At 44.9% G+C, this 72,089-nt stretch overlaps 1 non-coding gene across 1 annotated transcript; it reads right to left on the bottom strand.

Annotated features, from left to right (window-relative positions):
• Nucleotides 1-27,485: 27,485 nt before the first annotated feature.
• trnas-uga (transfer RNA serine (anticodon UGA)) lies at nucleotides 27,486-27,568 on the bottom strand. Its single transcript has one exon. It is a non-coding gene; the product is annotated as a tRNA-Ser (tRNA).
• Between the last annotated feature and the right edge of the window lie 44,521 nt (nucleotides 27,569-72,089).

Raw genomic sequence — 72,089 nt, 5'->3', positions numbered from 1 at the left:
GTAGTTTCTCAATACTTATCTGTTCGTCTCGGGCCCCAGCGGCACTGACTGAGGCTTCCTCACACGCTTCCTCTTCTAATTCCTTCTGTGCAGCTACGTCTGCAGCTTTATTTCCCTGGTGACTCAGCCAATCTGGACTGGTTCGGTCCGGCTCCCTCCTGTGCGCTTTAATTTTATTAAGCGCTACCTGTTTTGGTTTATTACTGGCTGCTAAAAGAGTTTCTATTCTCAGCTGATGCTTTATGGGATGTCCGCTAGTTGTGATAAAACCCCTTCTCCCTCATGCTCTCATATAACCGTGTAAAACCCCGAATGCATATCTACTGTCCGTATATATATTAACAATCTTATTCTCCGAGAATTCCAGTGCCCGGGTGAGGGCTACCAGTTCTGCCACTTGAGCTGACGACCCTCCCATTAATTCACTCTGATTCAACTGTCTCGAGATCCTGGTTAACTACGGCCCATCCGGTATGAGGTATCCCTCAACGTATTTTCGTGAGCCGTCCACAACAAGGTTTGCTCTGCGGTTTGAAGGGGGGCGTCTTTTATTCTATCCTCTTCCATATCCTCACATATCTCTTCACAAAAGTGGGGTTCCCCTTCACCCATCATACCTTCTGCGGGGTTGTTTCCTACATCCCTAATTATGGTTACCGCTTTGTTGGGTGTTAGGAGGACTGCTTCCCACTTTGCCCGTCTCATATTTGATACAGATCTCAGTTTTCCTGTGTTTAACATTTCTACCAATGTGTGTTTAGTGTGGAGAATGATGTTTCCAGTCATCACCACATGCTCGCTCAATTTTTTCCGACCTCAGCATCTGGTCCCTTGGCCCTCAGCCACCGGTCCCTTGGCCCTCAGCCACAGGTCCCTTGGCCCTCAGCCACCGGCCCCTTGGCCCTCAGCCACCAGTCCCTTGGCCGTCAGCCACAGGCCCATTGGCCCTCAGCCACACGTCCCTTGGCCCTCAGCCACCGGCCCCTTGGCCCTCAGCTACCGGTCCCTTGGCCCTCAGCCACAGGCCCATTGGCCCTCAGCCACAGGCCCCTTGGCTCTCAGCCACCGGCCACTTGGCCCTCAGCCACCGGCCCCTTGGCCCTCAGCCACTGGGTCCTTGGCCCTCAGCCACAGGTCCCTTGACCCTCAGCCACCGGTGCCTTGGCTCTCAGCTACCGGTCCCTTGGCTATCAGCCACAGGCCCATTGGCCCTCAGCCACAGGCCCATTGGCCCTCAGCCACCGGCCCCTTGGCCCTCAGCCACCGGCCCCTTGGCCCTCAGCCACCGGCCCCTTGGCCGTCAGCCACCAGTCCCTTGGCCCTCAGCCACCGGCCCCTTGGCCCTCAGCCACCGGTCCCTTTACCCTCAGCAAACGGTCCCTTGGCGCTCAGCAACCGGATCCTTGCAACCCAGCACCAGACACTTGGCCGTCACCAACAGTTCCATTAGCCACCGGTCCCTTGGCCCTCAGCCACTGGGTCCTTGGCCCTCAGCCACTGGGTCCTTGGCCCTCAGCCACCGAACCCCTTGGCCCTCAGCCACCGACCCTTGGCCCTCAGCCAGCAGTCCCTTGGCCCTCAGCCACTGGTCCCTTGGCCCTCAGCCACCGGTGCCTTGGCCCTCAGCCACCGGTGCCTTGGCCCTCAGCCACCGGTCCCTTGGCCCTCAGCCACCGCCCCCTTGGCCCTCAGCCACCGGTCCATTTACTCTCAGTAAACGGTCCCTTGGCGCTCAGCAACCGGATACTTGCAACCCAGCACCCGACGCTTGGCCGTCACCAACAGGTCCATTAGCCACCGGTCCCTTTGCCCTCAGCCACCGGTGCCTTTGCCATCAGCCACTGGGTCCTTTGCCCTCAGCCACTGGGTCCTTGGCCCTCAGCCACCGATCCCTTGACCCTCAGCAACCGGATCCATGCAGCCGAGCACCTGACCCTTGGCCGTCAGCAACAGGTCCATTAGCCACAGGTCCTTTGGTCCTCAGAAATTTGGCCCTCAGCCACCAGTCCCCTGGCCCTTGGCATCCGTTGCCAAGTCCCTAGGGAACTGTTTCCAAGCCCCTCGGCTACTGTTCTCAAAGCTCTTGACAACCAGTCACTGGGCCCTCGGCCACCAGCCCCTTGGCACTTGGCATCAGCCCCTTCGCCGTCGACCACTGGCCCCTGGCTGTCAGCCACCAGTCACTTGGTTCTTAACAGCCGGACACTTGGCCCATAGCAACCGGTCTCTTGGCCATTAAAAAACGGCCTCTTCCGCTTAGAAACCAGTCCCTTGGCCCTTCGCAAATGGTGGCTTGGCCCACATCAATCAACACTTGGCCCACAGCAACTGGTCCCTTGGCCTTTAGCAGCTGGTATCCTGGCCATCAGCAACCGGTCCCAAAACCCTTAGCAACCAGTACCTTGGCATTGAGCAATAAACAATTGGCCGTTAGCAACTGGACCCTTGCCGCTCACCAACTTGGACTTTAGCAACGGGCCCCTTGGCCTGAAGCAACCGGTCCCATGGTGCTCAACCTCCGGTCCTTTGGTCCTAAGCAACCACTCCCTTCGCCCTTTGCAACCGGTCCCTTGCCCCTCAGCAACCAGTGAGTTGGCCATAGGCAACTGGTCACCTTGCCATCGGCAACCTGTCTCTTGGCCCTTGGTGTTATGCATGAATACAGGGTCTGACTAGATACTGCGAGCTCAAAGTAAAGTGTGACAATAGTAATTTATTGCAGGTCTCCAGAGTGCCTCTCCAGCCTGTGAGGCTTCCTTAAATAAAGGTGCTCCCAAGGGATTGTATAATCCCTTGGAACTCCATGGGATGTGCCCTCTGGTGCTATACAAGGCATTTGAAGGTTTACATATATAACAAAACTCCCCCCAAAGTCAATGCTGTAACTATTTAGAAGTTGAGTCGATCTGTGGCCTATCTTTCCCTGGTTAATCGTGTCGGTGCAAATGCTGGTTTTGGTGAGTCATTTGTTGCGCCCTCGCTGGGCTACTGTGCAACTGGCCTTGCTGGGCTGCCTGGTGTGGTGAGTCCTGCTGGGCTGCTGCGGGTGATGGGTTCTGCTTCGTGGCCAACCGCGGTGTCTGTTGCCACTGGTGTGTATGTTGTGGGGTCACAGAAGGTGGGGTCCAATATGGGTTGTTGAGGATCGTCCATGAATCTGAGTTTCATTTGGTCCAAGTGTTTCCGGTGAATGAGTCCACTTGAAAGTTTGACCCGAGATACCCTGCTCTCCTCTTTGGCCACGACAGTACCGGGAAGTCACTTGGAACCTTGTTCATAGTTCAACACAAATACAGGATCATTCATTTCAATTTCACGTGACACATTTGTGCTGTCATCATATGTACTTTGTTGAAGCCGCCTGCTCTCTACCTGTTCAAGTCGACCAGGGTATACTAAAAAGAGCCTGGTTTTATGTGCCCTTTTCACGAGCCGTTCAGCGGGTGGAATCCCAGTGAGCGAATGTGGACTCGTGTGGTAGCTAATCATGATATGGGATAGGTGAGTCTGCAGTGAGCCTTCAGTTACCCTCTTCAAGCTGTGCTTGATAATTTGCTTGCTCTCTTTGCCTGACCATTGGATGCTGTTTTGAACGGATGTAACATGTTTGATCCCATTATGGATCATGAACTCTTTGAACTTGGCATGGGTGAAACATGGCCAATTGTCACTCACAAGGACATGAGGCAGGCCGTGCGTGGCAAACATGGCCCGCAGGCTTTCAGTGGTGTCAGCGGACATGCTAGCTGACATTATCTCACATTCAATCCATTTGGAGAATGCATCTACAACCACTAGGAACATTTTACCCCAAAACGGGCCTGCATAGTCGACATGGACCCCGGAACACGGCTTGGAGAGCCTAGATCATAAACTTAGTGGCTCCTCCCTGGGTGCATGTGTTACATTTGTGCACGCAGGTCTCTAGGTTCACGTCGATACCGGGCCACCACACGTGGGATCTGGCTATCACTTTCATCATTACAGTGCCTGGGTGAATACTGTGGAGATCACTGATGAAGGACCACTACCTGATTACCCGACAGAAGGCAGTCTGCCTGTATAGACATTTCATCTTTGTGCCGCTGGTACGGCTTTATCTCTTCCTGCTTTGATAATGGGACACGAGACCAGCTCCCGTGAAGCACACAATTTTTTACGAGGACAGTAAGGGGTCCTGGCTCATCCTGGTTCTAATCTGTTGGGCTGTGTCAGGCGATTGCTCATTCTCAAATGCTTCCATCACCATGGCAAATCTGCGGGCTGCGCCATTTCCACCCCCGTGGTGGTCAATGGCAGCCTACTGAGAGCTCGGCACGGTTTTCCTGCCTAGCCTGGGCGGATGGCATAGTTGTATGAGGACATTGTGAGCGCCCATCTCAGAATGCGAGCCGATGCATTCGTATTTATCCCCTTACTTTCAGAAAAAAGGGTTATCAGTGGTTTATTGTCAGTTTCCAATTAAAATTTGAGTCCAAACAGATATTATTGCATTTTCTTTACCCCATAAACACACGTTAATGATTCTTTTTCAAGCATGCTGTAGGCTCCCTCAGCCTCAGACACACTCCTGGATGCATAAGCAACCGATTGTAATTTCCCAAAATCATTAGCTTTTTGCAATACACACCCGACGCCATATGATGACACATCACATGCTCTTACCAAACGCTCCATGGATCATACAACACAAGCAATTTGTTTCAGCATATCAATTTGTTAGCTTTTCCAAAGGCATTTTCTTGGCTTTTGCCCCATACCCATTCGTCTCCTTTACGCAGTAAGGCGTTCAGTGGTTCGAATAGTGTGCTGAGACCCGGTAAGAAGTTGCCAAAGTAGTTCAGGAGTCTTAGAAACGACAGCAGCCCCATCACGTTCTGTGGCCTCGGTGTGTTCTCGATTGCCTCACTCTTCGAATCGGTGGGCCTGATGCCATCCACCGCAATTCTTCTCCCCAGGAACTGCTATTCAGGCACCAAAAAATCACACTTAGAGCGTTTTAACCTGAGCCCCACGCAGTTGAGTCGATTATGAACCTCCTCCATGTTCTGCAGATGCTCGACTGTGTCCCGACCTGTAAACAATATGCCGTCCTGGAAGACCACCGTGCGTGGGACTGACTTCAGGAAGCTTTCAATGTTTCTCTGGAATATCACAGTGGCTGATCGAATCCCAAATGGGCATCTGTTGAAAATGAAATAACTTTTGTCCGTGTTGATGCAGGTGAGGCCCTTCGATGATTCCTCCAATTCCTGCATCATGTAGTCCGATGTCAAGTCCAGCTTCCTGAACGTCTTTCCTCCCGCCTGCTTCTCAAAAAGGTCGTCAGCTTTTGGTAGTGGGTATTGATCCTGTATGGTGAAACGATTGATAATTACTTTGTAATCGCCACAAATTCTGATGGTGCCATCTCCCTTGAGGACTGGAACAATCGGACTCGTTGAATTCGATTGGCGAAATGATGCCCTCTCATTGCAGCAGTCCAGCTTGATCTCTATTCTTTCTCTCATCATGTACGATAATGCTCTCGCCTTGTGATGGATGGGTCGCGCATCCGGATTTGGATGGATCTGTACTTTTGCTCCTTGGAACTTCCCGATGCCTAGTTTGAACAGCGAAGAGAACGTGTTTAAGACCTGGACACACGAAGTGTCATCAGTGGATGAGAGCGCTCGGACAGGATCCCAGTTCCAGTGTATTTTTGCCAGCCAGCTCCTGCCGAACAGCGTGGGGTCATCGCCTGGTAACACACAGAGTGGTAGCTTGTGCACCTCTCCACCATAGGATACCTTTACAGTAGCACTGCGGATTATGCGAATCAGTTCATTTGTGTAAGTTCTCAGTTTCGTACGAATGGGAGGCAAGACTGTCCTTGAGGCCTTGCTGCACCACTATTTATTTAAAGTCATTTTGCTCATAATGGACTGGCTCACACCCGTGTCCAGCTCCATTGACAGCGGGAATCCATTTAATTCAAATTTAAGCATTATCGGGGGACACTTTGTGGTAAATGTGTGCACCCCATATACCTCTGCCTCCTCGGTCTGAGGCTCTGGTTCGTCGTGATTTGCCGTGAATTTGTGGCGATTACAAAGTAACTATCAATCGTTTCTCCGTGCAGCATTAATACCCACTGAGCTGGACATTTCCTCCAGAGGAAAAATGTTCTCTCCATCTTACACTGACGTGCTTTCAGCTCTGACCGATGTCCATGCCCCAGAACATTAACTGACCCACTGATCCTGTCCCTCTAATTTAGTTTTTGAGCCCATGCAGCTCTCCCGGATGATTCTTTGCATCCCTATCTCTGCAATTGAATTATTTGTAGATCAGTGGCAACAGGCTGCAGAAGCGAGTGGGTTATGGGCGCTGATAGGAAATGCTGCTACTCATGGCTGCCTCACACCCCACGGAAGCTGGAGAGGGATTGAAAGCCGTCACATAATATAAATCATACAGTATCACACGATTCCACCATCTAAAGGAACAGTTTTTATTTTGTTGTATTTATGACGCAACCGGATTTATTTCGGAGAAGTGTGAGGTAATGCACTTGGGGAAAGCTAATAAGGAAATTTATACACATTAAACGATAGGCCACATAGAAATGTAGATTAACAAAGGGAACTTGGAGTGTTTGGCCACAGATCTCTGAATGTAGCAGGCCAGGTAGATAAGATAGTTAAGAAGGTATACAGAACGCTTGCCTTTATTGGCCGAGGCATAGGATACAGGAGCAGGGAGATTATGCTTAAATTATATAATACACTGGTTCGGCCTCAGTTGGAGTACTGCGTGCAGTTCTGTTCGCCGTATTCCAGGAAGGACATGATTGCACTAGAGAAGGTGCAGAGGAGAATTACGAGGATACTGCCTGGAATGGAGACTCTTAGCTATGAGGACAGAATGGACAGTTGTGTTTGCTCTCCGTGGAACAGAGGAGGTTGAGGGGAGACCTCAATGTGGTGTATAAAATTTTGAGGGGACTGGAAACAGTGGAAATCAAGGGGTCAATTACGAGGGGGCATAGATTTAATGAGTTTGGTGAAAGGGTAAGAGGGGATTTGAGGGAAAGCTTCTTCACGCAGAGGGTTGTGAGGGTCTGGAACACGCTGCCTGGAAGGGTCGTGGAGGGAGAAACCCTCACCACATTTAAAAGGTGCTTGCATGTACACTTGAAGTGCGGTAAACTGCAGGGTTACGGACCGAAGGCTGGTAAGTGGGATTAGACTGGATAACTTCTTGTTGGGTGGCACAGAAACGATGGTAATACGTCGTGGTATCCAATACAGCCAGGGTGGTCTCCTCGACTAGTTTCGATCGCCTAGATGTGTCGGAGAGAAATTTTCCCAGATTTTTTCCCCGATTGGCCGGGATTTTTTTAAGAAAATAAGAACATAAGAAATAGGAGCAGGAGTAGGCCATTTGGCCCCTCGGGCCTGCTCCGTTATTCAATAAGATCATGGCTGATCGGATCATGGACTCAGTTCCACATCCCTGCCTGCTCCCATAACCCTTTACTCACTTATCGCTCAAAAATATGTTTATCTCCGTCTGAAATATATTTAAAGAGCCAGCCTCCACAGCTCTCTGGGGCAGATAATTCCATAGATTTACAATCGTCTGAGATGAGAAATTTCTCCTCATCTGAGTTTTAAATGAGTGGCCCCTTATTCTGAGACAGTGAACCCAAGGTTTAGTTTCCGCTATGTAGAAATATCCTCTTTGCATCCAACTTGTCGAATCCCCTCATTATCATATATTTTTCGATAAGATCACCACAGTCTTCTGAACTCCAATGAATATAGGCCCAACCTATTCAACCTACCTTCATAAGTCAGCCCTCATCTCCGGAATCAACCGAGTGAACCTTCTCTGAGCAGGCTCCATTTCAAGTGTATACTTCCTTAAATGCGACCAAAACTGTACACAATACCCTCGTTCTGTCCTCACCAATACCCTGTACTGTTGGAGCAGGACGTCTCTGCTTTTATACTCTATTCCCCTTGCAATAATGGGCAACATATCCTTTTCCTTCCTGATTACTTGCTGTACCTGCATAATAACGTTTTTTGTTTAATGAACAAGGACTATGGAGTGGTTAACCTTGCAAAAGGCTGCAGACAGGTCAAGAACGATGAGGAGGGGGTTTTACATGATCAGTCACATAGGATATCATTTGTGACTTGATTGGTCTGTTTCAAATATTGAGTTTCAGGAGAGATCGGCATGGATTTGGGAAATGACAACCTGCTCAAGGACTTTGGAGAAGGGGAGGTTGGAGATGGGATGGTGCCTTTCAAGGACCGAGGGGTCAAGGGAGGATATTTAAAGAATGGAAGTGATGACAGCAGATTTGAATGTGAGGGAGACAGTATCTCCTTTAAGATGCTCCTTAAAACCTACGTCTTTTCCCAAGCTTTCAGTCCCCTGCACTAATATATGGCTTGTTGTCAAAACCGTTTTGCAAATCGCTCCTGTGAAGCACCTTGTGATGTGTAACTATTTTAAAGGCGCTACGTAAATGCAACCTCTTTTGTTTATAGATATCAGAGAGTTACAGAATAAGTATATAATTTAATGTTTTGTATGTACACTTCAAATCAGCCGTTATATAATTTAGAACATTAAGTATTAATAAACTGGCCTTTCTATAAGTCACAACATTATAAATATAAATCTAAGCAACATGTATATAATCTAAGGCAGCATGTGCACAATGTATCCAGGTATACACATCTCCTAACACAGCATATATTTGCAATATTGTATGTATAAGCTAACATTATTATTGGAAACTATATACATATGTATGTGTGTGTGTGTATGCCTGTGCAGTGTAAGGCAAATTATCTATAAATTGAAATAGCATATCTCAAATTTCAGAAAACAAGTATATGTTTAAACAATGGATGAATAATTTAAAATCATGTATGTGTAAAAACAGTTTGTGCCTATTTAAAATAGTATTCTTTATGGAAATCAGCCACATTTACACACCACGATTTTAACCAACAGGTGTCCATTGCTCGATATCATCTCATTTGAAACTACTTGTACCAGTGTTTATTTCTCTTTATGGGCCCAGGTTCAAGATCACGGAACACTGACAGGGTAACTGGGAACAGGAGAGATGTTAAAACGGGGATTCAGTCTTCACTCCCTTCAATAATGGGGAGACGATGAGAATTGTTTATAAACAGCGGGTTATTACGATCTGGAATTCACTGCCGGAAATGCCAGTGGAAATAAAACCAACAGCAACTTACAAAATGGAATTGGATACATACTTGAAAAGGGAGAAATTGGCGGGGCTTTGGAAAAATAGGAAGCAGGGGGACTATTATGCACGATGGGCTTAATAGCCTCCTCCTGTTGTGCAATGCCAGAAATATTGAGGTGTAACACTCACTGCAACCAGGAGGCGGTGCCATTGCCTAAAATATTCCCACCCCCTCATGTGGCCTGTTGGTGAAATGCAGCCAATGTTGACCCTTCCCAATTACCAGTGACTCTGGTAACATTGGTGATTTACTTCACACTGAGCTCTCCTTTTCATTCCCCCTCCCTCAACCTCCACAGGAGCAGATTGCCGCCGAGGGTCAGGATCCAGAGACCCAGACTGCATCACTGGTACCTCACCCCAAGTGCCTGATCTCCGCTGTCAGCTCAGACACTCAGTGAGAGCATCTACCAGCAGAGGGAACTGTCAGAGTGATAGAAAGAGACAGAGTGAGAGCGAAAGAGAGAGAACGAGAGCTAGACACAGAGGCAGAGAGAGAGCAAAGGAGTGAGGGAGATAAAAACAGAGAGATACTGAGAGGGAGAGACAGAGAAAAACAGAGACAGCGAGATGGATAGACATAGAGGGACAGACAGAGAGACAGAGACAGAAAGAGCGAGAGAGAAAGTGAGACTGAGAGAAATAGTTAGTGTGAGAGTAAAGCAGAGCTACAGACAGAGATCAAGTGAATCACAGACAAATATGAAGAGAACGTGAGGGAGAGAGAGAGACAGAGTGAGCAATAGAGAGACACACAGAGACAGTGAGTTAGAGATAGAGAGACAGAGTGAGAGACAGAGAGATACACCATAGCTTGTGATTCAGAGTGAGAGAGAGACAGAGTGATTGACACACAGAGATAGTGAGTTAGGGATAGAGAGACAGAGAGACACACCATAGAGTGTGAGTCAGAGTGAGAGAGAGATAGAGTGAGAAAAGAGAGACACACAGAGACAGTGAGTTAGAGATAGAGAGACAGAGTGAGAGATAGAGAGACACACCATAGAGTGTGATTCAGAGTGAGAGAGAGACAGAGTGATTGACACACAGAGACAGTGAGTTAGGGATAGAGAGACAGGGAGACAGAGAGACACACCATAGAGTGTGATTCAGAGTGAGAGAGAGACAGAGTGAGAAATAGAGAGACACACAGAAACAGTGAGTTAGAGATAGAGAGACAGAGAGAGACACACACGATAGACTGTGATCTAGTGAGTGAGAGAGACAGAGTGAGAGATATAGACACAGAGAGACACTGAATTAGGGATAGAGAGACAGAGAGAGAGAGACAGAGTGAGAGATAGAGAGACACACTATAGAGAGTGAGTTAGAGATAGAGAGACAGAGTGAGAGATAGAGAAACACACCATCGAGCGTGATTCAGAGTGAGAGAGAGTCAGAGTGAGAGATAGAGACAGAGTGAAAAAGAGACAGGGAACAAAGGAAGGGGAGAGAGACAGAGAAAAACAAAGAGTAAAACATACAGACAGACAGAATCTGCGATATATAGAGAGTCAAGAGTAAAAGAATGGGAGAGACTGAAACAGAGAGAGAGAAACAGTGAGAGACAGAGAGCAGGAATCAGAGAGTAGAGAGAGGAAAAGGGAAGACATGGAAAGACAAGGAGATATACAGAAATAGAAAGACAGTGGGAGAAAGAAAAAAACTGATGGGATGAAAAATAGTGAGAGATAGAAAGACAACGAGAGAAAAGAAAAGAGAGGTAGATACAAGAATGAGAGAAGGACAGACAAGATGGCAGGAAAGATGCAGCTTGAGAGAGTGAGACAGGGACCAGCGGGCAATACGTAAAGTGAAGGACAAGGACAGATAGACATGGAAAGAAAGAGGGTTAGAGAGGGAGTGAGCCAGCGCAGAGAGACAGAGAAAGTGAAAGTGACAGAACAAGAGACAAGGAGACAGAGATAAATTGAGATATATGTATAGAGAGAGAGAGAGAGAGAGAGAGAGAGAGAGAGAGAGAGCGGCAGGAAGATACACAGATAAAGTGAGACAGTGAGAGATAGAAAGAGAGCGAGGCAGAGAGATGGAAGTAGAGATAGGAGCAGGGAGATATCTCTGTGAATTCTCTACCACAGAAGGCTGTGGAGGCCGTCACTAAATATAGTTAAGAGGGAGATAGCTAGATTCCTAGAAACAAAAGGCATGAAGGGGTATGGGGAAAAGGCGGGTGTTGAGATAGAGGATCAGCCATGATCATATTGAATGGTAATGCAGACTCGAAGGGCCGAATGGTCTACTACTCCTTATATTTTCTAAGTTTCTAGGTTTCTATGATATATATGTGTATAGATATATATATGTATGTATATATAGAGAGATATACATGGATAGAGAGAGCGAAAGTGAGACAGTGAGAGATATAATGAGAGGGAGAAAGAAAGAATGAGAGAGAGAGAGTGAGAGAAAGAGAAATGGATATAAAGTGGGGCATGGGGAGACAGATCTATACATATATAGATTATAGCTATAGATAGATAGATAGAGACAGTGGGAGATAAAGAGAGAGTGAGAGAGAAATAAATGACAGGAGAGACAGAGAATGAGGGATAGAAAAGTAGAGACAGAGAAATATAGCTGGGGAGAGGGAGAGAGACCGACAGACAGGGAGAGAGAAAAGATAACGACATCCAGTGGAAGAGAAGGATAAAGAGACAGAGCGACGGGACGAGAGAGAAAGGAGAGATAAGTAGATAGAAGCAGAGGGAGATTTCCTTCCCTCCTTGTTCTGTAAATTCTGTGTGTTGTGGGCCCTTTGAGCAATCTATAATCCCCTGACAGAATATTTTTTAATACCCGGTATAAGATTAGGATGGCAGGGGTTCACATCACCGTGTTAGACACGGGAGTGGATCCTGGATCACAGGGACTCCAGGCAATAGCACTGATTGTAGTTCAGGCCTTGCGTGTCCTTCGGCTCCCGTACTCAGCGCACCATAAAGAGAACACCTCTGGTGTCGGAGGTCCCACAAACCCGAGCCACTCTGCCAAACAGCCACATAGACTTTCAGTAAGGCTTCTAATTGATCGATCAATCATTTCATTCATTGAGAAACCGAAGGTTTCACAATCTGACACAGCGTTTAGTGTACCTAAGATAGTATCTGACTATCATCTAAAATGTATGTTGATAAATTATTGGGAGACTAGAAGTGGGAGTGATGATCAACACTGAGTTGGCCTCTTTCACATTTACCAATGTAACACTTTGCTCTCAGCAATCACTGTTAGTGGGGTTATTAATTCTTGCACAATTATTCCCTCACTTTAATATTATCCCACGTAATTAGCACAGTGGAGATCATATTAAATGGGCCGGAGAACATTGGACATTGCATTCACGATTTTCAGTGTAAGCCCTTTCCCCTATGCCAGTAACAATTTAAGTTTAGATTTTTGCACAAACTGACCGCTATTCAACCATGGCAGGCACATCTCCCAAACACTCACTACACTCACTGACACACTTCCATTTCTCTTACAGCCAAGGTAACTCACAAACGGCGCGACCAGCGGCAGAGAGGAGGCGGTCAATCCGCTGTGCAGTCCTTTACCAACTGTAGGAGACAGTGCTCGACTTCTTTGGAGGGGAGGTCACTGAATCCGTGGCAACAGGGTGAATTGGGAATAGTAACGGTATGTTTATTCCTAATCCTTCTTCTCACGTTGCACTTCCCTTCATCCCACAATCTCTTCTCACTTACACTACTGATGCTGCATGTATGGACATCTTGATCCCACCTCCCCTCACCATAACCCGCCTCTTGTCCCTTTCAGCTTACAGAGGGCCACGAGCTGCCAGACACACAGCCTGTCCCCGAAGTAATGGAAGGGAGTGGAGATGTAGAACACAGCACACCATCACTGTCTCTGACACTCGCAGACACCAGCTCACAAACTGGCATTGTGCAGAATGTAGAAGGTAAGACAAAACGCGTGCAAGTACAGACACAACGCATGCACGTACAGACACAGCACACACAGACACAGCACGCTCACGCGCAGACACAGCACGCGCAGACACAGCACGCGCACGCGCAGACACAGCACGCGCAGACGCAGCATCGCGCAGACACAGCACGCGCACGCGCAGACACAGCACGTGCAGACACAGCACATACACGCGCAGACACATCACACACACGCGCAGACACAGCACGCGCAGACACAGCACGAGCGCGCGCAGACACAGCACGCGCAGACACAGCACGAGCGTGCGCAGACACAGCATGCACAGACACAGCACGCGCAGACACAGCATGCGCAGACACAGCACGAGCGCGCGCAGACACAGCACACGCAGACAAAACACGCGCTTGCGCAGACACCGCAGGCACAGACGCAGCACGCGCAGACACCGCACGCGCAGACACAGTACCAGCACGCGCAGACACATCACGTGCAGACACAGCACGCGCTCGCGCAGACACAGCACGCGCTCGCGCAGACACAGCACGCGCAGACACAGTACCAGCACGCGCAGACACAGCATGCGCCCGCGCAGACACAGCACGTGCAGACACAGCACGCGCACACACAGCACGTGCAGACACAGCACGCGCAGACACAGCACGCGCTCGCGGAGTCACAGCACGCGCTCGCGCAGACATAGCATGCGCAGACACAGCACACGCAGACACAGCACGCGCACACACAGCACGCGCACTCACAACACGTGCAGACACAGCACGCGCTCGCGCAGACACAGCACGCGAAGACACAGCACGCGCTCACACTCGCACAGACACAGCACGCGCAGACACATCACGCGCAGACACAGCACGCGCAGACACAGCACGCGCTCACACAGACACAGCACGCGCTCGCGCAGACATAGGACGCTCAGACACAGCACGCGCAGACACAACACGCGCAGACACAGCACGCGCTCGCGCAGACATAGCACGCGCAGACACAGCACACGCACGCGCAGACACAGCACACGCACGCGCAGACAGAGCACACGCACATACAGCACACGCACGCGCACAAACAGACACACAGACTGAGCAGCAGGGAGAGGGTTACGTTTTTAGGTGGGATGGAATCAGTGACAGAGAGTGGGGTTTTAAACATGCACTTGTTGGCACGCAACATTCAATCTGCAGATTTGGGTCTAATCTGACCTCTCACCAAGGACTGTATTTGATCTCCCCACATTCACTGCAAATTATTCAGATCGGTGGGGGTGAAAGGTCAGAGTTTTCACCATCTGACACCCAGCCAATTGCTGAAGATTCTTTCCAGTGATGTACCGTGTCTGTGCAGAATTCACCATAGAATTAGCGTTTACAGCACAGCAACAGGCCATTGGGCCCAACAGGTACATGTCGGAGTTTATGATCCACACAAGCTTCCACCCTTTATCCCATCATATCCTGCTATTCCTTTCTACCCCATGTACTTATCTGGTTTCCCTTACAGGCACTGTACTATTCACCATAACTACTCCATGTGTAGCAAGCTCTACATTCTAATCAGTCTCTGAGTAAAGAGGTGTCTCCTGAATTCCTCCTTGGATTTATTAGTGAGGAGTTTATATTTATTGTTATGTATGTAAACATTATAACTGTGCAAGACTTGCCACCAGAGGGTGCACCGGTTGGAGTCCCAAGGTTCACCTGCACACCTGGTGCAGGGGAGTATAAAAGGTTGTCTGCCATGCTGCTCAGGCACTCTGGAGTTTTAATACAGAGACTAAGGTCACATGAGTTTAAGCTTACAGTACTCAGTCTTGTGGAGTTATTCTAAACATAATATTTAACTCATCTAATTTTGTACTCCCAACATATCTACCCTAAAAAAGTCCTTCATAATATTAAAGATCTCTATTTGATCATAGGTTAGTTAGTTAGTGAGTAAACCTCCCTCTACACTGTCCCATCAAACGGTCTGTGTGTCTGATCCATTGGACGTCTATTTCCAATCTGCCTGAAGAAACCCGTGTAAATAAGATATCTCGGACTCTGAATGGTCACAGTGCTGATAGTCTGGCAATCACGTCTTATCTCCGTACCTTTTTGAATGCTCCATTAGGCACTTGCAGATATTCCATGCAATGGTTTCCTCTTCACACTTCCTGTGTTTTCCAAAACATCGCCCAGTCTCATTCCTCCTCTGAACATGTGCCCTCGAACACCCTGATTCTAAAGAGAAACAAGATCCGGATATGAAGCTGTGATTGATGCAGTAAGTTTTATTTCTGAATATAGCCCATTATCAGACAGCAGTAATACAGGATCAGGGGTTACAGGACATAAACAATTAAACAGAACCTGCTTCTTGTGAAGGGAGGTTTCATTCAGTGTGAACTTGGAGAGCTCGGGCTGGTGGGAATCAGTCACTGGACCTTTCACTGTCGTCAGGACTGCTGAATTATTCCAAATAGAGATTCATTCTGAGGGTTTGCAGGAGGTGTTTACTGCTGTTAAATACCAGAATCAAATAATCAGTGCACCAATTTCAACAGAAAATTCAGCAATTTCTGGGGAGATGAATGGCCCAGACACATTGGTACTGAACAGTTTTTAGAATGGAACAGAATAAGAGGAAGGTGGAACACAGACATCCAAACAGATCGACAGACATACATAGATAGGTGCACACACAGACCCATACACACACAGACCCACATACACAGAGCCACACGCACACACACAGAGACAGGTGCACACACATATCTCTAACTAGTGAGAAGCTAGGAGCTGTGGATGAGCAGAGAGATTTCGGGGCCTAAGTAGTTAAATCAGTGAAAACTCGGGAACAGGTACAAAAATAACAAAGGGCTAATGGATTGTTGGTGCTCCAGGTGTACAGAGCTCTGGAAAGACCCCATCTGGAGAACTACATTCAATTCTGGGTACCACACCTCAGGGAGGGTATATTGACCTTGAAGGGAGCACAGCACTGATTCACCAGACTGTTGCTTGGGCCCCAAGGGTTAAATTATGAGGAGAAATTACATAAACTGGGCTTGAATTCCCAGAATACAGAAGGTTAAGGGGTGACTCCATTTGATTCAGGTTTTTAGGATGTGGAAAGGAATTGTTAAGGTAGATCGAGAGAAACTTTTTCTGCTGGTGGAGGATTCCAGGAGAAGGGGACACAACCTGAAAATGAAAGCCAGGCCATACAGGAGAGAAGTTAGGAAACACTTCTTCACATAAAGGGTGGTAGAAGTGTGGGATTCTCTCACACAAAAAGAAGCAGGTGCTAGCACTGAAATAATTTAAAATCCCAGATCAATAGATGTTTGCCAGGCAAGGGTGTAAAAGGATACGGAGCCACGGCAGATCAACGATGATCTCACTGAATGGGGGAACAGGCTCGAGGGGCTGAATGGCCTCCTCCTGTTCCTACCTCTACTTTATACAGAGTGTCAGCATCGAGCACTCCCAGGGCCTGTACAATACAGAGCTCCCTCTACATTACGTTGTCATTACCAATGATACTCTGTTCCCCGCCCTGCTCCATACCATTTCTGTTCCTGAGGTTATAAACTTCAATATAGAAAATTATGGGCAACACCATTGAGATTTTAACATAATAAACATCAGAAAAAGGTGCACAACCTTCAAATTAAAGCTGGGCCGTTCAGGTGTGAAGTCAGGAAACACTTGTTCACACAGAGGGTAGCACAAATCTGGAATTCGCCCCCAAAAACCTGTTGAGACTGGAACCCAATTGAAAAATCCAAGACTCAGATTGATATATTTTAGTTAGGTAGGGTTCTGTGTGTCTGTCTATAGACACACACATACAGAAACACATACCCACACATGCAGAAACACATATACACACATGCAGAAACACAAGTACAGAAGCAGACAGACACATATACCCACACATGCAGGCACGCACACACAGAAATATATACCCACGATACAGAAACACATACATCAATCATCATACGCAGTCCCTTAGAATCAAATAAGACTTGCTTGCACTCTTAAAATGAATCCTTATGTGGCTTAACAGTCCAATACGAGAGCCATAGTCCCTGACACACGTGGGACCGATAGTCGTTGAGGGAAAGGGATGGTGGAACTGGTTTGCCGCACGCTCTTTCCACTGCCTGTGTTTGATTTCTGCCTGCTCTCGGGCGATGAGACTCGAGGTGCTCAGTGCCCTCCCGGATGTACTTCCTCCATTTAGGCTGGCCTTTGGTCAGGGACTCCCAGGTGTTGGTGGGGATGTTGAACTTTATCAGGGATGCTTCGAGGGTCTCCTTGTAACGTTTCCTCTGCCCATCTTTGGTTTGTTTACCGTGAGGGAGTTCCGAGTCGAGCGCTTGCTTCGGGAGTCTCATGTCTGGCATGCGGACAATGTGGCCTGCCCAGCGGAGCTGATCAAGTTTGGTCAGTGCTTCAAATCTGGGGAAAAACATACACAGACCGACAGAAACACCCGCACCAACAAACACACCCGCGCACACACAGAAACACATGCGCGCACAAAGACACACGTGCACACACGAAGATGGACCAGGAGAGAATGGGTTATAGCTGGAGTGAATTTAAAAAAGAGAGGTTTTAAATAGGCTTTTGAAGGCACTTGATCGGCATGCAATAGCTCGTCTGCCGATTTCACAGAATCCTAGAATGGTTACAGCAGAGGTGGCCGCCATTTAGCCCGTGCCGGCTCTCTGCAAGAGTATCTTAGCTAGTTCCACTCCCCCGCCCTTTCCCCGCAGCCTTGCAAGTTTTAGGGCCTTGCTTGGTACAAATCTGACCTCTCACCAAGAACTGTATCTGAACTCCGCACATCCATTTTGTACAAGATCTTCAGATTGGTTGGGGTGAAAGGTCGAAGGTTTTACCCGTGACACACAGCCCATTGCTGAAGATTATTTCGAGTGCTGTACTGTGACTTTTGAGAATTCACCACAGAATGACATTGAATTTATAGCACAGAAACAGTCCATTGGGCCTAACTAGTTCATGCCGGAGTTTACTCTCCACACGAGTCACCATCCATCTTAGTATACCTCACCCAATCATCATATATTTCTATTCCTTTCTGCCTCATGTACTCAGCTGGCTTCCCCTTAAAGGCACACTGCCATTCATCTTAACTACTCGATCAGCTAGCAAGCTCTATATTGTAACCTCTGGGATTGAAGAGCTTTCTCCTGAATTCCTGATTGGATTTATTAGTGAGTATCTAATATTTATGACCACTAGTTTTGGAATAACCACACATGTTAAAATCATCCCAACATCGACCCGATGTAACCCCTTCATAACGTTCAACAACTCTATCGTTTATTTCACTCATTTTATAAATGTACCAACATTTTTCCCCCTGGTTTGCCTCCACTGCTAGGCGGTCTGGAGAATAACCTTTTTATCATTATTTTAATGTGAAACATGCTCCCGCGAGACATCTGTGTCCTATATGGAAATCCGTTCAGCAGATCACAGGAATTGCTTGCCAAATATTCAAACATTTCAGATAAAATTACAAAATGACCGAACTGCTTCAGAAACAGAGACCGACTGTCAAAAATAATAAAAAAACAATGCTCATTCGATTAACGGAGAAGTACATCGGAGGCAAGTGTACATATGTGGGCGGATGTGTTACTGAACCATGAAATGTAATAAAATGATTTGGGAAATGGGGCTGGATTAGATGTGGGATGCACGTTAGAACCTAAAGCAAACTTCCCTCTGGATGACTGCTAAATCTTGCAGGTTTCCAAGCCCCTGGTGAGGCCGGCACATCCTGGGCAGCACATTTTAAAACTGGGAGCGCAGAAGATGTGATCAGCTCATGCAATGTGTTTAGAGCACGGGCTGGGCTCTCTATTAAAGCCTTTGGTTCGTACAGTCCTGTTACATCAGGAACCTGGCAGATAGAGAGAGAAAACTGGAGAAGTGGGAGAGTGAGAGACAGGGGCAGAGAGGGAAGAAACAGAGACAGAATGAAGAAAGACAGAGGGAGAGACAAAGATAGCAAGAGAGAAGCGAGAGTAAGATAAAGAAAGACTGACAGCGAAGGGGAGAGTGTCAGGAAACAAGCAGCAAAACAAGTGAGACACACAGGGAGAGAGACAAGAATCCAAGGGAGTTGGAGAGAGAGAATGAAAGAGAGGAAGGAAAAAGGAAACAGCGGCTGGGATGGCGAGAGAGAGACTGAGGCAGAGAGAAGAGAGAGAGACAAAGAGATGGAAAGAGGGACTGAGCGTGAAGCAGAAAGATGGACCACGAAGCACAGATCAGAAAGGTAGAGTGAGACAGTGAGGCAGAGAGAAATGAGAGGTAAAGAGAGGTGAGAAAAGGTGAATGAGAGAGAGAGAGAAAATGAGGCGGGGAGAGAGAGCAATTGATAAAAATAAACATAAATGGAGAGAAGAGAGTGAGGCAGAATGAGAGATAAAATGAGGCAGATGGTGAAAGAGAGAAATATAGGAAATAGAGGAACCACGCGATAGAGAGAGAGTAAATCTCCCTCAACACTGTCCCATCAAATGGTCTGTGGGTCTATTTACAATCTGCCTGAAGGAACCTGTCCAAGTGAGATATCTTGGACCCTGAACAGTCAGTGCTGACACTCTCGTACATTTGTCTTATAGAATTACCTTTTTGAATGTGTTATTATGCACTGCAGAGATTCCATGCAGTGGTTTCCTCTTCACACTTCCTGCGATTTCCAAATCATCGCCCAGCCTAATTCCACCCACGAACACCATGTCCTCGGACACTGATCCTAATGAGAAACAAGACACTGATATAAAGCTGTGATCAATGCAGTAAGCTTTATTTCTGAATACAGACCATTGTTCTGACAGCAGTAATACAGGGCAAAGGGTTACAGAACCTAAACATTCAAACACAGCCTGCTTCCCGTGAACAGAGGTTTCATCAGTGAGAACGTGGAGAGTTCGGGCTGGTGGGAATCAGTCACTGGATCTTTCAGTTTATCAGTCTGCAACATCCAGACCCACCGAGGAAGGATAGTGGGACAGACAGATACGTAGGGCGAGCTGGAGCAGTAGCCAGAACTGGTGAACTATTGAACTCCCTCTACATTACCGTGACATTACCAATGTTACTCTGTCCACCATCCCGCTCCAGACAATTTCTGTTGCTGAATTTCTAAACTAGTAAAACGTACAGATGAAAAATCCTCAGGAGTGGATAAATTGTATCCACGTGTACTAAACCACGCAAGGGATAATTCCATCGAGAGTGCTGCGTACAGTTCTGGACCTCAAACCTCATGAATGAGCATTAGCTTTGGCGGGGGTTCAGCACAGGTTCACCAGAATGATAAAGTGGCTAAAAGGTTTAAATTCAGGGGACAGGTGGCACAGACTAGCATTTTATTTCATTTAATATAGAAAATGAAGGCTGATATCAGTGGGGTCTTTAAGATGATACAGGGATACTATTTCATCTGGTGGGAGACCAGAACAAGGGGCATAACCTTAAAGTTAAAGCTATGCCGTTCAGGTGTGATGTCAATAAGCATTTCTTCACACAAAGGGTAGTGGGAATCGGGAACTCTCTCCCCAAAAAGCTGTTGAGGCTGGAGCTTAACTGAAATGTTCAAGACTGAGAGCTTGTTACACACCACACACACACATCTGACCCCTCACCAAGGACTGTCTCTGAATTCCACACGTTCATTTTGTGCAAGTTGTTCAGATCAGTAGGTGTGCAAGGTCAGTATAACCCTCTGAGATACCCAGGACCCTGCTGAAGTTTGTTTCGAGTGCAAGCTGGGTCTCTTCTCTTGAAGATTGATCTATAGGGGTGATCTAATAGATGTATTCAAAATTATGAAAGATTTTGATAGAGTGTTTACAGAGAAAATGCTTTCACATGTGGGGAAGAGCATAATTGGAGGACACCAATATAAGATCGTCATCAAGAAATCCAGAAATCAAATCGAGAATTCAGAAGGAACTTCTTTCAGGAAAGAGTGATGAGAATGTGGAACTCAAAAGCGTAGGAGTGGTTCAAGCGAATAGTATAGATATATTTAAGGAGAGGCTATACAAGCATATGAGGTAGAAAGGAATAGATGGCTATGCTGATAGATTGAAATCAAGAAAGACTCCTGAATATTCGAGTGGAACATAAACGCTGGCATGGTCAGAACAGCCAGAAAGGCAGTATACGCTATGCTGTCCTTTGTAAGCCTATTTAATTCAGTTATCTGCAGCATTATGCATTGGATTCAATGACAAGCTCTCTGAGTATAGGTAGGAGTGTCAGGGTCACTGTAAGAGCCTTCTGTTTCTGTGTAATAGATTCTGAGTCTCTTTAGGTGCTCTCTGGTTCTGTGTTGCAGCTGCATGTTTCAGATTTTGAGCTGACTGTGTCTGTTTAAGTGTTGTCCGGGTTTGTGTAGGAGCGCCGGGGTTTGTGTTGCAGCTCCATGTGTCAGGTTTGGAGCTGACTGGGTCTGTGCAAGAGTTGTCTCTGTTTGTGCCGGAGAGTCGCGTCTGTGTTGGAGTGTGTCGGCCTGTGGCTGATCTCCCTCGGTCAGTGTGGTTCTGCATTGAGATGTTTTGATTCAGTACCGGTGCTATCTTGATCTTTAAATGAGGAGTCTGCATCTCCGAAGCGAGCTGTCTGGCTTGGTGAACGAGCAGTCTAGTCCTTTCTCGAAACAGTCTGCGCCAGTGTAAGAACTGCTTATATCTGTGTAAGAGCTCTCTTGGATCTGGATTGGTGATGCCTTGGCCAGGGAAGAGCTGTCTATGTCTATGTAGGAGGGACTTAATCTGTCTCTTGAACGGAGCTGTATGGGTTTGTGTAGGAAAGTTTGTGCCTGTGCTGTTAATCCCTGCTTCAGTGTAGCACCTGCCTGGTTCTTTACAGGAGCTGCCTACTTTCGCGAAGGAAATGTCAGTGTCTCTGTCGAAGCTCTCTGGAAATGTGGTGGTGTTGTCTGCGGCTGATGAGGACATATTTGCTCCTGTGTCGGTGATGCTGGGTCTCTGAAAGGAACTGTCTGAGTCTGTGCACAAGCATTTTGATGCTGTGTATGCGCTTTGCCTGTCTGCACTGGAGTGTATGGATCTATGCAGCAATGTGTGACTCGCTGTAGGATCAGTACTACTCTGTGCGGGAGCTGCCTGATTCTGTTTAGCCGCTGTCTGGTTCGGTGCAGTAAAAGTCTGGATCTGTGAAGGTAGATTGTGGGACTGTGTCGGAAGAATGTGAATCTGTTAAGGTAGAGTCTGGGAATGTGAAAGAGCCGTCTGAATACGTGTTGCAGATGTCTGGCTCTGTGAAGGAATAGTCTGGGCTGTGAAAGTAAATAGAAATCGAGAAATCCACAGCGCTGAAGGAGGCCACTTCGGTCCAGAGTATACATGCCAGCCGACAAAGAGCCACAAGGCCCTTTGATCAACAACCCTGAAGGCTATATATGAACCTGTGAAGTATTACAATGGCGGAAAGATAAAGAACGCCCAGCCCAATAAGTCCGCCCCACACAAACTCGACACCCCTTGCACCGAAAGATCACACACACCACCCCAATCCGAGCCATGCGAACGCATGGGAGAAGCAAAAAACAGAAAAAAACCCAGGCTAATTATGGGGAAAAAATATCTGTTAAAATTCCTCTCCATCTACACGATCAAAATTAGTCCCAGAGATCAACTTGGTCGTATTGGAATCCCTGCAGTACTTACCATCGTATCTGCGCCAGAAAACAAGAGGCTAACCAGCCTTATCCCACTTACCAGCTCTCGGTCCGTAACTCTGCTGGTTACAGCAAGGACATTGTACTTGACTGTATAAAACATTGGTTAGGCCGCAGCTGGAGCACTGTGTGCAGTTCTGGTCACCACATTTAAAAAAAAAGATGCGATTGCGCTGGAAAGGGTACTGAGGAGATTGACAAAAAAAGTTGCCTGGACTGGAGAATTTTGGTGATGAGGAAATATTGGAAATACTGAGTCTGTTTTCTTTGGACCAGAGGAGGCTGAGGGGAGACTATATTAAGGAGAATAACTTTATGAGGGCCCTAGATAGAGTTTGTAGGAAGGTCCTTTTTCCCTTTGCAGAGTGGTCAAGAACCAGGGGGAATCGATTTAAACTAATTTCGGGTTGGACCAATTCCCCTATCTCGGGCGCCTCCTATCAACAAGAGCAGGCATTGATGACGAGATCCAACACTGCCTGCAGTGCGCCAGTGCTAGCCTTCGGCCGCCTGAGGAAAAGTGTGTTTGAAGATGAGTCCCTCAAAACTTTCACCAAGCTCATGGTCTACAAGGCTGTCGTAATACCCGCCTTCCTGTATGGCTCAGGGACGTGGACTATGTACAGTAAACACCTCAAGTCGCTGGAGAAATGCCACCAGCAATGTCTCTTCAAGATCCTTCAAATCCCCTGGCAGAACAGACGCACAAGTATTCGCGTCCTGGTCCAGGACATCATCCCCAGCATTGCACCACTTACCACATTTGATCAGCTCCGCTGGGCAGGCCATATGCCACACACGAGACTGCCAGAGCAAGCGCTCTTCTCGGAACACGTCCACGGCAAATGAGCCAAAGGCGGACAGAGGAAACGTTACAAAGACACCCTCAAAGCCTCCCTGATAAAGTGTGACATCCCCACTGTGACCTGGGAGTGATTGGCCATAGATCGCCCTAAGTGGAGGAAGTGCCTGCGGGAGTGTGCTGAGCTCCTCGAATATCGTCGCCGAGAGCATGCAGAAATCAGGTGCAGGCAGCGGATGAAGCTGCGGCAAACCAGGCTCCCTGCCCATCCTTTCCCTCAAAGACGGTCTGTCTGACCTGTGACAGAGATTGTGGTTCCCGTATTGAACTGTACAGCCATCTAACAACACATGCTAAGAGTGGAAGCAAGTCTTCCTCGATTCCGAGGGACTGCATATGATGATGAATTAGGGGGAGGGTTAGACGAGCTGTGAGGATAAATGTCTTTACTCAGGGCGTCATGGTAGTCGGGAGCTCAATGCCTCAATGCGGCAGAAAGCCTCAAACATTTTAAAAATACTTGAATGCCACTTAAATTGCGGTAACCCATAGGACGGACTTAGAGCTGGGAAGTGGGAATTAGGCTGGAAAGCTCTTGATCGGCCTCCTCGGGCACTATTGGCTGAAATGGCCTCCTTCCATGCTGTACATTTTTGAATTTCCTACACTACAAAGTGATCACATTTTAAAAGTAATTAATTTGCTCTGAACTGCTTTGGGAAGTGCTGAGGTGAAAGTCGCTATAGGAATGCTATCATTTTAATGTAAGAGTGCCATAAGAAAATACATCGCATGAAGGCCGGTTGCCTCACTTGGTTAGCCTTGGTGTTACTAAAGCCAAATTGGCATGTTGTAATTTCTCCCCATTCAAATAATATTCATTTTTACTGGTTTTTTTCCCCAAGATGGATGACCTCACATTTTCCGACATTGTATTCCATCTGCCAGACTTTAGCCCATTCGCTTAACCTTTCTAAATCTCTTTGCAGCCTCTGTGTCTTCTACACAATCCGCTTTCACACTAATCTTTGTGTCATCTGCAAATAATGTTACATGACACTCTGTCCCCTCTTCCAGGTCATCTATGTATATTGTAAACAGTTGTGGTCCCAGCACCGATCCATGTGGCACACCACTAACCATCGATTTCCAACCCGAAAAGGACCCATTTATCCCGAATCTCTGCTTTCTGTTAGCCAGCCAATTTTCTATCCATGCTAATAGATTTCCTATGCCTCCGCGTACCTTTATCTTCTGCAGTAACCTTTGTGTGGCACCTTATCAAAAGCCTTTTGGAAATCGATATACACCACATCCATCGGTACACCTCTATCCACCATGCTCGTTATATCCTCAAAGAATTCCAGTAAATTATTTAAACATGCTTTCCCCTTCCTGAATCCATGTTGCGACTGCTTGATTGTACTATTCCTATCTAGATGTCCCGCTATTTCTTGCTTAATGATAGCTTCAAGCATTTTCCCCACTATAGATGTTAAACTAACCGGCCTATCGTTGCCTGCCTTTTGTCTGCCCCTTTTTTTAAACAGAGGCGTTACATTTGCTGCTTTTTAATTCGCTGGTACCTACTCAGAGTCCTGAGAATGTTGGTAGATTATAATGAATGCATCTGCTAGAACGTCCGCCATCACTTTTAATAACCTGGGATGCATTTCATCAGGACCAGGGGGCTTGTCTAACTTGAGTCCTATTAACCTGTCCAGCACTACCCCCCTAGTGATAGTGATTATCTCAAGGTCCTTCCTTCCCACATTCCCGTGACCAGCAATTTTTGGCATGGTTTTTGTGTGTTCCACTCTGAGGACCGAAGCAAAATAATTGTTTGAGGTCTCAGCCAGTTCCACATTTCCCATTATTAAATCCCGCTTCTCATCTTCTAATGGACCAATATTTACTTTAGTCACTCTTTTCCGTTTTATATATCGGTAAAAGCTTTTACTAACTATTTTTATATTTTGTGCAAGTTTACCTTCGTAATCTATCTTTTCTTACTTTATTGCTTTCTTCTTCATTCTTTGCTGTCGTTTAAAATTTTCCCAATCTGCTAGTTTCCCACAAACCGTGGCCCTCTTATACGCATTGGTTTTTATTTTGATACTCTCCTTTATTTCCTTGGTTATCCACGGCTGGTTATCCCTTCTCTTACCGACCTTCTTTTTCACTGGAATATATATTTTGTTGAGCACGATGAAAGAGCTCCATAAAAGTCCTCCACTGTTCCTCAATTGTGCCACCGTTTAGTCTGTGTTTGCAGTCTACTTCAGCCAACTCTGCCCTCATCCCACTATCGTCACTTTTGGTTAAGCATAGTACGGTCGTTTGAGACACTACTTCCTCACCCTCAAACTGTATTACAAATTCAACCATACTGTGATCACTCATTCCGATAGGATCTTTTACTGGGAGATCATTTATTATTCCTGTCTCATTACACAGGACCAGATCTAAGATAGCTTGCTCCCTTTTATGTTCTGTAACATATTGTTCAAAGAAACAATCCCGTGTGCATTCTATGAATTCCTCCACAAGGCTACCCAGTGCGATTTGATTTGACCAAGCGATATGTAGGTTAAAATCCCCCATGATAACTGCCATTTCTTTTTCACATGCCTCCATTATTCCCTTGGTTATTGCCCGCCCCACCGTGAAGCTATTATTTGGGGGCCTATAAACTACGCCCACCAGTGACTTTTTCCCCTTACTATCTCGAATCTCCACCCACAATGATTCAACATTTTGTTCATTAGAGCCAATATCGTCTCTCACACCTGCCCTGATATCATCCCTTATTAACCGAGCTACCCCACCTGCTTTCCCTTCTTGTTTATCTTTCCGAATTGTCAGATACCGCTGTATGTTTAATTCCCTGTCCTGGCCAACCTGCAACGTTTCTGTAATGGCCAACAAATCATACCCATTTATGATGATTTGTGCCGTCAAATCATTTACTATATTTCGAATGCTTCGTGCGGTTAAGTAGAGTGTTTTAATACCAGTTTTTAAACCAGGATTTTTAGTTTTGACCCCTCCTGCAGCCACTTTATATTCATACATATTGTCCCTTCCTATCACCTTGTCGTTTACACTTACCCCAGTGCTACTCTGCTCTGTTGCCTCCTGCCTTTTGCATTTTTTCTTGGGGTGCTGTGATCTGAGCTCTCACCCACTCGAACTAGCTCAGAGCCCTCTCCTGGGTTCCGAATACTCCTTGCATTGCGGCACCGAGATGTCATGCTTGCCTTTCAATTACACTTTGACCCATTAGAATTTTGCTGTACATTATTCTGCTGCAAACTGCAGGGGCCACGTCGCTTAATGGATAAGGCATCTACTTTGATGCAAACACTGATGTTATCAGAAAATTGCAACGTCAAACGCTGCCGTGGTCATTTTGGCAAAACTTGTTCATCTTTATAAAACCAAACCTCGTTCGCACTCATTAACTAAAGGTGAGTTCCTCCCAAACAATGCACTGACCTTTATTAAAAGGCATTGTTTCATGCTGTGTATATTGCTCACTGATTTTTGCAGATAGTGTCCAACAAACCAACAATTAATACCGATAAATTATTAATGTTTCCAGTTCGAACAACAGCTTCGCATCAATCAGTGTAATAAAGGGCAGTGGAGGGAATTGTGATCAGATTCCAATGAGATCCCCGTGAGTCGATAAAAAAAGAGCACCTGTCGAATCGCTGCGAGCAGGGTTCGAACCTGCACAGGGAAACCCCCATTGGATTTCAAGTCCAACGCCTTAACCACTCGGCCATCGCAGCTACACAGTAAAACTGCTTTAATAGTCGAATCGTCGGTGCAAATTATCAGAGAGACCGCCTGCATGCTTGCCCGATTAGATCTCCCAGACGATGTGAAAATTAAATCATAGAATCACAGAATCTCACAGCAAAGAAGGAAAATTTTCGGTCACAACTAAAATAATTTACATTTCGGTAAAAACTGAACAGTCTGGGGAGCGTCTTTCTCGAAAAACAAGTGAGATATATTTTTAACATTTTGAAGGTATTTGATCGAGTTGATGTGGAGAAAATGTTTGCTTTTGTGCAGGAGTTCAGAACGGGAGGTCACCGACAAATTCAGTAGACAATTCAACAGCAACTTATTTACCAAAGAGTGGTTAGATGTGGATGATGCTACACGAGCAGTAGTTGAGGCGAATGGCACAGAATCACTTTTAAAGGGAATTACCAGAGCACATGACTGAGAAATCAATAGAACAATATGCTGACAGGATCAAGTGAAGTAGGGTAGCGTGCAGCATTAACTCTAGCAACACCAGTTAGGTACAATTGTCTCTTTCTGTAATGCAATCTGTATATAACGTTATGTCACACTCATTTTAAACAACAGCAACAACTTATATATAATTAGCAGCTTGAAATTAGCGAAACGTCCAAGGCGCTTCACAAGAGTATTATGCGATACAAATTTGACACCGAGCCACTAAATACAAATTAGCGCAGGTGACTAAAAGATTGGTCAACCAGGTATGCTTGATAATGAGGAAGAAAGCTGTACATTGCAGGTAGATATCAAAGAACTGGTCATGGGTTTAATGGAATTCAACCCGGATAAGTATTTGATAATGCATTTGGTGAGTGCTTATAGGGAAAGGGAATAAACATTAAATGTTAGGCCACTGATGAGTGTAGAGGTGCAAATGACCTTGGAGTGCCTGTCCACAGAATCCTTGACGGTAGCAGGGCAGGTAGATAAGATGCTTGTGAATGATAGACAGAAAGGAAAAGGAGGCGTGGTGGCGTTGCTGGTTAAAGAGGAAATGAATGCAATGATGAGGAGGGACATTAGCTTGGATGATTTGGAAGCGGTATGGGGGGAGCTGCAGAATAGCAAATGGCAGAAAAAGCTACTAGTAATTGTGTACAGACCTCCAAACAGTAGTAGTGAGGTTGGGGACAGCATCCAACAAGAAATAAGGGATGTGTGCAATAAAGGTACAGCAGTTACCATGGGCGACTGTAATCTATATATTGATTTGGCTGACGAAAATGGTAGCAATGCGGTGGAGGACGATTTCCTGGAGTATATTAGGGATGGTTTTAAAACCAATATGTCGAGGAACCACCTAGAGAGCTGGCCATCGTGGACGAGGTGATGTGTAATGAGAAGGGACTAATTGGCAATCTTGTTGTGCGAGGCCCCTTGGGGAAGTGTGACCATAACATGGTAGAATTCTTTACAGGATGGAGAGTGACACAGTTAATTCAGAAACTAGGGACCTAAACTTTAGGAAAGGTAATTTCGATGGTATGAGGCGTGAATTGGCTAGAATAGACTGGCAAATAATACTTAAAGGGTTGACGGTGGATAGGCAATGGAAAACATTTAAAGACCACATGGATGAACTTCAACAATTGTACATCCCTGTCAGGAGTAAAAATACAACGGGGAAGATGGTTCAACCGTGGCTAACAAGGGAAATTAAGGATAGTGTTAAATCCAAGGAAGAGTTATATAAATTGGCCAGAAAAATCAGGAAACCTGAGGACTGGGAGAAATGTAGAATTCAGCCAAGGAGGACTAAGGGTTTCGTTAAGAGGGGAAAAAAAGAATACGAGACGAAGTGTGCCAGAAGCATAAAACATGACTGTCAAAGCTTTTATATATATGGGAAGAGAAAACGATTAGTGAAGACAAACGTAGGTCCCTTGCAGTCGGATTTCAGGTGAATTTATAATGGGGAACAAAGAAAAGGCAGACTAATTGAACAAATACTTTGGTTCTGCCTTCACGACGGAAGACAAAAATAAACTTCTGGATGTACTAGGGGACCGAGGGTCCAGTGCGAAGGAGGAACTGAAGGATATGCTGATTAGATGGGAAATTGTGTTGGGGAAATTGATGGGATTGAAGGCCGATAAATCCCCGGGGCCTGATTGTCTGCATCCCAGAGTACTTAAGGAAGTGTCCTGAGAAATAGTGGATGCATTCGTGATCATTTTCCAACAGTCTATCGACTCTGGATCAGTTCCATGGACTGGAGGGTTGGTAATATAACACCACTTTTTAAAGAAGGAGGTAGAGAGAAAATGGATAATTATAGATCGGTTAGCCTGACATCAGTCGTGGGGAATCAATTATTAAAGATGAAATCGCAGCACATTTGGAAAGCAGTGACAGGGTCGGTACAAGTCAGCATGGATTTATGAAGGGAAAATCAAGCTTGACGAATCTTCAAGAATTTTCTGAACATGTAATTGCAGAGTGGACAAGGGAGAACCAATGGATGTGGTGTATTTGGACTTTCAAAAGGCTTTAGATAAGGTCCCACACAAAAGATTTATGTGCAAAATCAAAGCACATGGTATTGGGGGTAATGTACTTACGTGGATAGAAACAAAGAAACAAAGAAAATCGGTGCAGGAGTAGGCCAGTAAGCCATTCGAGCCTGCACAGGCATTCAATCAGATCACGGCTGACCATTCCTTCAGTACCGCTGTCCTGCTATCTCTCCATTCCCCTTGATCCACTTAACCGTAAGGGCCATATCTAACTCCCTCTTGAATATATCCAATAAACTGGCATCAACAACTCTCTGCGGCAGGGAATTCCACAGGTCAACAACTCTCTGAGTGAAGATGTTTCTACTCATCTCAGTCGTAAATGGCCTGACCCTTATCCTAAGACTATCTCACCTGGTTCTGGACTTCCCCAATATCGAGAACATTCTTCCCGCATCTAACCTGTCCAGTTCCGTCAAAATCTTATATGTTTCTATGAGATCCCCTCTCATCCTTCTAAACTCCAGTGAATAAAGGCCTAGTTGATCCAGTCTCTCCTCATATGACAGCCCAGCTATCCCTGGAATCAGTCTGGTGAACCTTCGCTGCACTCCCTCAATAGCAAGAACGTCCTTCCTCAGACTAGGAGACCGAAACTGAACACAATATTCCAGGTGAGGCCTCATTAAGCACTGTACAACTGCAGTAAGACCTCCCTGCTCCGATATTCAAATCCCCGAGCTACGAAGGCCAACATACCATTTGCCTTCTTTACCGCCTGCTGTACCTGCGTGCCCACTTTCAGTGACTGATGAACCATGACACCCAGGTCTCGCTGCACCTCCCCTTTTTGTAGTCTGCCACCATTCAGATAATATTCTGCCTTCGTGTTTTTGCCCCCAAAATGGATAACCTCACATTTATCCAGATTATACTGCATCTGCCATGTATTTGCCCACTCACCTAATTTGTCCACATCACCCTGCAGCCTCTTAGCGTCTTCCTAGCAGCTCACACCGCCACCCAGTTTAGCGTCATCCACAAAATTGGAGATATTACACTCTATCCCTTATTCCAAATCGTTAATGTATATTGTAAAGAGCTGGTGTCGCAGCACTGAGCCCTGAGGCACTCTACTAGTCACTGCCTGCCATTCTGAAAAGGACCCGTTTATGCCGACTCTCTGCTTCCTATCTGCCAACCAGATCTCTATCCACGTCAGTACATTATCACCAATACCATGCGCTTTGATTTTGTATACTAATCTCTTGTGCTGGGCCTGGTTAAAAGCCTTTTGAAAGCCCAAATACACCACATCCATTGATTCTCCTTGTGCACTCTACGAGTTACATCCTCAACAAATTCCAGAAGATTCGTCAAGCACGATTTCCCTTTCATAAATCTATGCTAATCCTGTCACTGCTTTCCAAATGGGCTCCTTAATGATTGATACCAAGATTTTCCGCTTTATGGATGTCAGGCTAAGCGGTCTATAATTAGCCGCTTTGTATTTCCCTCCATTTTTAAAAAGTGGCGTTACATTAGCTACCCTCCAGTCCATAGGAACTGATCCAGAGTCGATAGATTGTTGGAAAATGATCACCAATGCATCCACTATTTCTCGGGCCACTTCCTTAAGTCCTCTGACATACAGTCTATTAGGACTCGGGGATTTATCGGCCTTTAATCCCATCAACATCCCGAACACAATTTCCCACCTAATAAGGATATCTTTCAGTTCCTCATTCTCACTAGACCCACTGTTCCCTAGTACATTCGGCAGGTGATCTGTATCTTCCTTTGTGAAGACAGAACCGAAGTGTTGAGAACTGGTTGTCAGACAGGAAGCAGAGAGTCGGATAAACGGGTCCTTTTCAGAATGGCCGGCAGTTACTCGTGGAGTGCCTCAGGGCTCAGTGCTGGGACCCCAGCTCTTCACAGAATACATGAATGATTCAGATGAAGGAATTGAGTGTAATATCTCCAGGTTTGGAGATGGAACTAAATTAGCTGGCGGTGTGATCCGTGAGGAGGACGCTAAGAGGCTGCAGGTAGACTTGGACAGGTTAGGTGAGTGGGAAAATACATGGCAGATGCAGTATAATGTTGATAAATGTGCGGTTATCCACTTTGGTGGCAAAACAATGAAGGCAGAATATTATCAGCATGGCGGCAGATTAGGAAAAGGTGAGGTGTAACGAGACCTGGGCGTCATGGTTCATCAGTCATTGAAAGTTGGCATGCAGGTACAGCAGGCTGTGAAGAAGGTAAATGGTATGTTGGCCTTCATAGCTAGGGGATTTGAGTATAGGAGCAGGGTCGTCTTACTGCAGTTGTAATGGGCATTGGTGAGACTTCACCTGGAATATTGTTTTCAGTTTTGGTCTCCTAATCTGAGGAAGGAAGTTCTTGCTATTGAGGGAGTGCAGCGACGTTTCACCAGACTGATTCCAGGGATGGCTAGACTCACATATGAAAAGAGACTGGATCAACTGGGCATTTGTACACTGGAGTTTAGAAGGATGAGAGGGGATCTCGTAGAAGTATGTAAGATTCCGACGGGACTGGACAGGTTAGATGCGGGAAGAATGTTCAAAATGTTGGGAAAGTTCAGAACCAGGGGACACAGTCTTAGGATAAGGAGTAGGCAATTTAGAACGAAGATGCGTGGAAACTTCTTCACTCACAGAGTTGTTAACCTGTGGAATTCCCTTCCGCAAACAGTTGTTGATGCCAGTTCATTGGATATATTCAACATGGAGTTATTGTGGCCCTCATGGCTAAAAGGGTCAAGATGTAGGAAGGAAACAGGAAAGCGGTACTGAGGGAATGATCAGCCATGATCTTCTTGAGTGGTGGTGCAGGCTCGAAGTGTCGAATGGCGTAGTGCTCAATCTATTTTCGATGTTTCTATGTTGAGAAGCAACACGGAATACTTGCCTTCATTCGATGAGCCATAGAATAAAAGATCGTGGAAGTTATGCTTCAAATGTGTAAAACTCTCGTTGGCCACAGCTAGATTATTGCATGCTTCTCTGGTCACCGCATTACAGGAATGATCAGACTGCACTCGTGAGCATACAGGGTCGATTTAGACGGATGGTGAATTTAGCTCTGAGTAAGTATTGCATCGGCTGGGTTTCTTTTCTTTGGAACAGAGGAGGCTCAGGGGGTCCATATTGAAGTGAATAAAATTATGAGTGTCCTAGATCGAGTGCATAGAAAGCATCTATTTCCCTTCGCAAAGGCGCCATAGATTTAAAGTAATTGGTAGTAGTTTTTCCGGAATTTTAGGTACACTGTTTTCACCCAGGGGTGGTGAGAGTCTGGAACTCACTCCTGAAAGTGATTTAGAGGCATTAGTCCTCAGCACTTTTAAAAGTGCTTGAATGTGCACTTCAATTCCAGTAACCTAAAAGGCTATGGACCAAGAGCTGGAAAGTGGCAATAGTCTGGATAGGTCGGATTTTAGACGCGAGTTAGGTCATGATCTGGTGTTTCTTCGGCAGCTCAGTGCATTTTGCAGCAAATCAATACTTCAGAGAAGGGAAACTGCGTACCCTGCAATTCCTGCTAAAAGAGTGGCTCCAATCCTACCCACTTTTCCATTGAGTTCTCTTAGAACCTGAGTCTATTACACAGGAACAAGAGCAAGCCATCCAACCTGTTACAGAAGGACAGCAGCATTCCATTAGCCCCTCGAGCCAGTTGCAAAGGACAAGAGGAAGTGATTCAGATCCTTGGGCTTTTTATACAACAATAGTAGAACGCCTTCGGCCGCTCGTACCTGCTGCATAGATGACGAGGAGGCGCACTTTCCTGTTACACAGAATTAGCTGGAGGCCATTCAGCCGCATTGCAATATTGCACAGGGAAAGGAGAAGGCCATTAACGCCTCAAATCTGAGCCTTAGGAGAGGCAGAAACCGATCAGTTCCTTGAGCTTGCTCGACAAGAAGAGTATGAGTCCATTTAGATCCTAGAACATAGAAACATAGAAAACGGGAGCAGTAGTAGTCCATTCGGCCCTTCGAGTCTACATCGCCATTTAATATGATCACTCCTAATCCTCTATCTCAACACCATATTCAGGCGTTTCCCCCATATCACTTGATGTATTTTGTGTCTAGAAATCTATCTCCCTCTTAAATATATTCAGTAACTCGGCATTCACAGCCTTCTGTGGATGGGAATTCCATAGCTGCACCACTCTCTGAATGAAAAATAAATCTCACCTTCTCTTCCAAAATTTCCAACCACGTATCCTGCGACTGTGACCCCTTGTTATAACCTTCCCAATCAGGTGAATCATCTTCCCCGCATCCAGTCAATTCAACCCGTTCAGAATGGTATACGTTTCAATGAGATCCTCTCTCATTCTTCTAAACTCTACAGAATACAGGCCGAGTCGTCCCAATCTCTGCTCATACGACAGTTCTGCCATCTCAAAAATCGATCTGGTGAACCTTCGCTGCTCTCCCTCTATGGCAAGTATATCCTTTCTTGGGTAACGAAAGCAAAACTGCACACAATACTCCAGGTGCGGTCTCACCAAGGCCCTGTTGAAATGTAGCAACACATCTTTACTCATTTACTTACATCTTCTTGGAATGAAGGCCAACATACCATCTGCCTTCCTCACTGCTTGCTGCACCTGTATGTATGCTTTCAATAGACTATTTTAAGGATACCAGGTCCCTCTGCCTATCGATCCTGTTTCCTGTCCATTAACCGTTTTTCAATCCATGCTAGTAAATTACCCCCAATCATATATGTTTTAATTTTGCACACTACATCTTGCGTGGAACTTTATCAGAGGCCTTCTAAAAATCAAAATACACTATATCCACTGGTTCAACATTAACTTTTCTATCAGTTACATGTTCAAAAACTCGAGTAGATTTGTCAAACATGATTTACTTTTCATGAATTCATGCTGCCTTTGTCTAACCCCTTTGGTATTATCTTAATGTTCCGTTATAATATCCTTTACTATAGATTCTCGCATTTTCCCGACAACTGGTGTTCGGCTATACCGGTCTGTAGTTCCTTGTTTTCTCTCTCCCTCCATTTTTAAACAGTGGGGTTACATTTGCCACCGTGCAAACTGCAGGAACTATTCCATAACCTATAGATGTTTGGAAGTTGTCAACCAATGCATGCACTATTTCCATTGCAACCTCTTTTAGTACTCTGGGATGCAGATCATCAGGCCCTGGGGATTTATCGGACTTCATTCCCATTAGTTTCCTCAGCACTATTTTCTTACAAATAATCATGTCCGTTAATTCCTCTTGCTTACTAGACCTTTGGTTCTCAAGCATTTTTGGGATGTTATTTATGTCCTCCGTGAAGACAGAACCGAAGTATTTTTTTCATTGACCTGCCATTTCCTTGTTCCACATTATAAATTCCCCCATTTCTGTCTGTAAAGGGCCTACATTTGTCTTCACTAATCCTTTCCTTTTTAGGAACTTGTAGAATCTACTGCAGCCGTTTTTATGTTCATGCAAGTTCACTCTTATACTCTATTTCTCGCCTCTCAATCAATCTCTTGGCACATTTTTGCTGAATTCTAAATTGTTCCCCATCTTCAGGCTTGTACTTTTTCTGGCAACTTTGTATAACTCTTCTTTGAATCTAATACTATCCTTAATTTATTTTGTTAACCATGGTTGGGCCAGCATCCTTTTATTTTACACCAGAAAGGAAAGTATAACCGCCGCAATTGATACATTCGATTCTGAAATGTTAGTCCTTGCCCATCCACTAACATGACGTTTGTTGACTCTTCCCAATCTATCATACCCCATGCAATTCATTCCCCATGCATTCGTAGTTTTCTTTGCTTAGATTTAGGACCATAGATTCGGATTGGGCTACTTCACTTTCCATCCTAATAACGAGTTTAATCGAGTTATTGCCACTCTTCGCTAAAGGACCCCAGACAACTTGACTTTTAATTAACCCCTTCTCATTAAACAAGACCCAATCTAGGATATTCTGTTCCCTAGTAGGCTCCGCAAAATACTGGGCTAAAAAAACAACTGGTACAAACGCCAGGAATTCATCGGCCACATTATTATTACTTTAATTTATATGTAGTTTAAAGTCACCTTCGATGATGGTAGTACCCTTGTTACATGCAGCTCTAATTTCCTGTTAATGTTATCCTCGACACTACCACAACTGTTTGGAGGCCTATGGACAACTCACACCAATCTTTTCTGGTCCTTCGTTCTCTTTAGCGCCATCCAACTGAATCTACATCTTGTCTTTCTGAGCCGAATACCTTTCTCATTATTGCGCTGATATCATCCATTACCAACAACGCAACACAACCCACTCTTCCTTTTTGCCTGTCCTTTCCAAATACCGAATATCATTTGATATTCAGTTCCCAACCCTGGTCACCGTGCAACCATATATCTGTAATTGCAACGATATTGTATCTGTTTACATCAGTTTGCGCTGTTAATTCTTCTATCTTATTACAGATGCTTCGTCCATTCAGATACAATGCTTTTGGATTGGTCTTTTTAACATTATTAGAGATCGTAACATTATTTTGCACTACAGATCGATTTATCTTATCGCTTTTTTTCTTATCAGGTTCCTATTTATTAGTGCACTCTTTTGTTTGTGTACTCTGTCCCTACTTGACATAATGTGGTTACATTACTACAATCACTTTCTGGCATTGCTTCATTTTCATTTCTCTTTAGCATTCTAGATTTCTCTGCATTGCGGCCGTCCTCCCCAACGCCTCCCCCCCCCCCCACTCCACTCTCCCCTTAATAGAAGATGTTGCATAGGATTAGGACGAGGCATTTCAGACACACCGACCTGCTATACAGGAACAGGTTGAGACTAATTAACCCATAGAACCTGTTACATAGGACGCGGGGGATGACATCCCGTCCCTCAAACTATTGCACAGGAAAAGCCTGAGTCATTCAGCCCCTCTAGCACATTACAAAGCTGAGGCCTGTGGCACTGGACAAGTAATCCAGTGAGAGAAAATCACAGTCCACCAAGAGAGTAGGACAATTTAAATTCAATTAAATACATCTATAATTTTAAAAGTATTAATATGTTGACCATTGACGCAACACACCCATCTCGTTCAATAATCTCCTTTAGTGAAGGAAATCTGCAGTCCTTACTGGTCTTGGCCCAGATGTGGCTCCAGATCCAGAGCAACGTGGTTGGCTCTTTACTGCCCCATGAAAAGGCCTAACGAGAAACTCATTTGCATAAGGTGGCTTACCATCACCTTCACAAGGGCAATTAGGGAAGTGCAATAAAGGCTGCCCTTGCGAGCATTGTCCACATGCTAGAATGAATAAAAGAAACAACAGGAACTTGAGATTGTTACACAGGAAAAAGAAGAACCGCAAGAGAGGTCAGAGAATGTGGAGTCTGGATACAATTAGATAAATGCATAGCTAGCTGGCTTTAAGACAGAAAGCAGAGAGTCGGGGTAAAAGTTAGCTTTTTAGATTGGGAAAAGGTGGGTAGTGCTGTTCCACAAGGATCGGTGCTGGGACCACTGTTGTTTACAATTTATATTAATGATTTCTACCTGGGAATCAAAAACACAATTTCTCAATTTGTGGATGACGCCAAATTAGTTGGATATTCAATACTGAGGATGACTGCAACAAATTCGGTCGCGAAAATCTGTTGCATAGATGAGGAGAAGGCAATGCGAAACCAACGAACCTGTTGCACAGAAATAGTAGGAGGCAATAGAGCCTCTCCAGTCTGTTACACAAGAACAGGAGAAGGCCATTAACCGCTTGCTAGCGATGTCAAATAGATTGTTACATGGTTAAAAGAAGAGTTGGAAAGTGAGATTAGGCAGAATAGCAATTTTCGGACGGTGCGTACACGCTGGGCCGAAGTAGCTTCCTTCCGTGCTGAAAGGTTCTACAAGTCCATGACAAAACATCCCTTTCAAAGATAATGATTCGGGTCTGATAGGACATCAGTTTTAGACGGCGGAGATTGATCCAGTGGCGTTGAAATTTCATCGAACTGAAACGTTCACTCTGTTTCTCTCTCCGCAGATTCTGCCTCATCTGCTGAGTGATTCCAGATATTTTTTTTTTTAGCTCAGATTACTCATCAACACTATTTTACTTTAGCATTGATGCACAATTTGGCGACTCTGTGGTGCAATGGATAGCACGTTAGATTTTTAATTCTTGGCATATTAAGCATTCAAAGTTTTTGTGCTCGACTCCCACCAGAGTCAAGATTTGAGCCTGGGCCGTACAGTGAACTTTGCATCAAAGCAGTACATCAGAGAAGGCTAACTGTGGTCCCTGCACTTTCTGTTGCACAAGTGGCTCCAGTCCTTCCCAATTATCATCTAAATATTTTGCTCAATAACAGATGCAAGCAATCGAGCCTGTTACACAGGGACAGGTGGAGGCCAATGAGTCACTTCACCCCTCAAACCAATTGCAAAGGGCAGGAGGAAGCCATTCAGCTGTGTGCACCTGTTTTACAAGAAATGTCGAACTCCATTCGGTCGCTCGAACCTTTCGCATGGTTGACCAGAAGGCAATGCCAAACCAACGAAGCTGTTGAGCAGAAATAGGAGGATGCCATTGAGCCTCTCCAGTCTGTTGCACAAGGACAGGGGAAGGCCATTAACCCCTCGAGCCTGAGGCAGAGGACTGGCAGAAGCCATTCAGCTCCTTGAGACTTATCTATAAGAAGAGTAGAAGTCCCTTTAGCCATTCGAAAGACTGGGGATGAGGCATTTGCGACTCATAACCTGTTATACAGGAACAGGAGGAGGCTAATCAATCTCCCGATCCTGTTGCGTAGGAACAGGGCACATCATTCGTTCCCTCAACCTGTTGCAAAGGAATAGGAGGTGTCACTCAGACCCTTCAGCGCATTACACAGATGGAGGTCAATCATAGTAGCATGATGTTTATGTCACTGGACTAATAATCCAGAGAGAAGAAATCATAGCCCACCACGAGAATGGGGACATTTAAATTCAATTATGTAAATCTGGAATTTTAAAAGTGATGACCATTGTAACAAAACTCCTCATCTGGTTCACTTGTCTCCTTTCGGGAAAGAATTCTGCCGTCCTTACTGGTCTGGGCCTACATGGGTCTCCAAACCCACAGCAATGTCATTGGCTCTTAACTGACCTCTGAAATGGCCTGGCGAGCCAGTCGGTTGCGTAAAGTGACTCACCAACAATTTCACAAGGGCAGATAGAGATGGGCAACAAGTCCGGCCCTTGCTAGCGATGTCGACATGCTTGAATGAATAAAATAAAAAAAATAGATTGTTACATCGGAACAAGAAGAGCCTCAAGCCAGGTCAGAGAATGCGGAGTCAGGTGACAACTAGCAGAACAGATAGCTAGCTGGCTTCAAGACAGAAATCACAAAGAGTAGCTGTAAAAGTTAGCGTTTCTTAGCCGCAAAATGCGGGTAGTGGCGTTCCACAAGGATCGGTGCTGGGACCACTGTTGTTCAAAATTTATATTAAAGATTTAGACCTCGGAATCAAAAACACTATTTCTAAATGTGTGGGTGACACCAAATTAGGAGGGATAGTCAATACGGAGGAACACTGCAACAACTTACAAGAGGACATTAATAAACTTGCAGAATGGGCATATAATTGGCAAATTAATTTCAAACCATATAAATGTGAGGTGTTACATTTAAGTAGGAGACTTAGTGACGTCACTTATAATTGGAAGGTGCCAGTCTGGGTAGTGTACAGGAACAAAGGGATATCGGAGAACAAATACAAAAACTCTAAAAAAATAAAGGCATAAGTTAGCAAGGCCATAAAAAAGCAAACCAAACACGCTGATTTATGTCGAGGCAGACAGAATTGAAAAGTAGCGACATTATGCTAAACCAATATTTAACCTTCATTCGATCACGCTTAGAGTACTATGTACAGTTCTGGTCGCCATATTATAAAAAGGACATGGAGGCATTTCAGAGGATGCAGAGAAGATTTTCAAGGATGATACCAGAACAGCCAGAGTATACAAATCAGGAAAGGATGAACAGGCAGTGTCTCTTTTCTCTTGAAAAAGGAAGGCTGAAGTGTGACATGATACAGACATTTAAAATTATGAAATATTTTGATGGAGTGGATACAGTTAGAATGTTTCAACTTGTGGGGATCAGAATAACTAGACGCTATCGATATAAGATAGTCACAATGAAATCAAAATAGGGAATTCAGAAGAAACTTATTTACCCAAAGAGTGGTGAGATTGTGGAACTCGGTACCACAGAGAGTGGTTGAAGAGAATTGTATGGAAGTATTTAAGGAGGGGCTAGACAGGCATATGAGAGAGAAGGAAATAGAGCATTAGGCTGTTGAGGAATGTTGATTGGAGGCTCCAGTGGAACATAAAAGACTAGCTGAGGCGAATGGCCTGTTTCAGTGCTGTATATCCGATGTAATCCAATGCTTGACATGATTGTACTTGCCTCCATTCCGAAGAATGCTACCCGCCACCACCTCAATGAGACCCCAACATTGCGCGAGATAGAAAACGCCATAAGAAAGCTAAAAATTAACAAGGCTACGGGGGCTGACGGAATCATTGCTGAGGCACTAAGGTATGGCGGCGAGGCACTGCTGGCGCGAATACCTGACCTCCTTTCGCTCATCTGGAGGGAGGAAAGCATGCCGGGATATCTTAGTGATTCAGTGATCGTGAACATCTTTAATAAGGCAATAAGTCCGACTGCAGCAACTAAAGGGGAATCTCCCTGCTGTCAGCCACTTGGAGAGTCGTCGCTAGCCTCCTCCTCAACTGACTTCTTCCTGTGGCCGAGGAGCTCCTCACAGAGTTGAAGAGCAGATTTCGCCCCTTCCGGGGCACAATGGACATGATTCTTTGCAGCACGACAGCTGCAGGAAAAATGCAGGTAACATGGCCTTCTTCAAACTTCCAAATGCCTTTCCCACTCTCAACCACGAGTGCCTAAAGAGCGTCCTCCTCCGTTTCGGACGCCACCAAAAGTACGTCACCATCCTCCGCCTGCTCCACGATGACATGCAGGCTGTGATCCTTACCAACGGATCCATCACAGACGCAATCCACTTCCGGACCGGTGTCAAGCAGTCTGCGTCAACGCTCCAACCCTCTTCTCATTATTCCTGCCTGCCATGTTCCACCTCGCAGTCAACAAGCTCCCCGCTGGAGTGGAACTAAATAACAGAACCAGGGGAAACCTGTTCATCCTTCGCCATCCCTAGGCAAAGTCCAAGACCATCCCAACCTCTGTCGTGAGCTACAGTACGCGGATGACGCCTGCCTCTGTGCTCACACAGAGGCTGAACTCCAGGACACATTCGAGGTATTTACTGAGGCACACGAAAGCATGGCGCTTGCGCTAAACATGAGTAAGACAAAGGTCCTCCACCAACTTGTCCTCGCTTCACAGCACTTCCCCCCAGTCATCAACATCCATGGTACGGCCCTGGACAACGTGCACCAATTCATTATTTCGGGCGCGCCTCCTATCAACAATAGCTGGCATTGACGACAAGATCCAACAACGTCTCCAGTGCGCCAGTCAGCTTTCGGCCGCCTGTGGAAAAGTGTGTTTGAAGACGAGAACTTCAATACTTTCACAAAGCTCATGGTCGACAGGCCGTAGTAATACCCGTCCTCCTGTACTGCTCAGCGATGTGGAACATGCAAAGTAGACACCGCAAGTCGCTGGGGTAATACCACCAACGATTTATCCGAAAGAACCTACAAATCCCCTGGGAGGATAGACACACCAAATTTAATATCCTCGTCCAGGCCAACATACCCAGCATTGTAGCACTGACTGCACATGATCAGCTCCGTTGGGCAGGGCATATAGTTCGAATTTCAGACACGAGACACCCAAAGCAAGTGCTCCACTCGCAACTCCACCACGGCCAACGAGCCAAAGGTGGGCAGTGGAAAAGTTACAAGGACACACTCCCTGATAAAGTGTGACATTCCCACTGACACTTGGGAGTCACTGGCCCATGACCGCCCTAAGTGGAGCAAGTGCATCCAGGAGGGCACTGAGCTGCTCGAGTCTCATCCCCGAGAGCATGCAGACATCAAGCGCAGGCAGCGGAAAGAGCGTGCAACAAATCAGACTCCACTCCCAACCTTTACTTCAAACACTGTCTGTCCCACGTGTGACATACTGTGGTTCCCGTATTAGACTGTACAGCCACCTACCAACCCATGCTAAGAGTGGAAGCAAGTCTTCCTCCATTCCGAGGGACTGCCTATGATGATGATGATGATGACGTGAGGCTATTGCACAGGAAGAAGCCTTTCAATGCCTTGAACCTTGTACGCAGGAGCAGGCTCTTCATCCCCTCATACATGTTAAATAGTAACAGGTGGCCAACATTCAACTTCTCAAGCGTTTTAAATAAGAACAGGAGGTGGGTCATTCAGCACTTTCCAGACAGTTTTATAGTTAAAGGAAAAGGCAATTCTGCCCCTCGAATCCGTTGCATAGGAACAGAAGGTTGTAATTAAGCCCATAGATGCTCATACACTAGATAAATAGGAGGACATTCAATCTTCCGAGCCGGCTACATAGGAACAGGAGAAGAATTTTCAACCCACAGAGGCAGGTTAATCAGGAACAGGAGGAGTTCATTCACTGCCTCAAACATGTTAGACAAGACAGGAGGAGGGTATTCAGCCACTCGAGCTTGTTACACAAGAATAGGAGGAGGCCTTTCATCCACTTGAGCCTGTTGCACTGGAACGGTTAGAGGCGATTCAGTCCTTCGAGCCTGTAGCAGTGGAACAAGAGGACGTCATTCAGCCCCCATAAATTGTTACACAGAAGCACACTATTCGGCCCCTCGGAATAGTGGGGATGATTAAACGCTGTTAGACATCAACAGGATACATAGAATCATACAAACATAGAAACTGGATGCTGGAGAAGGCCATTCGGCCCTTCGAGCCTGCACCACCATTCATATGATGATGGCTGATCATACAAAATCAGTACACAATTCCTGCTTTCTCTCCATACCACTTGATCCCTTTAGCAGTAAGTGGCACATCTTACTCCCTTTTGAATATAATAACGAACTGGCTACAACAACTTTCTGTGATAGAGAATTCCACAGGTTCGCAATTCTCTGAGTGAAGAAGTTTCTCCTCATCTCAGTCCTAAATGGCTTACCCCTTATCCTTAGACTCTGATCCCTAGTTCTGGATTTCCCTAACATCGGGAACATTCTTCCTGCATTTAACCTGTCCAATCCCGTCAGAATTGTATCTGTTTATATAGAATCCCCTCTCATTCTACTAAATTCCAGTTAATATAAGCCAGTCAATCCAGGAGGAGGCGATTCAAGCCCTCGACCTTTGTATTTAGGAAACGGAGCAGGCCATTCAGCCACTCAAGCCTGTTACATGAGAGCTGAAGGAGGCTATTCATCTCCTTGCCCCATTTGCATAGGTAAAGGATGAAGTTAAGAGTACGGTTACACAGTGGTTATGTTACTGGTTTAGTAATTCAGAGGCATGTGTACACATTCAACCATGGCAGCTGTGGAATTTGAATTGAATTCATTAAATACATCTGGAATTAAAATGACGTTATCCTGTCCTTCCTCGTCAACTCTATCAACCTAATGTTCTATTCCCTTCTTCCTCATATGCGTATCTCAATTTCCCTCGCCGCCATGCTCCACCTCATAATCAACAAGCTCCCCATTTAAACTCAGGAACAGTCGGAAGCTGTTGAAACAACGCCGCCACCAGGGCAGGTACAAGATCACTCCTACCTCTGTCATTGAGCTGCACTATGTGGACGCCGCCTGCGTCTGTGCACATTCAGTGGCTGAACTCCAGGGTATAATCACTGTATTCCCTGAGGCATATGAAAGCATGGGCCTTACGCTGAACATCCGTAAGACAAAATTCCTTCACCAGCCTGCCATCGCCGCACAGCACTGCCCTCCAATCATCATGCCCCAAGGCACGGCCCTGCATAACGTGGACCCTTTCACATATCTCGGCAGCCTCTTATCAACAAAGGCATATGTGAATGCAGAGATTCAGCATCGCCTCCAGTGCGCCAGAACAGCCTTCTGCCGCCTGCGGAAATAAGTGTTTTAAGATCAGATCTTAACAAATCTATTACCAAACTCATGGTTTATAGGGCTGTAGAAACACCCGCTCTCCTGTATGGGTCTGAGGCATGCACGATGTACAGAAGGCACCTCAAGTCGCTGGCGATATACCACCAACGATGTCTCCGCTAGATCATGAAAATCTCCGGGGAGGACAGGCACACCAACATCAGTGCCCTCGACCAGGCTAAAATTCACTGTATTGAAGCACTGCCCACACTCGATCAGCTTCGCTGTGCAGACCACATAGTACGCATGCCAGACACGAGACTCCCGAAGTGAATGCTTTCGGCGGAGCTCCTTCATGGCAACCGAGCCAAAGGAGGACAACATAAACGTTATAAGGACACCCTCAAAGCCTCCCTGGTAAAGTGCGACATCACCACTGACAACTGGGAGACCCTGGCCGCAGATCGCCCGAGGTGGAGAAAGTCCATCCGGGAGGGCGTTGAGCTCTTTAAGGCTTGACGCAAGCTGCATGAAGAGCCCAGGCGCACGCAGCGGAAGGAGCGCGAGACATTCCAGCTCAACCGACCCCTTCCCCCGTCGAATGTCTGTCCCACCTGTGACAGAGTCTGTGGATCTCGTATCGGACTGTTCAGCCATGAAAGAACTCACTTTGGGAGTGGAAGCAACTCCTCCTCAATTCCGATGGGGCTGCCTATGATGATGGGGGAATTTTAGGATTTAGCAAAGTAGACCAATATATGGTTAAATATGTCTGTGCTGTCAGTCCCGGATCATTCTGTGCGTGTGTCTGCTTAATATTAGTCTGATTACAGCTGTGAAGACCGAATTTCTAAGGTGATATATTTGAAAGCAAAATGGGTTTCCTTGCGTAGGAGTGAACCCATTTGACAGCGCGTCTGTTGAATAATTCAAATTGTATTTATATTTGAGTAAAACCCTTTCGCTAATCATAGCTGAAGCCCTGAAAAACCTCCCAATTCTCTCCACAACAAAGTGACCAGCTGTGGACACATTGCCGAATGGATAAGGCATCCGCGTTCAGTTTTAATCGTGATGTTGTCAGAAGATTGCAGGTTCGGCTTGTGCTCCGGTTGTTTAACTCACCGGGCAAAACTTATTCTTCTGTGTTCCGAATCTCCCCTAAAAGCGACCAATTCTGACAGTTACTCAACTGAAGTTATGGAAACGCCTGCTTACAGAGACTGATTCTGCGTTTTCCACATTGCCGATCTGTGGGCACACGCAAGGCATGCGACGAACATAAGAAAATAAGCATTGGTAGAAAGGGTCGGCCATTCTGCCCTTCGAGCCTGCTCCGCAATGAAATCTCCTCCTATTCTTCTAAACTCTGTCGAATACAGGCCGAGTATACACAACCTCTCCTCATGGAACATAACATTGCGGTTTCGAGTCTGTTGAGGTCGGTTTGCCCAGTGGCTTCCAACGTGGAAAGGAACTGTTTGTACCCGAACATTTCTAACAGTCTCTGACCTTATGTAACCGACTTAGCGAAATTAATTTTGCTCACAGAAGCTGACTGTCAGTTTTTAACATTATTGATCGGGGTGCACGGGCAGATCTTGTGGTAAAGAGAACTGTCGTGCACATTTTCTCTTTAAATGTCATTTATTAAAAAATCTTTGTCAGTTCACTCCAGACGAATGATCTGAAGGAAGAAGTGAGGAAAATTTCCATCTCCGATCCGGATCTCTGTTCCACCTTCATTCAAGAAGTGAAGATTTCCAATCGTCAGTGTTCATTTTAACAAGACGTGAACGATGCTGGGGCTGAGACCAGCGGTTTCAAGGAGATTTGGATTCAATGCCTATTGTATGTAAGTTTCAGTCAAATTCTGGGATGATTCATCAGCATCAAAATTTACAATAAATAAACACAACGGTTTAGGCGGCAGTTGCCTTAACGTCCCGTCTACTGTCTAAGACAACTCAGCCATTCAATCTGGTGCTGTTAGTCCCCAACCAGAAATACTCTGCTAGAATGTCCCCCTCACCTTCAAAGTCCTGCTCGTGCACCCAGATTGACAAAGTTCAAAATGTAGAATCAGATTCTGCAAGCAAAATGCCTTCAGAAATGCTCTAAACTACCTCATCGAATGAAGCCCTTTACTCTGATCAGACAGCCTGGCGACGCCCGGTTCATTCCCAGTCATTACAGAATCCTCTACAGATAGACCACATTTGGCGTACTGTGTGCAAATCTGGTCGCCATATTATTTATAAAATTGATATAATGCAACTGGAGAGGGTAAAGAGAGGATTTACAAGGAGGATACATGAAATGCGAGGATATATATCAGGAAAGGATGAACAGGCCGCGTCTCTTTTCACTTGAAAAGAGAAGTCTGAGAGTGACCGAATAGAGATCTGCTAGACATGAAAGGGTTTGATACGTTAAATGCACAGAGAGAGAGTTTACACATGTGGGGAGGACCGTCACTGGAGGGTATCAATATAAGATCGTCACCAACAAATCCAATAAAGAATTCACAAGAAACTTATTTATCAGAGATTGAGAATGTGGAACTCACTATCACAGGAATTTGTTGAAGCAAGTAGGATATAATCATTTAAGGGACAGTTAGATAAGTACATGTGCGACAAATGAATACAGCGTTATTCTGATGAGAGGACGTCCAGTGGACCATAAAGGTGGGAATCGACTGGTTGGGTCGAATGGCCTGCTCCTGCTCTGTATATCCTATATAATCGTATGCATTCAGCACACATGATAGTAATTCAAAGGCCAGCTCCTTAAAACCTTCAGCACTAGAGTATGGGCACTAACTAAATTACAGTGCTGAGGATTTTTCAAGATTATTTTGAGCTGGACGCTGAATTTAAATGTATCCAAATTCAGGCGAGTTCCTGCGTGCTGAATGGAACACGGGTGTCAGACGTCAAGTCGACAAAGCGCCGCTACACCGGGAAACATTTAAATTTACTCAGTTGATGAGTTTGCTTTAGTTGCTCATGTGAAGCTCTGAGATTTAGGAAAATGTGGGGAAAATGGAGCAAATTCATAAGTTTATATTTACTTTTATCTAAAAGACAGCGAGGCTCGCTTATTAATTTGAGAAATTTCATGAGCTGAATGTAAAATGCTTGGTAGAAATATATGAATCTGGACATGAGCTTCAAGGTAAAAGTACAATGGAAAAAAAAAGAGGCATGAAACATTCCACAAAAATATTACGAGAATGGGATCCGAACCAACACGTGCAGTATATAAGGGAGTAGCAGTACATCTACTTAAACACACGGCCACCTCGTCTGAGGCCTAAAGTGTGATCTGCCCTTCGGTTTCTTGTTTCTCGCATCCAAACATATATACCCTGCGACAAAGTCCAGTTCACCACTTGTATGGCCCGAGCATCCAGGTCCACAAAGTTCAAAGTCTACAATCAGCTTCTGTATGCAAAAGCCCTTCCAATACTTCAGGTGAGGGAGTATCAGAAATGGCCAATTTTGAGACAGTTTCACAGCAGAATAGAAAAGTTATTACCCGGTGAGTTATACAGCCCCGACAGGACATGGTTAGCACCGAAGTCAGACGCCTGATCCATTGGGCCACATCCCTCTGCCGTTGTCAGAAGATGTGTTATATTTGGAACATAAGAACATAAGAAATAGGTGCAGGAGTCGGCTATTTGTCCCTGCTCGGCTATTCAATAAGATGATGGCTGATCTGATAATGGAATTAGCTCCACTTCCCTGTCCGCACTCCATGACCCTTTACCCAATTATTGCTCAAAAAGCTATCTATCTCCGCTTTAAATATATTCAGACTACAGCGCTCTGGGGCATTGTTTTACAAAACTCTGAGAGAGGAAATGTTTCCTCATCTCAGTTTTAAATAGGCAGCACATTATTTGAAGACTATATCCCCTTGTTTTATTTTCTCCTATGAGTGGAAATATCCTCTCTGCATCCACCTAGACGAGCTCCCTCACGATCTTCTACGTTTCAATCAGATCACCTCGCATTCTTCAGAACTCCAATGTGTAAAGCGCCAACCTACCAAACCTATCCTCAAATCAACGTCCTCATCTCCGGAATGAACCTAGTGAACATTCTCTGAGCAGCCTCCAATGCAAGTATAACCTTCATTAAATATGGAGACCAAAACTGTACGCAGTACTCCACGTGGTGACCTGTACAGTTGTAGCAGGACTTCATTGTTTTTAAACTCTATCTCCCTTGCAATAAATGCCAACAAGCTATATGCCTTCCTGATTACTTACTGTAACTGAATAATAACGTTTTTGTGTTTAATGCACAAGGACCCCCAGGTCTCCTTTTATTGCATCACGTTTCAAAGTTTCTCCATTTAAATTGTGGGCCATGAAATGCCGTTTCCGCCTTCCCGCGGGCATTTTAGAGATAAAATACGCATCTACATTAAGCTGTTGACGACGTTCGACTTTCTTGAGGACTCCTTCGACTGCGCTTCGCAGCTTGTGCACGGCCTAGAACTGGAGTCACATGGCTTTGGGCAGCCAATCAGGTGAGGTATCATATTCATAGGAGTTCCGCAGGATCCTATACTCCTGTTACTATGATTGTAATAGAGCCTGAAACACTAAAAACACAGCCCCAAACAGCTAAAACATTTATTAAAAAATAATTACAATACTTCCATTTAAATTAAAGTTAATAATGTCTTTAAAAAATTCACAATTTTTTAACATTTTCTTTAACAAACTTTCCGTTGTGGGGAGGGTTTTTAATGATAAAATATGTTTCAATAACTTTATTTTTATATGTTTTTTGCTTTTTAAAACACTTGCGCCTGTAAAATTCGGCTATGTGCCTGCTTTTTCAGGCGCAAGATTTTTGAGGACATTAGTAAGAATAATTATCGGAAATTTCCACCTACAAGTGTCCTTGCTCCAGAGATACGGACATCTGTCAAGTCAGAAACTTGCACACTGAAAACCGGCATTTCCGATGCCTTCCCGGGACCATAGGAACGCCATACAGACCCGGGGAAGCCGGAATTTCAGGGCCAATATTTGCTTTTCTATTATTTGTTCAAAAGTTGATAACCTCACATGTTCCCCTATTATAATCAATCTGCCTAATAATTGCCCAGTCACTTAGCCTGTCTATATCCCTTTGAAGATTTGTTTTGTGCTGCTCACGATTTGCTTTCCCACCCATCTTTGTATCATCAGCAAACTTGGCTACATTACACTCGGTCCTTTCATCCAAGTAATTAATATAGATTTTAAATAGTTGAGGACCCAGCACAAATCTCTGCGGCACCCCATTAGTCACTGTTTCCCATCCAGAAAATGACCCGTTTATCCTGACTCTCTGATTTCTGTTAGTTAGCCAGTTCTCTATCCATGCTAATATATTACCGCCAACCCCGTGAGCGTTTATCTTGTGTAGTAACCTCTTTTGTGGCATCTTATCGAATGCCTTCTGGAAATGCACCACATTCACTTGTTACCCCTTATTCACTCTGTTCGATATATCCTCAAAGATTTGCAGGATATTTGTCAAACATTACTTCCCTTTCATAAAACCATGTTGAGTCTGCTTGATTCAATCATGTTTGATCAAATGTCCTGCTACTGCATCCTTAACAATGGACTCCAGCTTTTTCCCAACGACAGATGTTAGTCTAACTCGTTTATAGTTTCCAGCTTTGCGTCTGCCTTTTTATTTAAATAGGGGCTTTACGTTTGCGGTATTCCAATACGCTGGGACGAACCTAGAATCTAGGGAATTTGGTACATTACAACCAAACCATCCAGTATCTCTGCTGCCTTTTCTCTTAAGAGCCTAGGATAAAAGCCATCAGATTCAGGTGACTTGTCCGTCTTTAGACCCATTATTTTACCTCTTAATACTTCATTAGTGATAATGATAGTATTAAGTGCCTCCCTCCCTATAGCCCATGGATAATCCACTATTGGGATGTTTTTAGTGACTTCTACCGTGAGAACTGATGCAAAATATTTGTTCAAAGTCTCTGCCACTTCCCTGTTTTCCATTATTAATTCCACATTCTCATCCTCCAGGAGACCAACATTTACTTTAGCCTCTCTTTTCTTTTTTATATACCTGTATAAACTCTTATTATCTGTTTTTTATATTTCACGCAAGTTAATATTCATAATCTATCCTCTTTTAATCATATTTTTAGACGTTCTTGGCTAGATTTTAAAAATGTCCCAAACCTCTGGACTCGAACGAGTGGATAATTGGGGGAGCGTGATGTAACAGGTGGCCTAAAAGTTGCTGCAAAATAATTCAGGAGAATTTCAGCTGAAATGAACTCCAATCAGAGCGGATTACGAGCAAATGCCTACACCCACTGATTCACTACGAGTAGGGCTCGAACCTACTCGGGAACAATTCCATAAAATTCCGAATCCAACGATTTAAGCACATTATCACTGCAGTTAGCACGTTACATTTTTAAACACACACCGAGTGAAGCAGCACTGACAGCACAACCATTTTAAACAGACAAAGACTAATCCGAGTCTGATCGTACAAGTTGATGTCGCTGTATTACGCAGGAGAAAGCGGGATAGGCTGAATCACTTTCGGCGGAAAATAAAATGTGCATCCCTGCTTGTCTCAGCTAATCAGCTCGGTGGTCAAGGCGTATGATTGTCTCTTTGATAGGAAAATAATGGAACCCTTCCTAATAGAAGAACATCTAGAAACCAAAAGTACAAAAATGAATTATCAGCATTGATTTCAACAGGGAATGTCCTGCTGGACCAACCTCACATACTTTTTGAAGAGGTAATAGAGAGAGTAGACATTGATAAGGCAATAAGTGTGATGTATCGAGATTTTCAAAAGATCTTCGCTTTGATACCAAATAATAGCATACTGAACACGGTCAGGGGATAAGTAGCAGAATGGATAGCGAGCTCGCTTCAAGACTGCAATCAGAGATTGGACATAAACGGTAGCTATTCACATTGGCAGAAGGTCGGCAGTGGTTTTCCAAAAGGATCAATTCTGGGACCATTATTGTCCATAATTTATAATAACGCTTTAGATTTGGAACTAAAAACAGAATTTCCAAATATGTTAATGATACCAAACTGGAGGAAATTTATACTAAGAAGGACTGCAGCAAATTAAGGACAACACTGATAAACATGCAGAATAGGCACATCATTGTCAATGAAGTTCCACACACATAAATGTGAGTTAATACATTTTGGTGGGAAGAATATGGAGGTCACTTATTGCTTGGTGCAAATGACTCTCGGGGGGGGGGGGGGGGCAAGAGGAACAATAGGATCTCTCAGTACAACAACTCACTTATATTGTGACAGGGTTTAGCAAGGCAAAATAAAGGTAACTAAGAGTGGAGATTATTTCTAGTGTTATAGAATTGCAAAGTAGGAAGTATTGAACCTCGGTTAGACCACACTTAGAGTACTGCATGCAGTTCTGGTTATAAAGATGATATAGAGGCTCTTGGGAGGGTGCAGAGAGGATTTACATGGACAATACCGGAAACGGGAGGTTATTCATAAGAGGAAATGAACAAGCTAGGGAATTCAGAAGCAACTTCTTTCTGGAAAGAGTGATGAGAATGTGGAACTCAATATGCAGGAGTGGTTTCAGCAAATAGTATAGATAACTTTAAGGAGAGGCTATACAAGCATATGAGGGAGAAAGCAATAGACGGCTATGCTGATAGATTTAAATCAGGAAAGACTCGAGAAGATTCGATTAGAACATAAAAGCTGGGATGGTTGGATTAGGCAGAAATGCAGCGTAGGATATGCTGTCCTTTGTAAGCCCATACATTTCCGTTATCTGCAGCATTAGGCATTGGATTCAATGACAAGCTCTCTGGGTATATGTGGGAGTGTCTGGGTCACGATAAGAACTTTCAGTTTCTGTGTAGTAATTTCTGGATCTCGTTAGATGCTGTCTGGGTCTGTGTTGCAGCTGCCTGTGTCAGATTTTGAGCTTACTGTGTCTGTCTAAGTGTTGTCCATGATTGTGGAGGAGCGTCGTGGTTTGTATTGCAGCTCCATGTGTCAGGTTTGGAGCTGACTGGGTCTGTGCAAGAGTTGTCTCTGTTTGTGTTGGAGAGTCTGCGTCCGTGTTGGAGTGTGTCGGTCTGTGGTTGATCTCCCTGGGTCAGTGTTGCTCTGTATTGCCGTTTTTGATTCATTGCCGATACTGACTTGATCTTCAAATGAGGTGTCTGGGTCTCCGAAGCGAGCTCTCTGGCTTGGTGTCGCAGCAGTCTGGTCCTTTGCTGGAACAGTCTGCGCCCGTGTAAGAACTGCTTATCTCTGTGTAAGAGCTCTCTTGGATCTGTTTGGTGATGCCTTGGCCAGGGTAGAGCTGTCTCTGTCTATGTAGAAGGGAATTAATCTGTCTCGGAGATCCCTATGTCTCTGAAAGGAGCTGTATGGGGCTGTGTCGGAAAGTTTGTGCCTGTGCTCTTGATCCCTGCTTCAGTGTAGCACCTGCCTGGTTATGTACAGGAGCTGCCTACTTTCACATAGGAAATGTCAGTGTCTCTTTCGAAGCTCTCTTGAAAGGTGTTGGTGTTGTTTGCGACTGATGAGGACATGTTTGCTCCTGTGTAGGTGATGCTGGGTCTGTGAAAGGAACTGTCTGAATCTGTAAACAAGCATTTTGATGCTGTGTATGAGGTTTGCCTGTCTGCACAGGAGTGTCTGGAAATGTGCAGTAATGTCTGTCTCGGTGTAGGATCAGTACCCCTCTGTGCGGGAGCTGCCTGGGTCTGTTTAGCCGCTGTCTGGGTCGGTGCAAGAAAAGTTTGGATCTGTGAAGGTAGAGTGTGGGACTGTGTAGGAAGATTCTGAATCTATGAAGGTAGAGTCTGGGAATGTGAACGAGCAGTCTGAGTCAGTGTTGCAGCTGTCTGGGTCTGTGAAGGAATAGTTTGGATCTGTGAAGGAACATAGAATCTTGGAAATCCACAGCGCTGACGGAGACCACTTCGGCCCATAGTATAAGTGCCGGCTGACAATGAGCCACAAGGCCCTTTGATCAACAACCCTGAAGGCTATATATGAACTTGTGAAGATTGACAATGGCGGAAAGATAAAGAATGCCCAGCCGAATAAGTCCGCCCCACACAACTGCTACACCCCTTGCACCGAAATCTTATACACACCACCATAACTGGAGCCATGTGATATCATGTGAGAAGCAAAAAACAGAATAAAAACGCAAGCTAATGTGGGAAAAAAAATCTGTGTAACTTTCTCTCCATATTGTCGATTGAAATTAGTCCAGGAGATCACCTTGGGCGTATTGGATTCCCTGCAGTACTTACCATTATATCTGCGCTCGCCAACAAGAGGTTATCCAGCCTATTCCCACTTACCAGCTCTCAGTCCGTAACTCTGCAGGTTACAGCAAGGACATTATAATTGACTTTATAAAGCATTGGTCAGGCAGCAGCTGGAATACTGTGTGCCGTTCTCGTCAGCACATTTCAGAAAAAAGATGGAAATCCGCTGGAAAGGGTACTGATGAGATTTACAAAAATAGTTGCCTGGACTGGAGAATTTTGGTGATGAGGAAAGATTGGAAATCCTGAGTCTGTTTTCTTTGCAACAGAGGAGGCTGAGGGGAGACTATATTCAGGTGCATAACTTTATGAGGACCCTAGAGAGAGTTGGTAGGAAGGACTTGTTTCCCTTTACAGAGTGGTCAACAACCAGGGGGAATGGTTTTAAAGTAATTGCGGGGTGGACCATTTCCGCTCTCTCGGGAGCCTCCTATCAACAAGAGCAGGCATTGATGATGAGAGGCAACACCGCCTCCAGTGCGCCAATGCAGCCTTCGGCCGCCTGAGGAAAAAAGTGTTTGAAGATCAGTCCCTTAAAACTGTCACCAACTCATGGTCTACAAGGCCGTAGTAATACCCGCCTCCTGTATGGCTCAGAGACCTGGACCATGTACAGTAAACACCTCAAGTCGCTGGAGAAAACCACCAGCGATGTCTCCGCAAGATCCTGCAAATCCCCCGGCAGGACAGACGCACAAACATTATCGTCCTCGTCCAGGACAGCATCCCCAGCATTGAAGCACTTACCACACTTGATCAGCTCCGCTGGGCAGGCCACATGCCAGACACGAGATTGCAAAAGCAAGCGCTCTTCGAGGAACTCGTCCACGGCAAGTGAGCCAAAGGCGGGCAGAGGAAACGTTACAAGGAAACGCTCAAAGCCTCCCTGATAAAGTGTGACATCCCCAATGACACCTGGGAGACCTTGGCCATAGACTGCGTGAAGTGGAGGAAGTGCATTCGAGAGTGTCCTGAGCTCCTCGAGTATCGTTGCCGACAGCATGCAGAAATCAAGCGCGGAAGGAGCGTGCGGCAAACCAGGCTCCCTTTCCATCCTTTCCCTCAACGAATATCTGTCCGACCTGTGACAGAGACTGTAGTTCTCGTATTAGACTGTACAGCCACCTAAGAACACATGCTAAGAATGGAAGCAAGTCTTCCTCGATCCCGAGGGACTGCCTATGATGATGAATTAGGGGGAGTGTTAGACGAGATATGAGGGTAAATATCTTTACCAAGGGGGTCATGGTAGTCGGGAACTCATTACCTGGATGGGCGGTAGCGGCAGAAATCCTCACACATTTTAAAAATACTTGGATGCCACTTAAAGTGCTGTAACTTACTTAGAGCTGGGAAGTGAGAATTAGGCTGGAAAGCTCTTGGTCGGCCTGCGTGGGCACGATTGGTTGAAATGGCCTCCTTCCATGCTATACATTTTTGCGTCTCCTACATAACAACAGTTAATTAAAAGTAATTAATTTGCTCAGAACCGCCTTGTGAAGTGCTGAGGTGAATGTCGCTGTAGAAATGCTAGCATTTTAATGTTAAAGTGACTTAAGAAAGGACGCAGCATTTAGGCAGGTTAGCTCAGTTGGTGAGAGCGTCGTACTAATAACGCAACATTCGCGGGTTCGAACTCATTCCGGGCGATTTACTTTATTTTTGGTGTTGCGGTTGGGCTGCAAGTATTTTAGAACAGCTTAAACATTCAGGAACGAAAATCACACCGGAACTATAGTATATTGAAGTAACGCTGCAAAACATTAGTTCTGCCGAGAGCTTAATGAATAATTCCATATCCTCCGGGGCTTTGTGACTTCTCGTATTTCAATTAATGAAAGGCTCACTGCCACTGATTGGTTTGCAGTGCAAAGTATTGAACTGATCAAAATGCAATTGCGCTGTGTAATCCTTCATTCTCATCATTAGCCTGCTGCTAACGGCAGGGGCCACGTCGCTTAATGGATAAGGCATCTCAGTTTGATGCAAACGCTGATGTTATCAGAAAATCGCAACGTCAAATGCTGCCGCTGTTATTTTGTCAAATCTTGTTCAACTTTATAAAACCAAACCCCGTTCCCACTCATTAACTGAAGGTAATTTCCTCCCTAACAATGCAGGGATCTTTATTAAAAGGCATTTTTTCATGCGGTGTATATTTCTCACTGATGTTTGCAGATAGTTTCTAACAAACCAACAATCACGAATTAATACCGATAAATTATTAGTGTTTCTAGTTCGAACAACAGCTTCGCGTCTATAAGTGTAATAAAGGGCAGTGGAGGGAATTGTGGTCAGATTCCAGTGATATCCACAGGGAGTCGAGTAAAAATAAAAGTCACCTTTTGAATCACTGCGAGGAGGGTTCAAACTTTCGCAGAGAAACCCCATTAGGTTTTAAATCCAACGCCTTAACCACTCGGCCATCGCAGTTACACGATAAAGCTGTTTTAATAGTCCAATGGTTGGTGCAAATGATCAGAGATACCGCCTGCATGCTTGCCATGTAGCCTTTCCCAGACGATGTGAAAATTAAATCGGAGAATCATAGAATCTCACAGCAAAGAAGGAAACATTTCGGTCAGAACTGAAAGAATTTACATTTCGGGAAATGTAAATGAACAGACTGGGGAGCTTCTTTCTAGAAAATAAGGGAGATATATTTTAACATTACGAAGGTATTTGATCGGGTTGATGTGGAGAAAATGTTTGATATAGTGCAGGATTTCAGAACGGAGGTCACCGCTAAATTCAGTTGGCAATTCAACAGTAACTTATTTAACAAAGAGTGGTTAGAATGTGGAAGATGCTACACAAGCAGTAGTTGAGGCGAATAGCACAGGTTTATTTTAGAGGGACTCCCTAAGCACATGACTGAGAAAGCAAAAGAACAAGATGCTGCTAGGATCAGGTGAAGTAGGGTAGTGTGGAGCATTAACTTCAGAAACACCAGTTAGGTACAATTGTCTCTTTCTGTGGTGCAAACTCTGTATAACGTTATGTAACACACATTTTAAACAACAACCTATATACAATTAGCGGTTTGAAATTAGAGAAACGTTCATGGTGCTTCACAAGAGTATTATGCGATACAAATTTGACACCTAGCCGCTAAATACAAGTTAGTGCAGGTGATTAAAAGATTGGTGAACCAGGTATGGTTGACAATGAGGAAGAAAGCTGTACATTGCAGGAAGATATCAAAGAACTAGTCAGGAGTTTAATGGAATTTAACACGGAGAAGTGTGAGATAATGCATTTGTGGAGTGCTTATAGGGAAAGCGAATAAACATTAAATGTTAGGCCACTGCTAAGTGTAGAGGTGCAAATGACCTTGGAGTGCATGTCCACAGAATCCTTGACGGTAGCAGGACCAGTAGATAAGATGCTTGGGAAGGCTAGACAGAAAGAAAACGAAAGAGGGGTGGAGTTGTTGGTTAAAGAGGAAATTAATGCACTAGGAAAGAGGACATTAGCTTGGATGATATGGAAGCGGTATGGCTCGAGCTGCGGAATACCAAATGGCAGAAAACGCTCGTGGGAGTTGTGTGCAGACCTCCAAACACTAGTAGTGAGGTTGGGGACTGCATCAAACAAGAAATAAGGGATGTGTGCAATAATGGTACAGCAGTTACCATGGGCGACTATAATCTGCATATTGATTGGGTTGAACAACATGGTAGCACTGCGGTGGAGGACGATTTCCTGGCGAGTATTAGGGATGGTTTTCTAGATCAATATATCGAGGGATCAACTGGCCATCCTAGACTGGGTGATGTGTAATGAGAGGGGGCTAATTGGCAATCTTGTTGTGCGAGGCCCCTTGGATAAGAGTGACCATAACATGGTCGAATTCTTTATTAAGATGGCGAGTGAAACAATTAATTCAGAAACTCGGGACCTGAACTTAAGGAAAGGTAATTACGATGGAATGAAGCGTGAATTGGCAAGAATAGACTGGCAAATGATACTTAAAGGGATGACGGTGGATAGGCAATGGCAAACATTTAAAGACCACATGGATCAACTTTAACAATTTACATTTCTGTCTGGAGTAAATATAAACGGGGCAGTTGGCTCAACCGTGGCGAACAAGGGACGTTAAGGATAGTGTTAAATCCAAGGAAGAGTCATATAAATTGGCCAGAAAAAGCAAGAAACCTAAGGACTGGGAGAAATATACAATTCAGCAGAGCAGGATTAAGGGTTTACTTAAGAGGGGGAAAATAGAGTACGAGAGGAAGCTTGCCGGACACATAAAAAATGAGTGCAAAAGCTTATGTCGATATGTGAAGTGAAAAAGATTAACGAAGACAAATGTAGGTCGCTTGCAGTCGGATTCAGGTGAATTTATAATGGGGAACAAAGACATAGTCGAGTAATTGAACAAATACTTTGCTTCTGTCTTCACGATGGAAGAGAAAAATAACCTTCCGGGTGTATTAATGGACCGAGGGTCTCGTGAGAAGGAGGAACTGAAGGATATCCTTATTAGATGGGAAATTGTCTTAGAGAAATTGATGGGATTAGAGGCGGATAAATCCCCGGGGCCTGATAGTCTGCATCCCAGAGTACTTAACGAAGTGGCCCTAGAAATAGTGGATGAATTGGTGATCATTTTCCAACAGTCTATCTATTCTGGATCAATTCTCATGGACTGGAGGGTAGCGAATGTAATATCACTTTTTAAAAAAGGAGGGAGAGAGAAAATGGTTAATTATAGAATGGTTAGCCTGATATCAGTAGTGGGGAAAATGTTGGAATCAATAATTAAGTATGATATAGCAGCGCATTTGGAAAGCTGTGATAGGGTCGGTCCAAGTCAGCATGGCTTTATGAAGGGAAAATCATGCTTGACAAATCTTCTGGACTTTTTGACGATATAACTACCAGAGTGGACAAGGGAGAATCAGTGGATGTGGTCTATTTGGACTTTCAAAAGGCTGTTGACAAGGTCTCACATAAGCACATGGTATTGGGGGTAATGTACCGACGTGGAAAGAGAACTGGTTGGCAGACAGGAAGCAGAGAGTCGGGATAAACTGATCCTTTTAAGAATTTGCAGGCAGAGATTAGTGGAGTGCTGCAGGGCTCAGTGCTGTGATCACAGCTCTTCACAGTATACATTAATTATTTGGATGAAGGAATTGAGTGTAATATCTCCAGGTTAGCAGATGAAACTAAATTGGGTGGCGGTGTACGCCGTTAGGAGGACGCTAAGAGGCTGCAGGGTGACTTGGGCAGGTTCGGTGAGTGGGCAAATACATGGCAGATGCAGTATACTGTTGATAAATGTGAGGTTATCCACTTTGGTGGCAAAAACATGAAGGCAGAATATTATCTGAATGGCGGCAGATTAGGAAAAGTGTGGGTGCAACGCGACCTGGGTGTCATGGTTCAGCAGTCATTGAAAGTTGGCATGCAGGTACAGCAGGCGGTGAACAGGGCAAATGGTATGTTGGCCTTCATAGCTTGAGGATTTGAGTATAGGAGCAGGGTGGTATTACTGCTGTTCTACAGGGCCTTGGTGAGACCTCACCTGGAATATTCTGGTCAGTTTTGATCTCCTAATCCGAGGAAGGACATTCTTGCTATTGAGGGAGCGCTGCGGAGGTTCACCAGACTGATCCCAGGGATGGCTAGACTGACATATGAGGAGAGACTGGATCAACTGGGCCTTTATACACTGGAGTTTAGAAGGATGAAAGGGGATTTCATAGAAACATATACGATTCTGACGGGACTGGACAGGTTAATGCGGGAAGAATGTTCCTGATGTTGCGAAAGCCCAGAACCAGGGGACACATTCTTAGGATAAGGGACAGACCATTTAGGATAAGATGAGGGGAAACTTCTTCACTCATAGAGTTGTTAACCTGTGGAATTCACTGCCGCAGAGAGTTGTTGATGCCAGATCATTGGATATATTCAACAGGTAGTTAGGTATGGCCTTACGGCTAAATGGATCAGGGGTATGGAGAGAAACATGAACGGGGTACTGAGCGAATGATCAGCCATGATCTTATTGAGTGGTGGTGCAGGCTCAAAGCATCAAATGGCGTATGCTGCGCCTATTTTCTATATTTATATGTTAAGAATAATACGGAATAGTTGCCTTCATTAGATGAGCCATAGATTATAAGATCGGGGAAGTTATGCTTCAAATGTGTAAAACTCTAGTTAGGCCACAGCTAGAGTATTGCATACAGTTCTGGTCACCGTACTACGGGAAGGATCTCACTGCACTCGTGAAGATACAGGGTAGACTTAGGCGGATGGTGAATTTAGCTCTGAGTTAATATTGCATAGACTGTGTTTGTTTTCTTTGGAACAGAGGAGGCTAAGAGGTGTCCGTATTGAAGAGAATAAAATCATGACGAGCCGAGATAGAGTGCATAGAAAGGATCGATTTCCCTTAGCAGAGTTGTCAACAACCAGGCGGCATAGATTTAAAGTAATTGGTAGGAGGTTAAAAGGGAGTTGAGGTGCAATGCTTTCACCCAGGGAGTGGTGAGAGTCTGGAAATCACTGCCTGAAAGGAATTTAGAGGGCGAAGTCCTCACCACTTTTAAAAAGTCCTTGAATGTGCACTTGAATTCCAGTAAACTGAAAGGCTACGGACCAAGAGCCGGAAAGTGGCATTAGTCTGGATAGCTCGGATTTAAGTCGTAATTTCGGTCATGAGCTGGTGTTTCCTCGGCCGCTCACTGCATTTTGCAGCAAATCAATACTTCCGAGAAGGGAAACTGCGGCGCCTGCAATTCCTGCTACACAAGTGGCTCCAATCCCACCCACTTTTCTATTGAGTTCTCTTAGCACACTGAGTCTGTTACACAGCGACAGGAGCAAGCCATCAAGCGTGTTACAGAAGGACAGTAGAATTCCATTAACCCCTCGAGCCAGTTGCAAAGGACAAGAGGAAGTAGTTCAGATACTTCGGCTTTTTATTCAAGAATAGTAGAACGCCATTCGGCCGCTCGTACCTGCTGCATAGATGACGAGGAGGCACACTTTCCTGTTACACAGAATTAGCTGGAGGACACACAGCCGCACTGCACTGTTGCACAGGGAAATGAGGAGGTCATTAACGCCTCAAATCTGAGCCTTCGGAGAGGCAGAAGCCGATCAGTTCCTTGAGCTTGCTCTACAAGAAGAGCAAAAGTCCATTTAAATACTACAACATACAAACATAGAAAACGGGAGCAGTAGTGGTCCATTCGGCCCTTCGAGTCTGCACCGCCATTTAATATGATCATTCCTAATCCTCTATCTCAACACCATATTCACGCTTTTCCCCCATATCACTTGATGTCTTTTGTGTCGAGAAATCTATCTCCCTCTTAAATATATTCAGTGACTCAGCCTTCACAGCCTTCTGTGGTAGAGAATTCCACAGCTGCACCACTCTCTGAGTGAAAAAAACCCTCCTCTTCTCCTTTCCAAACTTCCTAGCCCTTATCCTGAGACTGTGACGCCTTGTTATAACCTTCCCAATCAGGTGAATCATCTTCCCCGCATCCAGTCTATTCACCCCGGTCAGAATGGTATAAGTTTCAATGAGATCTTCTCTCATTCTTATAAAATCTACTGAATACAGGCCGAGTCGACCCAATCTCTCCGCATAAGACAGTCCTGCCATCCCAATAATCCGTCTGGTGAACCTTCGCTGCGCTCCCTCTATGGCAAGTATATCCTTTCTTGATTTACGAAAACAAAACTGCACACAATACTCCAGCTGCGATCTCACCAAGGCTCTGTATAACTATTAACACATCGTTGCTCCTTTACTCAAATCCTTTTGCAATGAAGGCCAACATACCATCTGCATACCTAACTGCTTGCTGCACCTGCATGTATGCTTTCACATGTCAGCTTTACTTGGACACCGGTCCCTCTGCCCATCGAACCTGTTTCCTGTCCGTTAAGCAATTTTCAATTCATGCTCGTAACTTACCCCAATCCGATGTACTTTAATTTTGCACACTACATCTTCCGTGGGATTTTATCAGAGGCCTTCTGAAAATCCAAATACACTATATCCACTGGTTCTACCTTATGTTTTCTATCAGTTACATACACAAAAAACGCCAGTCGCTTTGTCAAACTTGATTTTCTTTTCATGAATTCATGTTTACTTTTTCTAATCCCTTTGATATTATTTAAGTGTGCCGTTATAAGATCCTTTATTATAGGCTCTCGCATTTTCCCTACAGCTGATGTTAGGCTAACCGGTCTGTAGTTCCTTGTTTTCTCTCTCCATCCATTTTTAAACGGTAGGGTTACATTTGCCACCGTCCAGTCTGCAGGAACTGTTCCATAAACTACAGATTTTTGGAAGTTGTCAACCAATGCATGCACTCTTTCCATTGCAACCTCTTTTAGTACTCTGGGATGCAGATCATCAGGCCCTGGGGATTAATCGGCCTTCATTCCCATTTGTTTCCTCGGCAATATTTTCTTACACTAATAATTTCCTTTAATTCTGCTTGCACACTCGACCTTTGGTTCGCAAGCATTTCTGGGATGTTATTTGTGTCCTCGTCCTTGAAGACAAAACCGAAGTATTTATTTAATTGTCCTGCCATTTCATTGTTCTCCCATTATAAATTCCCCCGTTTCTGTATGTAAAGGGCCTACATTTGTCTTCACTAATCTTTTCCTTTTTATGAACATGCAGAATCTACTACAGTCGGTGTTTATGTTCCTTGCAAGTTCACTCTCATATTCTATGTCTCGCCTCTTAATCAATCTCTTGGCACATTTTTGCTGAATTCTAAATTGTACCCCATCCTTAGGCTTGCTACTTTTTCGAGCAACTTTGTATAACTCTTCTTTGAATCTAATACTATACTTAGTTTATTTTGTTAGTCATGGTTGGGCCAGTACCCTTTTTTGTGTTTTTACACCAGAAAGGAAAGTATAACTGTCGCAATTCATGCATTCGTTCCTGAAATGTTAGCCATTACTCATCCACCAACATGACGTTTATTGACTCTTCCCAATCTATCACAGCCAATTCATTCCCCATACATTCGTAGTTTCCTTTGCTTGGATTTAGGACCATAGATTCTGATTGGAATACTTCACTTTCCATCTTAATAAAGAATTCAATCATATTATTGCCACTCTTCCCGAAAGGACCCCGGACAACAAGACTGTTAAATAAGCCTTTCTCATTACATAATACCCAATCTAGGATATTCTGTTCCCTAGTAGGCTCCGACAATACTGGGCTAAAAAAACATCTCATACAGATGCCAGGAATCAATCGGCCATATTATTATTACTTTAATCGATATGTAGTTTAAAGTCATCTTCGATTATGGTAGAACCCTTGCTACATGCAGTTCTAATGTCCTGTAAATGTTGTCCACTATATTACCACAACTGTTTGGAGGCCTATCGACAACTCCCACCAATCTTTTCTGCCACTTCCTTCTCCTTTGCGCCACCCAGACTGAATCTACATCTTGACTTTTTGTGCCGTATTTCTCATTATTGCGCTGATTTCATCCTTTATTAGCAATGCCATACAACCCGCTCATTCTTTCTGCCTTTCCTTCCTAAATACCAGATAATGTTTGATATTCAGTTCCCAAACCTGGTCACCGCGCAACCATATCTCTGTAATTGCAACGATATTGTATCCGTTTACTTCTATTTGAGCTGTCAATTCTTCTACCTTATTACAGGTGCTTCGTTCATTCAGATACAATGCTTTTAGATTTGTCGTTTTAACATTATTAGAAATCGTAACATTATTTTGTATTATAGCCCTATTTATCTTATCGCTTTTTTTCTTATCAGAATCCTTTTTGTTAGTGCCCCCTTTTGTTTCTATGCTCTGTCCCTTCTTGACATAATGTGGTTACATTACAACAATCACTTTCCGGCATTGCTTCCTTTTCATTTCATTTTAGCTTTCTAGATTTCTCTGCACCACGACCTCCGCTCCTCCCCACCCCCCACCCCCCGCCGGCAGAACATCCCGAACCCCACTCCGCTCTCCCCTTAATAGAACACGTTGCATCGGATTAGGACGAGGCATTTCAGACCAACCGACCTGTTATACAGGAACAGGTTGAGGCTAATCACCCCCTCGAACCTGTTACATAGGACTCAGAGGATGACATTCCACCCCTCAACCTTTTGCACAGGCGGAGGACAATCATAATAGAATAATGGTTATGGCACTGGACTAGTAATCCAGTGAGAAAAAATCATAGCGCACCGCGAGAGTAGGGCAATTTAAATGCAATTAAATATATCAGGAATTTTAAAAGTATTAGTAATGTTGACCATTGATGCAACACACCTATCTCGTTCGATAGTCTCCTTTAGTGAAGGAAATCTGCCGTCCTTTCTGGTCTGGGCCCAAATGTGGCTCCAGATCCCGAGCAACGTGGTTGACTCTTAACTGCATTCTAAAATGGCCTAGCAAGAAACTAAGTTGCATAAGATGGCTAACCATTACCTTCACAAGGGCAATTAGGGAAAGGCAACAACGGCTGCCCTTGCTAGCATTATCCACATGCTAGAATGAATAAAAGAAATAATAGGATTGCTAGATTGTTAAACAGGAAAAAGAAGAACCATAAGACAAGTCAGAGAATGTGGAATAAGGAGACAACTAGATAAATGCCTAGCTATCTGGCTTCCAGACAGAAAGCAGAGAGTAGTGGTAAAAGTTAGCTTTTCATAGTGGCAGATAGTGGCTATTGCTTTTCCACAAGGATCTATGCTGGGACCACTGTTGATTTCAATTTATATTAAAGATTTAGACCTCGGAATCAAAAACATAATTTTTAACTTTGTGGATGACGCAAAATTAGTTGGATATTCAATACTGAGGATGACTGCAACAAATTCGGTCGCGCTAACCTGTTGCATAGATGACGAGTAGGCAATGTCAAACCTACGAACCTGTTGCACAGAAGTAGTAGAAATCAATTGAGCCCGTCCAGTCTGTTACACCATAACAGGAGAAGGCCATTAACTCCTTGCTAGCGATGTCCACATGCTTGAATGAATAAAATGAAGCCATAGATTGTTACATGGGAACAAGAAGAGCTGGAAAGTGGGATTAGGTGGGATAGCTATTTGTTGGACATTGCGGACACAATGGGGTGAAGTGGCCTCCTTCCGAGCTGAAAAGTTCCATCAGTCAATAACAAAACATCCCTTTCAAACAGAAATATGATGATTCGGGTCTGAATAAACATCCGTTTCGGACGGCAGAGATTGATCCAGTTGCGATGAAAGTTCATCGACCTGACACGTTCACTCTGTTTCTCTCTCCGCAGGTTTTTGCCGCGTCTGCTGAGTGTTTGCAGATTTTTCTGATTTTAACTCAGATTATGCATCAACACTCTTTTAATTTTGTATTGATGGAACATTTGGCGGCTCTGTGGTGCACTGGATAGCACGTTGACATTTCTAATCCATGGCATATTAAACATTTGTGGCTTCCACTCACACCAAAGTCAGGATTTGGGCTTGGGCTGCACAGTCAATTTTGCAGCAAAACAATACTTCAAAGAAGGCTAGCTGCGGTACCTGCTCTTTCTGTTGCACAAGTGGCTGCAGTCCTTCCCAATTATCATCTGAGTATTTTGCACACTAGCAGAGGCAAGAAATCGAGCCTGTTACACACGGATAGGTGGAGGCAATTGTGTCCATTAACCCCTCAAACCAATTGCAAAGGGCAGGAGGAAGCAATTCAGCTTCTTGCGCCTGTTTTACAAGAAATGTCGAACTCCATTCGGTCGCTCGAACCTGTTGCATAGATAACGAGAATGTAATGCCAAACCAACGAAGCTGTTGAGCAGAAATAGGAGGATTCCAGTGAGCCTCTCCAGTCTGTTGCTCAAGGATAGGGGAAGGCCATTAACCCCTCGTGCCTGAGGCATAGGACTGGCGGAAGCCATTCAGCTCCTTGCGATTTATCTATAAGAAGACTAGAAGCCCATTTAACCATTCGAAACCGCAGCATAGGCTGAGGATGAGTTATTTTGGACTGACGAACCAGGAACAGGAGGAACCTAATCAACCTCTCGATCGTGTTACATAGGAACAGGAGCATGCCATTCCTTCCCTCAACCTGTTGCACAGGAATTGGAGGAGTCATTAAGCCTCTTGAGCGGATTACACAGACGGAGGTCAATCTCAGTGGCATGATGGTTATATAACTGGACTAATAATCCAGAGAGAGGAAATCACAGCCCAACACGAGAGTGGGGAAACTTAAATTCAATTAATTAAAACTTGAATTTTAAAAGTATCAGTAATGGTGACCATTGTAACAAACTCCCCATCTGGTTCACTTGTCACCTTTAGGGAGGGAAATCTGCCGTCCTTATCGGTCTGGGCCTATATGTGACTCCAAACCCACAGCAATGTCGTTGGCTCGTAACTGACCTCTGAAATTGCCTGGCGAGTTGCGAAAATGTGACTCACCGCCAACTTCACAAGGGCAGATAGAGATGGGCAACAAATGCTGCCCTTGCTAATGATGTCGATATGCTTGAATGAATACAATTGCAAAAAGTAGTTTGTTGCATATGAACAAGAAAAGCCTCAAGCCAGGTCAGAGAATGCAGATTCAGGAGACAACTAGCAGAATGGAGAGATAGCTGACTTCGAGACAGAAATCAGAGAGTAGCTTTTCTTAGTCGCAGAAGGCGGGTACTGGTGTTCCACAACGATCGGTGCTGGGACCGCTGCTGTTCACAATTTATATTAAAGATTTACATCTATGAAGCAAAAACAACATTTCTAAATGTGCGGTTGACACCAAATTAGGAGGATAGTCAATACTGAGGAACGCTGAAACAACTTACCGGAGGACATTAATAAACTTGCAGAATGGGCATATAATTGGCAAATGAATTTCAAACCATATAAATATGAGGTGTTAAACATTTAGGTCGTAAACGTAGGGAGGTCACTTATTTCTGGAAATTTCCAGTCTGGGTGGAGTTCACGAACAAAGAGATCTCGGAGTACAAATACAAAACACTAAAAAATAACGACATAGGTTAGCAATGCCATAAAAAAGCAAAGCAAACACGCTGATTTATTTCGAGACATACAGAATTGAAAATTAGTCACATTATGCTAAACCTGTATTTAACCTTCATTAGATCACGCTTAGAGCACAATGCACAGTTCTGGTCGCCATATTATGAAAAGGACATAGATGCATTTCAGAGGATTCAGAGAAGATTTACAAGGATGTTACAAGAACAACCAGCGTATACAAATGAGGAAAGGATGATCAGGCAGTGTCCCTTTTCGCTTGAAAAAAGAAGGCTGAGGCGTGACCTGATAGAGGCATTTCAAATTATGAAAGATTTTGATGGTGTGGATGCAGTGAGAACGTTTCCACTGGTGGGGAAGAGAATAACCAGACGCTATCAATATAAGATAGTCACCATGAAATCAACATCGGCAATGCAGAAGAAGCATATTTACCCAAAGAATGGTGAGATTGTTGAAATCGGTACCACAGGTAGTGGTTGAAGAGAATAGTATTGAACTATTTAAGGTGGGGCTAGACAGGCATATGAGAACGAAGGAAATAGAGCGTTAGGCTGTTGAGGAAAGTTGAGCGGAGGCTCCCGTGGAGCATAAAAGACTGCCTGGGGCGAATGGACTGTTTCTGATCAGTATACACTATGTAATCCAATGTTTGACACGAGTGAAGTTGAGTCCATTCCGCACAATGCTACCCGCCACCACCTCAATGAGATCCCAACACTTCACCAGATAGAAAAAGCCACAAGAAATCTAAAGATATAACAAGGCTACGGGGGGCGGACGGAATCCCTGCTGAGGCACTGAAGTATGGTGGAGAGGAACTTCTGCGCGAAGACATCACCTCCTCTATCTCATCTGGCGGGAGGAAACATGCGGGGAGATCTTAGAGATGCAGTGATCGTGAACATCTTTTAAAAAGGGGACAAGTCCGACTGCGGTAACTACAGGGGAATCTCCCGGCTATCAGCCACTGGGAAAGTCGGCGCTAGCCTCCTTCACAACCGACTTCACCCTGTGGCCGAGGAGCTCCTCACGGAGTTGCAGAGCGGATTTCGTCCCCTCCGGGCACAACGGACATGATTCTTTGCAGCGCGACAGCTGCAGGAAAAATGCAGGGAATATGGCTTTCTTCAACCTTACAAATGCCTTTCACACTCTCAACCACGAAAGCGTAAGGAGCGTCCTCCTCCTTTGTGGACGCCACCAAAAGTAGGCCACCATCCTCCGCCTGCTACACGACGACATGCAGGCCGTGATCCTTATCAACGGATCCATGAAAGACAGAATCCACGTCCGAACCGGAGTGAAGCAGAGCTGCTTCAATGCTCCAACCCTCTTCTCAATTTCCTCGATGCCGTAGTCCACCTCACGGTTGACTAACTCCCCGCTGGAGTGGAACTAAACTACAGAACCAGTGGGAACCTGTTCAACATTCGCCATCACCAGGCCAGGTCCAAGACCATCCTAACCTCTGTCATCGAGCTACCGTCCGTGGATGACGCCTGCGTCTGTGCACACACAGAAGCTGAACTCCAGGAAACAGTCGAGGTATTTACTGAGGCGCACGAAAGCATGGGCCTTGCGCTAAATATCAGTAAGACAAAGTTCCTCCATCAACCTTTCCTCGCTGCACAGCACTGCCCCCCAGTCATCAAGATACACAATACGGCGCTGGACAACGTGGACCACTTCCCTTATCTCGGGAGCCTACTTTCAACAAGAGCTGGCATTGAAGACAGGATCCAATAACGCCTCCAGTGCGCCAGTGCAGCCTTTGGCCACCTGTGGTAAAGAGTGTTTGAAGACCAGTTCCTCAATACTTTCACCAAGATCATGGTCTACAGGGCCGTATTAATAACAGCGCTCCTGTTTTGCTCAAACATGTGGAACATTTAAAGTAGACACCTCAAGTCGCTGGAGAACTACCACCAACGATTTCTCTGCAAGATCCTGCAAATTCCCTGGGAGGACAGACGCAACAAAGTTAGCGTCCTCGTGCAGGCCAACATCCCGAGCATTGAAGCACTGACCACACTTGATCAGCTCCGCTGGGCAGGCCACATAGTTTGCATGCCAGACACGAGACTCCCAAAGCAAACACTCTACTTGGAACTCGTCCACGGCAAACGATCCAAAATTGGAGAGTGGAAACGTTACAAGGACACCCTCAAAGGCTCCCTGATAAAGTGTGACATTGCCACTGACACCTGGGAGTCCCTGGCCATGGACCGCCCGAAGTAGAAGAAGTGCATCCGGGAGGGCACTGAGCTGCTCGAGGCTCGTCCCCGAGAGCAAGCAGAATTCAAGCGCAGGCAGCGGAAGGAGCGTACGGCATACCAGACTCCCAACCTACCCTTCACTTCAACCACTGTCTGTCCCACTTGTGACAGAGACTGTGGTTCTCGTACAGCCACCGAACAACTCATGCTAAAAGAGGAAGCACGTCTTCCTCGATTCAGAGGGTTTGCCGATGATGATGATGATGATAACGTGAGCCTATTGCACAGGAAGAATCCTTTCAGTCCATTGAACCTTTTACACAGGAGCAGGCTATTCATCCCCTCAATCATGTTAAATAGTAACAGGTGGCGGCCAGTCAGCTTTTCAAGCGTCTTACATAAGAAGAGGAGGCGGGTTATTCATCACTTTCCAGACAGTTTTATAGGAATTGAAAAAGGCAATTCTGCCCCTCGAATCTGTTGTATAGGAACAGTAGGAGGCCATTAAGCCCATAGATGCTCTTACTGTGTTCAGTTTTGGTCTCCTAATCTGAGGAAGGACGTTTTTGATATTGAGGGAGTGCAGCGAAGTTCACCAGATTGATTCCTGGGATGGCAGGACTGACATATGAGGAGAGATTGCAACAACTGGGCCTGTATTCACTGGAGTTTAGAAGGATGAGACGGGATCTCATCGAGACTTACAAGATTCCGACAGGACTGGACAGGTTAAATGCGCGTACGATGTTCTTAATGATGGGGATGTCCAGAACCAGGAGATAAAGTCTTCGGATAAGGGGTAGGCCATTTAGGACGGAGCTGAGGAGAAAGTTCTTCACTCAGAGCTTTGTTAACCTGTGGAATTCTCTACTGCAGAGAATTGTTGATGCCAGTTCATTGGATGTATTGAATAGGGAGGTAGATATGGCCCTCACGGCTAAAGGTATCAAAGAGTATGGAGAAAAAGCAGGAACGGGGTACTGAGGGAATGATCATCCATCATCTTATTGAATGGTGGTGCTGGCTCGAAGAGCCGAATAGCCTACTCCTGCACCTATGTTCTATGTCTCTATGTTTCTATGTTACACTGGAATAGGAAGAGGACATTCAATCTCCAGAGCCTATTACATAGGAACAGGAGAAGAATATTCAACCTATTGAGGCTGGTTATACAGGAACAGAATTAGTTTAATCTTCCCTCAAGCTTGTTACACAAGAACAGTAGTAGGACATTCAGCCACTCGAGTTTGTTACATAAGAATTGGAGGAGGCCATTCAACCACTTGAGCCTGTTACACTGGAACGGGTAGATACGACTCACTGCTTCGAGCCTGTCGCAGTGGAACAAGAGGACGTCATTCAGCCCCTATAAATTGTTACACAGAAGTACACTATTCAGCCCCTCAAAACACCTACATAGGAATAGAAGGGGCTGATTAAATGCCGTGCAGCCTATTAGACAGCAACAGGAAACATAGAAACAGAGAAACATAGAAAATAGGCACAGGACTAGGCCCTTTGGCCCTCCGAGCCTGCACCACCAATCATATGCTGATGGCTTATCATGCAAAATCAGTACCCCATTCCTGCTTTCTCTCCATATCACTTGATCCCTTTAGGGGCACATCTAACTCCCTTTTGAATATATCCAACGAACTGGCCACAACAACTTTCTGTGGTAGAGAATTTCACAGGTTCACAATTCTCTGAGTGAAGAGGTTTCTATTCATCACGGTCCTAAATGGCTTATCCTTTATTCTTCGGCTGTGACCCTTTGTTGTGGACTTCCCCAACATCGGGACTTCCTGCATCTTACCTGTCCACTCCCGTCAGAACTTTATATGTTTCTGTGACATCCCCTCTCATTCTTCTAAATTCCGGTTAATATAAGCCTCGTCGATTCAGGAGGAAGTGATTCAAACCCTTGACCCTTGTATTTAGGAAACAGAGCACGCCATTCAGCCATTCAAGGCTACTACATCGGAGCTGAAGGAGGCTATTCACACCCTTGACCCAGTTGCACAGGTAAAGGATGAAGTTAAGAGTACGGTAGTACAGTGGTTATGCTACTGGTTTAGTAACTCAGAGGCATTATATACATCTAACCATGGCAGGTGGGGAATTTAAATTGAGTTCATTAAATACATCTGGAATTTACATGCTGTTATCCTGTCTTTCCTCCTCAACTCTATCCGCATAATGCTCTATTCCCTTCTCCCTCATATGCTGAACTAACAACCCCTTAAATGTATCTACACTATTTTACTCAACTACTCCTTGGTGCAGTGACTTCCACATTCTCACCACTATCTGGGTAAATGAGTTTATATTTAAATTTTTGTTGTTTATCTTATATTGATGGCCTTTTAGTTTTGCTCTTTCACACAAGTGGAAATTACTCTACCAAAGTCTTTCATAATTTTAAAGAATTCTATTAGGTCAACCTAAAGCCTTGTCTTTTCAGGAGAAAAGAGACCCAGCATGTTCATCATTTCCTTGCATTTCTGGTATCATCATCTTTTTTCCGCCCTCTCCAGTGCCTCTCTACCTATTTCATAACAACGTGACCAGAATTGTACGCAGATTTCCAACTGCGCTCTAAAACTTTATCATAACTTTTCAATTCTATCCCGTCAGAAATAAACCCTCGTGCTTTGTTGGCTTTTTATTGCCTTGTTAACCTGCGTCGCTACAATCAGTGATTTGTATATTTGTATTCTGAGATCCATTTTCTCTTCTATCCCACTGAGCCTCCTATTTACCGAGTAACATGTGACCGCCCTATTTTTGTCAACAAAATGTAATACCTCATATTTATTTGGGTTCACATCCATTTTCCAATTACATGTGCATTCATCAACTGTATTTACATTACATTAATTATTTAAAGCATCACCACGAAATTTACTTTCTTATTAATGTTTCACATATTGCCTTCACTCATTTGTAAATTGTTGTTTGAAATGGATAAGTAAAAATGAAAAGCTGCATCGGCTGAGAATCGCACATGGGTCGTCTGTGTTGCAGGTGAGAATTCCTTTCTTAAAGCACCAATGTTGCCATTCCAGTGGATTTCATGCAGTCGCACAGCCTTCGTTCAATCAAAAATATATAGATTAAGAAACAATTATTTAAATCACATCAATATCAATTTTTTGCAATAAAATTGTAAATGTATTTATTTTCTTATTATGATAAATATATATATGTTTTAAATTGTCTTTTTGTCTGGCTTGGTTTTACTTCCCTCCCTCCTTCCTGCCTGTCGATCACCTGTGGCTTCAACAACGCTCCCAGCCCCGC

This window comes from Pristiophorus japonicus, chromosome 25, assembly GCF_044704955.1.
Source record: "Pristiophorus japonicus isolate sPriJap1 chromosome 25, sPriJap1.hap1, whole genome shotgun sequence".
Lineage (NCBI taxonomy): Eukaryota > Metazoa > Chordata > Chondrichthyes > Pristiophoridae > Pristiophorus > Pristiophorus japonicus.
The sequence above is the reverse complement of the archived record's forward strand: the minus strand, read 5'-3'. Positions and strand labels throughout refer to the sequence as shown.